Source organism: Drosophila sulfurigaster, chromosome 3 (assembly GCF_023558435.1).
Source record: "Drosophila sulfurigaster albostrigata strain 15112-1811.04 chromosome 3, ASM2355843v2, whole genome shotgun sequence".
Classification (NCBI taxonomy): Eukaryota; Metazoa; Arthropoda; class Insecta; order Diptera; family Drosophilidae; genus Drosophila; species Drosophila sulfurigaster.
Window position 1 is genome coordinate 41,523,842 of NC_084883.1, and position 72,089 is coordinate 41,595,930.

At 37.9% G+C, this 72,089-nt stretch overlaps 2 protein-coding genes across 3 annotated transcripts; both read left to right on the forward strand.

Moving 5' to 3' along the window:
* Positions 1–326: 326 nt before the first annotated feature.
* LOC133840838 (protein encore) lies at positions 327–15,725 on the forward strand. Its single transcript, XM_062272946.1, is given in 13 exon segments — positions 327–1,565; positions 2,389–2,816; positions 5,744–6,701; positions 6,776–6,917; positions 7,917–8,070; positions 8,157–8,540; positions 8,600–8,829; positions 9,160–9,513; positions 11,237–12,161; positions 12,226–13,314; positions 13,316–14,635; positions 14,695–14,797; positions 15,415–15,725. Coding segments are annotated over 12 exon segments (6,126 nt in total). The 5' UTR covers positions 327–1,565; positions 2,389–2,411; the 3' UTR covers positions 15,477–15,725.
* Positions 15,726–22,739: 7,014 nt separating this feature from the next.
* Positions 22,740–44,497, forward strand: LOC133844158 (LIM/homeobox protein Awh). 2 transcript variants are annotated; one of them, XM_062278026.1, is made up of 6 exons: positions 22,740–24,005; positions 40,443–40,624; positions 42,502–42,719; positions 43,549–43,782; positions 44,008–44,133; positions 44,211–44,497. In XM_062278026.1, exons 1-6 carry the CDS (start codon positions 24,000–24,002, stop codon positions 44,267–44,269), a joined length of 825 nt encoding a protein of 274 aa, XP_062134010.1. In that variant the 5' UTR covers positions 22,740–23,999; the 3' UTR covers positions 44,270–44,497. The 2 variants fall into 2 exon arrangements, with proteins under 2 accessions (XP_062134010.1, XP_062134012.1); XM_062278028.1 differs by having other exon boundaries at positions 22,755–24,005; positions 43,549–43,770.
* Positions 44,498–72,089: the final 27,592 nt, after the last annotated feature.

A 72,089-nucleotide genomic window follows, 5' to 3' on the forward strand; every position in this document is an offset into this window, starting at 1 on the left:
AGATAAACGACAACTGGTCAAAGACACGAATCCAGAGAGAGTTGCGCTCGATTGTGTGTTAAAAGCATCCCTTTTAGTGGCATTTGCCGAACGAACTCACTCGATGTATGCGAGATAGAGTTTTTAGTTCGTATCCTGGGGCAGAGACACACGCATTTCAATTACTTTGCTCTCATCGCGTTTAAAGCTCGTGCAGTTTTGAATATCAAAATAAATCGTAAACAAGGTCACATTCCTGACTCTGTGTTTGTGTGTGTGTGTGTGCGAGTGTGTTTAAGTGTGTGTGTGCGTGTGTTTGTGCGTGTGTTTGTGTAGATGCGTTGCCAACACACAGATACACACAGAAAACTTTGTGCTCGTTGTCGTTCTCGTTTGCTCGCTCGCTCTCTCTCTCTCTCTCTCGTTCTCTGGAATGTTTTGAATCCCTTAAGTTAACCGTGTAGCTCCTCAACTTGCAGCAAAATGTGTGCCACATACAACAAATCAAAGAAATTCTCACATAACCTGAACTCCATAGACAACAGAAAGTGAAGAACGCAAGAAAATAAAATAAAAATATAAATATAAATAACAAAACAACTAAGCAGAAGTGGAAGCAAAAGAGCAGAATCTGAATACGGAGAAGAATCATAACCAAAAGAAAAGCTTTAACTTAAATATTTTTTAAGTATACAACTATACATAAACATAAACAAAAAACAAAAAAAAGAGAAGAAATCTTAGCTGTAAGCTAAATAAGTACGTACATAAACTTAACTTAAACTTAAATACTTAAAATAATTGAGAACTATCGCAAGTGCAGAGACCAACCAAATATATAAACCTAATGGCAGTTTGTGATTCTCGGTGATATGGTGTAAATGTGATAAACGATGTTATAAAAGTTTTAAATGCAATTACAACAATAATAATTAAACCAATAACGACAACAACAACCGCAACAACAACAACAACAAACGCTAAATTCTTAGCGAATTGTGTTTTCGACTCTACGTTTTTTCATTTCGCAACATTTTTTTAAAAACCAAAACCAAAAGCAAAAAAGTATAAAACAAACAACAATAATAACTATATACCTATACTATATACACCCATATATATACATACATATATATATATATCTAAACTTAACTAAACTAAGCCTTGTCTCTATAAGTCTATTAAATAATACTTAATACTACAAATATATATCTAAATTAAGTCGCACAAAAACCAAATAAATTACAAAAATACAACAAATATAATCCCGTGGAGTAGCAGCTGAAAAAGGCGTAGTGATTTTTTAATATTCTATCAACTGCACTGCCGGCATATTTTTGACAATATATGATTTTAATCTAACAAACAAAAAAAAAAAAAAAAGAACAAGCCCAAAATACCAGAATACATACGTACAAAGATTATAAACTAAACTAAAAAACAAAACAAAACGAAACTTTAATCGTATGCAAAGATTCTTATGAAACAAGCAAACCAAAAAGACAACTAACTACAGCAGAAAAAACAACAACCAGAAACTGGAGCGACAAACAAAATGCAATAGTTATTCTCACTCGCAAAAAAAGGTAAAAGATAGTAAGGAGTGGGATTCTTAGATAAAAGAAATAATAATATTATGAATGTCAAAATTGAACATACAAATAAATATGGAATGGTAGATAATTTATATATAAAAGCAAACCCAATATAAATAAAATAGAAAAAGAGTATAATAATAAATATGGAAGGGTGATAGATTCTATAATTCAGATGCAGAGATCTTTACACAATCTTTGAATGAAATATTTTACGTTAATTCAATAATAGGATATCAAAGTTAATATGGAATGGTAGAGAATTTATAAATGAAAAGTATAAAAGTAAAAAATAAAAAAACAACATTATGAATCTATAAAAAGAGTATAATATGAAAGGCTACATTTAGTTTATAAACTGAATTTATAATTGTTACTATCTATAATTTATCTGAATTTATAATTATAACTATCTATAATTATAAATTCAGTTTATAAACTAAATAAATCTATCGAAAATATCGAAAAAGTCTTTAATAATCTAAGGTGCTCTTTAAATCTTGAAAGTGTTCAAGATATTTATCTATATCAGAAAAATTCTTTTAGTAAAGGGGTTCAATTTTAATAGAACTGTTTCATATTGCTTGTAATAAATTGGAAACTAATGCAACTATTTTAATGTTTAGCAAATGTATTTTGCTGACATCGATTTTAACAAAAATTTCGCATACTTTAGAGCTTTTAATTTGATCACATCAACTAAAATATCATATATGTAATTAAATTCCACATTTTTTAATAGAAGTTCAAGAAACTTCTTTGCATAAACAACATAAATTTAAATAATCCTTTTTGTTTTCTTCTTTGCTTGCAGTACATTTTACATAAACTGTGATTATGAGTTCCACAAAATCTCAAGTAGCCCTTGCTACAAATATTCCAACCAACTTAGCCTCCGCCTCCGCCTCAGCCACCTCCACTGCGGCCGCCGCCGTTGTTGTTGTCGCCGCCGTTGCCTCAAATAACAGTACGACGTCACCAGCAACAGGAGCAGCAGCAGCAACATCAGCAGCAGCACCAACAGCAGCCGCAGCAGCCACTACAACAACAACTGCAACTGCAGGACAGGCAGTGACGTCATCGACAACAGCAGTTGCAACAACTGCAACAACCGTGTCTACAATAACAACACAAACAACAGCCAGCAACAACAACAACAGCAACTGCAGCAACAGCAGCAGCAACGAGGACACATCTTCCGCATCGAATTTGGGGCGTCAGAATAGTTTTGGCAATAGACGCGTAAGTAAAACGTCTAGTTCATAAATCGGGAAAGGAAACAAAAAAAAGTTGAATATATAATATATTTTGTTAAAATATAAATAGGTCAGTTGTGGGTCGGGTGTATGCTCTAGTTACACTCTCTCTCGCTCTCCTCTCCTCTCGATGTGCTCTCTCTCTCAGTCGGTTGCAACACGCTCTCTCTCTCTCGTTCACTATATAAAAGGCTTGATATACATAAGTGCAGCCATGAACTGGAACTGGCCCGTGCAAAAAGATACACGCCCAAAAAGTGCATTAACTGGGTCAGGTCAGCTTTGTAAAAGGGGCCGCGAAGAAAGGTGGGTTTCAACTCTTGGGTTGGGTCTGCGTTTTGGGGCGTCGTTTTGGATTGCAGTTTTCTGGGAATCGGAATTGGAAACGCAATTGCTGGAAATTCCCAATCGACCCAGCAAAATGCCAAAGAGTTGCATTGAAAAACGTGTTTTTGATTGCTATTGCTACCGCCGACCTCCTCCCAACAACAACAAAAAATATAGATGTATAAAAGGTCCCCAGACGTGTATTAGCAATTTCCATGGAGTTCAAGGTTTATGTGTATGTGTTTTTTTTATGGGGGTGGCAGGCAGTAACTACGACTAGCATTATTTATGTGGCATGCGGCATGCGGCATGCGGCATGGTAACTAAGTAACTAAGTAAATTTTAATTGACACTAACAACTGCCCGTTTCGAAAAACAATAACAACAAAAATCAGCGCCATGAAAATGTGAAATTGTTGTTCCGAGCAACATCAGCAGCAGAAGCAGCAGCAGCCTCTGACTTCCAAGGTCGATTTATTGATTTTTCCCAACACACAACACACTGATGACGTTCACGGAAGTTGGCCAACACGAAGTTGTCTGCACTTCGATTACCTAAATGCCAGGCCAGGCCACACATTTGCAAATGCCAAACAAAAATTTACTTATTTGCATATGCTAAGCACGTGGCAGGTTTATGGCAAAAAAGAAAAGCGAATCTCAGAGCGATTGAAATTACAGTGAATATGGGAAGATTGTGTGTGGCAATCAGAAAGGAAATGCGCAGACTTTTCTAAATTAACATAATACAAGATAATGTAATGCTGATTCCTTGTATATTATTGCATTAGTTTATTGTTGAACGAAGAACTAATTTTATTGCTGAAGATGTGTAGCAAATTTCAGAATATGTGCATAAATCTAAATATGCATATTTGTTTTCAATAGCAGCAATTTCTTAACATTTTTTTCTGATAAATTTAAATATGGTGTCCTTTGCTTTGCGAAGGTTATTCCACAATGCAGAATTCTAAAACATTGAAGAAACAGCGATTTCTGATACATTTAAATATGATATCCTATGCTTAATTTACTTTAAAAATAAAGAATTCTTAACATAGAAAATTTTCAATTTTAATTTCATATTTCTATATGAGTAGTAAAGTTAAATTCTTACTTTTTCTATGTTCAGCTTGCTTCAAAAATAATTACATTTTTCCAGAATAACCTGAATATGGGATTGTATTAAAAACCCATATTTTTATTAGCAAACATTTTCTATAATTTACATTCTGTCCGCTTTAAATATTAAATTTTTCTATGCTCAGTTCACTTCCCAATTCTTTGAGAAATCTTAAATGTTTCGCTGCTAATCATTTATGCACATGTCACATAAAAACTTAATTACTCAGTCCATTTAATATTTCATAGAATTTAATTATGTCACTGGTCATCAGCTGCTGGTATTCACTGTAGCCAGCAGAAAGCAGAAAAAATAAAACTGGGCTGCTGAGAGTTCGCCAAATGCCTTTGACTTTGACATTTGCGTTTGTGCCTTTATTGCTTCTGCTGCTTCCTTGCTTTCTTGCAACGTCACAGCAAACGGTTTCAAAGTGGTGGATGGTGGATGCGTTCGAGTGGCCCTCCGGGGGGAGTTCAAGTAGTTGTGCTGTCTCATAAGCGAATCCGAAATTGACTGATTAATGATGTTCCCTTGGCTGCAAGAGGGACAGTAAACAGGAAAAAATCAATGGGGGCCAGTTAATAACGCAGTGGAAAACCCATTGATTCGGGACGAACTGATAGCTGATAAAGTTGCCTGACTGACTAACTGACTAACTGATTGCCCGATTGACCGAATGACTAAGGGAGTGACTGACTAACTCAATTGCTGGCGTTGTCCTTCGTCGCTGTTGAAATGTCAAAAGGCAAAAGGCTATGAAACAACTTATGTGGCTGGCACGGCAACAGCCAAAACAACAGCAACAACGAAGGAGAGTAAATGAGAGCTGAGAGAGAGTGAAAGAGTGTGCTCAACATGCACATACCTTGTAGGGTATTATTAAGTGCAAGAGAATTTAGTTGGCAAACTTATAGAAATTGAATTAAGTGCACAAAATAAGTTACTTAGCTATAGAGTTGTTGAGTTTGCTCGACATCTGGTTACTCTCTATATTTAATTGTTAATTCAGTTAACCGAAACTATTTTAGCCATTAAATGAAGAGTGTAAGCAGATGCCAAGTAAACTCGACAACAAATCTAGCCTTTGCCTTTGTATGCTCACAGGGTATTTACTATATTAAGTTTTGTGGCTATATTAGACGTTATTGGTGGTGTTGTCTGCTCCGCTCTCTCACACTCTCTTTCTCCCTCTCTCGTTCTCTCTATGTGGATCGTTAACGTCGCCTGGGCGGGCATTTGTTTTACATTTTAATGAGCCAACAATTGCATCACGAGCAGCAACAACGCGTCATCGGTTTTGGGTTTTGGGTTGGGTTGGGTTCGAGTTGGACGCCTTTCTCAGTTGCCAGTTGCCAGTTGGCTGCTTGAATGGGGCTGTCAACTCTGGCATTAAATTAGTGGCAGCTAATTCGAAACTAATTGCTTTCACTCTCGTTACTGTTATTTTCACCTGAACACAACAGGGCAACATGAAGGGCAAACATCTCACACGGAGTCATGCCATGCGCGAGTCGACATCGCCGCCACGCACGCCAACGCCTCGAGCTGCCTCCGAGCAACAGCAGCAGCAACAGCAACACCCCAGCGATGCCCACGAACACAACAACAATAATAACAACAACAACAGCAATGCCATACTAAATAATAATAATAGCAATACAAACACCAATAGCAAAGCACAATCAACTGGACGCGGCAATTCGCCGCTCATGGAAACGCCTGCTGTGATTGTTACTAGTCAACAGCAGCAGCAGCAACAACAGCAGCAGCAGCCGTTGAATGTGCCGCTGCGCGATGAGCAAGAGTTTCCCAAGTTGTCGCCGCCAAAGAAATCTGGAGCTGGTCAACATAATCGCACCAATAGCAACGGCAGCTCTGGCATCGAATACAACAACAACAACAACGGCAGCAACAGTGGCAACAGCAACAACAACAACAACAATGGCAAAAAGTATGTGGTGGATCTAAAAGCCAATGGACTCGACAAGCATCACAACAACAACAACAACAACAGTGGCAGCAACAACAACTCTGGTGCAGTGCTCTACAACTCGGGCATGAATTACAAGGCAGCGGAGCGACATGAACGCCACGAACGTCACGAGATGTCCAGCCAGAATAGCAATCTCAGCAACAGCAACCACGAGGAGGAGCAGTATCACTATGAACGTTCAGCTGGCGGTGGCGGTGGCAAAAAGCATCGTGCCAACACCAATTCCAAGGGCTCTAAGCCACGCTTGAAGAATCTTACCGGCAGCTCTTCGGGCAGCATTGATGGCGGTGGCAGTGTTGGCGGTGGCGGTGGCAATGGTGGTGCAGGTCCTGGTGGCGGTGCTTCGGGCGTTAATAATTGCAACAACAATTCACAGACGCTCAACTCGAACAATTCGAGCAACAACACATCGGGCTTTATATCGCGCGGTAAGTGGAGACAAGATTTGCCATCCAGCCAGAACTATGGCTCAATTCATTGATTCTAGTCTTTCGTCAATCAGAGAACTCGAGCGAACAGTACACGGACTATGGTGGCACCGATCTGTTGACATTCTTTCGCGATACGCTCAACAAGAATCCCAAGGATCGCAATATACTGTTGAAAATCGAAAAGGATTTGATGGAGTTTGTCCAGGATAAAAGGTGAGTTGTGCACTATTATTTGAAAGCGAAGTTCGAGTTTGAGAAGTTGCTAAACAAATTAGTGCTTAAAGCGAGGAATTTTTGGTAGAGAATTGATGAAGGAAATTTAGTTGAGAATTGAGTTGTCTTCAAAAACTAGAGAATATATAGTAAAGCCAGTCATTATTTTTAGTACATACAAAAAGTTATTCAAAAATTATTTTATCTTCATTCGTTTGGTTGACAATTTGGTATATTTTGTACTCTATGGTATATTTTAAATTTACTAGGATGTCGACATACGAAATATACCTTTTAGTATTTTAAATGTCGATATACGAAATATACTTTTTAGTATTGCAGTAGGATGTCGATATACGAAATCTACTTAAAATATACTTTAAAAAATATCGAAGTATTCTTCAATAAAGTATATCGTTAAAAATATCAAACTTAATATACCGGAGAATAGTGAAATGTACTTTTTGGTATACTTCAATATACGTTTTATACCTTTATACCAAAAAGTATATTTCAGTATTTTTTCGATATATTATTTTGAACATTTTTGAACATAATATTTATTAACCATATTATTAGGGTTTTGTTAACTGCATTACTGATTACTTTGGATTTAAGAATGTAAATTGGAATTGAAAAAAAAGATTAGTAATTAATAAATGAAATTATAAAAATGCAATGCTTCACTTCAATGTGAATTATTGAGGTATAAGTATTTTAGGAATTTATTTCTGAACACCGTCCGCAACTAATTTTGATAACTGACTGTGACGCATTGCGAACTTCGCCCCAAAGGTTGAAATGTAGATTCCCTCACTTGGCACTTCTGCAATTCCATTTTACATATCGTGACAAAGTGCAACTCCTCTGCTGTTTGCTGCTGTGCTGGGCAATAAAACCAGTCAGATTATATATTAACCAAATCTATATTTAACTATGCACTCACACATATTGCTGTATATTTTACCTCTTTGTTTTATTACTTTATACTCTACTCAGTCGTGGCTGTGAGTATCGATTTCCGGCAACCTCCTCGTACAATCGCATGCTCATACATCGCACGGCTGCCTTCTTTGGCATGGATCACAATGTGGACTCGGATACGCAGCAGTGCGTCATTGTGGCCGTAACCAAGGGCACTCGCATACCAGAGGTGAGTGTGTGTGTGTGTGTTTTGCTGTTACGATTATTAAACTGTGACCACATTATTAAATACTGCTAAATTTTTGTTGCAAATAGATTCGCTTCAAATCGCTGGTGCGTGGCGACCATCGTGATGATGCACGCAAGTCAATTCTGAAGCGGGATACGCATAGCTTCGATGAGGTGCGTCAGTCGCCTTATCTTTGCCCGGAACGCGTGATGCTCGATCGCAAGGCCAAGAGCTTTGAGGAGCGTGAAGAGGATTATGATCGTGCGCGTAGTCGCATCTTCAATCGCACCGCACAACAGGATGGCTATGGCAACGAGATGCCCAATGATGAGTGCTACGGCGGTGGAGGTGGCGGTGGCAATGGTGGTGGTGGTGGCTGGCACAATGCAGTCGAACAGCAGCAGCAACAGCAACAACAACAACCGCCCAGGCCCAAGCGACCCAATGGCAAGATGTTGCAAATGCAGAATGTAAGATAAAGAAATGAAGTTAACTATTATAAATCGAAATTAATATTGTATCCATATAGTCCACAGAGTCTCGCGATGGCGGTGGCATGCGTTCAGGTGGCGCTGTGCCCAAGTCGCACAACTTTGGCAACTACGGTGGACCTCCAAGTGCTGGTGGACCTGGTGGCGGCAACTCGCTGCCTCGTGGCGATTCCACCAACTCCAGCAAGAGCGGACGTGGCGGCTTTGCCAAGCAGGACTCGACCGGCAGCACCAGCACACCTTGGCGTCTGTCGCCCTCGAGCAGCGGGTGAGTTGAATTTACTACTACAACAAAAGGAAAAGAGGAAAAAAAAAAAATATAAGAGTGTGTTTAATTTGGACCCAACATTCCATATTCCCAATTCGCTCGCTCTATCTTACTCTCTCTCTATCTCTCAATCTATCTCTATCTCAATCTCCAATCTATCTTAACAAATTTTGAAACCGTTGTTAAAATTGCGAAAAACCATTTTTGTATGCTACCCAAAACAACCAACCAACCAACCAACAAACCAATCAACCAACCAACCAACAACAAAACCACCAACAACAACATTTACAAAAAAAAAATTAAAAACAAACCGATAAATAAATCCAGCTACAAGACACGCACACAATCCGTGCGCTCCGATTCCGTAACGCCATCGCCCACGGGCTACGGCAGCGACAGGCAGACGCCGGAGTTCAGCCAGCAGCCGTCGGTGCAGGCTCAGTCGTCGTCGTCGTCTTCTTCTAACCGGGGAATGGCCTATCTGCAGCAACAGCAGGCAGCAGCAGCGGCGGCAACACCAATTGCAACGGCAGCAACAACGACAACAACATCAGCGTCCAATGCCCCAGAGTCGGCATCAGCATCGGGACTCGTCTGGGCCGTCACAGACATTTCGAGTGTGCCAATTGGCAGCGTCCTCATTGATCCGCAAACCCTCCAACCAATTCTCAATCCAGACGGGTAATTTACAAAAACCAAAGACACACAAAAATTAAAAAAAGGAAAAACAAATAATTCAAAAATTCCAAAATCAAATTCAATTCAAAAAACATTAACCAAATTCAATCAATATCAATCGATCGTCACCAAAATTAATTCTATGAGTGCTTCACTTATTGTTGTACTCGCAAAATAAAATAATTATTATCGCAACGCTTTGATTTCGTTTTGCTCTTTTTTTATTTCATTGTTTTTTTCAACAATAATTATTACTAATCTCAATGTACAAAGAGCCCAATGCATTCGATGTTTATTATTTTATTTAATTTATTTTTTTCAAATATTCAAAAATGTTTGGTTGTGCAATAAGTACAAGAGTTAAAAGTAAAATTCGTTAGAAATAGAAAATTATTATTGCGTTTTGAAATTGCGAAAAAAAATTTAGTTCCAAAAATGTAAGAGAACAACAATTTGAATAAAGAATTTCAAGAACTTTTGTTCGAATTTCATTAAAATAGTCGCAACTTTTTTTACACGAGAATAGAATAAAATCAACTTTTGACAAAATTCTCAAGCAAATTAATGTAGAATTTTTATAACATTTATAAAATATTTTAAATTTATAATATATTTAACAATTTTTAACGGATATTTCTTAGCTATTTCTATCCGTCTGTCTGCTTTAAGAATTTCTAAGTTTATATCTAGAACATTTATTTGCCAATAATACTAAAAATTCCATATCTATTTCAAGCTTAACTGCATATTTAAACTTCATTAAAACTGTACTAGAAATATTTTAACTTCATATTCCATATTATAATACTTATTCTGTCCATGTGAAGTAAGCTTATTTTCTAGTTCTCAAAAGTTATATACTTTTTTTTTATAGAGTTTCTTGTTCACAAATTGCAACCAAACATATTTTTAAAATTTTTACAAAGCAAATTACAAACTTTTTTTAATCGATATTTTTTTTTGCATAATTATATAAACACATTATTAATGCCATTTCGATGTGCTACCTTTTCAACTTGTTGATGTTGTTTTTGTAAATTATCTGCCTAAAAATCAATCGAAATATGATTATGATACGAATAACTGTGCTCAGCCTCTCTTTCTCTCTCTCTCTCTATGTCTCTCTCAGTTCAGCCTCAATTCGCTCGCTCGCCTCTTGCGCTCTTTTTCTCTTTTTGTCACGTTCGCTCTCACCTGTACATTGCCCACCCACAAAATACACTCGCCTCTCTCTTTCTCTCTTATTCTCTCGCCTTTCGCCAAATTTCTATAACTCACACTGTACCTAAATTATATATATATATACTATATACGTTTTTTTGATCGTTCGCCTGCTGCCCTTTTATTGGTTGTCGCGCGGCAACTCTAGCCAAAGTTTATTACATATACATATACATACACATATGCTATACGTGTGTCGTCTGCCAGTGTTGTTGTCTAATTGTTGTTCGTTCTAATTGCATTGCATTTTCTTGTATCAAACGCATTTGTTGTTGTTCTTTTACCACTAGTTTATAATGAATACAAAAAAGAATAATAGAGAAATGTCTGTCGCTGCCGTCGTCCGCACTGCGCACTTTTAAACGCAACTTGTGGCAACCCTGACAACTGTACTTTTTCACTTACTCAACACACACACACACAAAGAACACACTGACACACACAAGAAGCGCGCTTTCAATTTGCTGCTTGCCGTTTAACTAAACTCTAAATTTGCCTCTTGCAGCTCCATTTACCACTACGACCCGTCCAACTTGCCGCCCAACCAGGCGCTGCAACATCAATCGGGCAACAATGGAGGAGGCGGAGGGGGTGGCGGTGGTGGCAACTATCAGTCAAGTGGCAACTATGCGCCCTATCGCAAATCCTCGCCGCATCAACCGCCGCAGCAACAGCAGCAACAACAGCAGCAGCAGCAGCAACAACAGCAATCGCATCAGCAGTCAGCACAGCAGCAAGTCTACAGCAATGAGTTGTCCTGCAGCTCAACGGAGAGCTATGCCGAGGAGGTGCAATCACCGGGCATGGAATGCTCCGAGGGCTATGACAACTACACCACAGACTCACAGCAGCAGCAGCAGCAACAGTTGCAGCCGTCACTCGATGGCAAGGGCGATGAATGTGATAGCCTGTCCAGTGCCACCGGCTGCCTGAGCATTACGACCTCAACCTCCACCAAGAACTACGATCGCATTGAGGTGCAAAAGTACAAGAATCAGGCAACCAGTCCCAATATACCCGCCTGTTGTGCTGCCGACAAGGAGCTCGAAGTGGTTGCCCAACAACAACAACAGCAGCAGCAGCAATTGCAACAGGAACCCGAGCAGGAAACTGTTGTGGTATCAGCAAGTGGCAGCAGCAGCAACAGCAGCAGCAACAACAGCAGCAGCAGCAACACATCAGCAGCAGTTGAGCTGCCACAGAGCCAGACACCGCTGCCGGTGGTTGTGCCGCTGGCGCAGAATTGTGATGCCCAATCGCTGTCGCCCAGCAGCACGCCCTACAGCCAGTGCGATGTGAAGACCGCGAGCCAGAGCCAAGCTCAGGTTGCAGTCGAGGAGCCCAAGACAACCACCTGGTCGTATGCGTTCCATACCACAACTACGCCCAATGACGCTGCGCCCTACTGCGCCACCACATATCAACAAGGAGTGAGTAGCAGCATCCCTAAACTTTTTGGTTTCCTTACTAATTGTTGTTTCCTTCTCCACACAGCCCGATGGCAGCATCTATGCTGTGCCACAGGGCATGGTGTATGCGGCGTATCCACAGCCAACGGTGAGCAACGCCGCCTCGCAGCCGCTCTTCCAGCTGACGAGCAGCAGCCAGCCAACGCAAGCGCTCTTTGCCTCGCAGGAGGGCGGCGAACTGCCCGGCGGCACCTACATGATACCTGTCTTCGATCCGGCCCAGCAGCAGCGCGAAAGCTTAATACCCGCCCAGGCCATCTATCAGACGCCCGCTGGTCCAGCCACAGCTGTGATGCCGATGGCCACCGCCACCGCCTATCCGACGGCCCAGTTTGCCGCTGCCGCACCAAATGGTGCGCCCATCTATCAGGCGCCTTGGATATACTCGAGTGAACCGGCTGGGGCACAGCTGCAACAACTGCCGATGGCCACGTATCCAACGATTGGCTATCCGTATCATCATTATTATCCCATACCCTACTATGTACCGCAACAGGCGGTCACTGCGGCCCCGATGGTGGCCACAGCAGCGGCCGCTCAACCCGGCGGACCAAATGGTCCCGCCGTCGGTTCGTCATCGCAGCAGGTTCAGGCTGCTCAGGCGGCGGCCGCACAGCTGAATCTCGCAACTGCCTCAGCGGCTGGACCGCCAACGGTAGCTGGCGGCCAGCAGGCCACCAATGGCCACATTGTCAGCAGCGGCTCCAGCGGTGGCTATTTGGGTGGCGCACGCGTTAAACGCACACCCGGCGGCGGCTCAATACACTACAATCCCAGCTACCAGGCTGCGACGGCAGCCGGACATGCTGCGGCTGCAGCGGCGGCGGCAGCTGGACATCATCCGGGCGCTGGATCGGCGCAGATCATTAGCACACCCGGTGCTGGGGGCACAACGACATATCATGCGCTGCCCACGCTAACGCTGGCGCATGGCGGCGCGGGGGCCAACACAGATCTCAATGCGGCCGCCGCTGCCGCTGCAGCGGCTGCAGCAGCCGGTGCTCACGTCTATGCGCTGCCCGCCCAGCATACCGCAGCGCTGATACCGACCAACATCTTCCCCCTATGCGACGGCGGCGCCGGGCCAGCCGGGCGCCCAGCAGGCGGGACCACATGGCGCTGTGCTGCAGCAGCAGCAACAGGCGCCGCCACCAGCTCCCCACTCGGCGCCGCATCATGCGCTCATCACAGCGGCGCCCTTCTATTCGGCGGCCAGCATGGATGCCACCGCCTCACAGTCGGCGCCCAGCACGCCAGCCGCACCTGGACGTCAGGCGCCGCTCTTCAGCACTCCGCCAGCGCCTAATGGAGGCGGCAATGGCAGCGGTGGCGTTGGATCTGGCTTGGGTTCGGCGGCTGGATATCACAGCAATAGCTCAACGCCGCATTACTATCACAGCCAGAGCAGCAACGAGGGCGGCTATGTGACGCCCTACGAGAAGCGCAACAACCTCGGCGGCAACAACGGCGGCGGTGGCGGGGGCATGGGTGCTCCAGCTCCCGGTCGCAAACCGTATCATCCCGGTGGCTACAATCCACGGCACTCGGTGCCGCTGAGCGGCATGCCTGCAGGCGCCAAGACGCCGCTACTGAACTCCAACAATGAGCCAACGCCACGCGCCTCGCCCAGCAGCGTCAGCTTGGGTGGACCTGGTGGCCATGCGACGTCGTCGAGCTATCATCATGCTGCGCATCGTGGACCGCCACCGGCTATGGGCAAGCGTGACATGAAGCCTGCCCAGATGCCGCTGATCAGCGGTCCACCGCCCAGCTATGCCACATCGAGCAGTCCCGCGGGTCAAGGTGGCTACGAGGCAAAGCCTCCGGTGCGCCTTAATGCTGGCGCTGCCAGTTTTCGCAGCCAGAAATCGATGAATGCCGACTATCGACGCAGCGTCTCGCAGCGCAATTCGCCCAGCGCCAATGGGGCGGGCAATGGCAATGGGAATGGCAACAACAGCAGCAGCAGCCATAGCCATGAGAGCAGCAACAATTCGCCCAACAGTATTGCAGGTGGTGCAGGCGGTGGCAACAACAGCGGCAACAGCAACAACAACAGCGCCGCCAATACACCGAATGCCAATGCACCTCCTCCGGCCACCAATCTGGGCACCCAATACATTGTCGTCGATCATGCAACGGGCGCCGCTGTGAACACCTCGCCACCATCGCTGTATCTGAGCGGTGGCAACAATGCCGGCGGCGGAGGTGGCGGTGGCGGCGGCAACGGTGCCGGACCGCGCGCCTCGCACATTCCAGCCCAGCTGCATCACAATGCCGGTGCAGCAGCCGCCGCGGCGGCAGCAGCAGCAGCAGCCGGTGCTGGTGGCCAACAGGCGGCCGCAGTGCTCAGCGGAGTTGCCGCTTTGGGTGGCTACAATCCCAATGCCGCATCCGGTGTATACATCAAGTATGGCCAGACATACTTTGCGCATGTGAGTGGATAGCATTTTATATATTTTATTGTAAATTAATCCATTTTCTTGTGTTGCAGCCATCGGTGACCTTGCCCAACAATCGACGCTCGCCCTCGAGCGACATTCGGCCACAGATGGCTCAGGTTACCGGCATGTATCCCGCCGCAATGATGATACAAGGTACGTTTCGGGGAGAGAATTGAATGGCAGAATGATGGGAATTTGAAGAAAGAATTTGTGGATAAAGCATAAGGTCATTTGCAATTAGCAAACTAGCAAAGGATTTATAAGCACATCAATTGATAAGCTAGAAAATGATCAATATAAATGTTGTGAACACATAATTATTCAATTTACAAATCAATATTTGGAGTAATACCGCTTAGTTAGTATTTGATCCAAAGAGATTTTGTTTTTAAGTAGTTAAAATTTGGTATTTACGACTCACAGTAATACTTCTCTTCAGCTTGAGATTGTTAGGATTCCTATTTGTTTATTGCAGAATATTATTTTGACCAATTTAGATAAATTGATACAAAATTTAAATAAATTTGAATATTCTGTAAATTTATAGAACAGATAGAAGGGTTCACATTGAAAATTTGAATAGATATTAAACAAAAATGATATTAAACATATTATATATAAAGCTTGTAAATTTAATGAAGAGGGAGAAAGGCTTACCTTAAAAATTCCTATAGATATCCCCATTTATCCTAGCTGTCTTGATTTTAGAATTAAAATAAGTAACATTGTCACAATTGATCGTAACTAATGAACTTCCACATCACTTGCAGCACCTCCACGTCATCCAAGTCGTCATCCGAATCCGAACTACAAAGGATCGCGTCCGCGGTAAATCTACCGCCGCCTCCGTGGACAACTAGGAAGGACGCTCACAACACAAAAGCAACAACAAAAACATATAAAAAAGATAAAAAAGAAAACTACATACACATAACGACATACCTAAGATAAATATAAATAGCAACCTAATCTAGTGGAACATAATGTAGATGACAAAAGAAAAACATAAAAAAAAAAGAATGGAAGGAATGGAAATGAAAAGAAAAGAAGTGTGCAGAAAAAGAACAGAAGCGAGAACACAGAGCAAAAAATAGAAGGAGCAAAGGGCCGAAGAGCAACAATATGAGAGAGAGACACACAGTCAGAGTTGTTGGGCAGAAGTAGTAGCAGAGGAGACTGAGAGGGAAGGGGAGTAGGAGTAGGAGAAGAATGTGAGCAAATTGTTATCTTCCGCAAAGAGTCAGAGAGCATATACAATATAGCCCTAGTTAAGAAGTACTGCATATTGTGTAGCTACAAACAACAACAACAACAGCAGCAGAAAGAACAAACAACAACAACAGCAGCAACATAAACGTAAACGTAAACAAATATAAAAACAATAACAAAACAAACCAATCAACAAAACCAGTAAATAGAAATAATGCTGTATATTTTGTGCCATTAACAAATAGTCTTAAAAAGAAAAGCAAAACTAATTACGAGTACCGAAGAAGCAATAATTAAACACAACGACGGAGAACAAAGGACAATGGACAGAGGACGATACACGAATCACTCAAAAGTGGACTGCAAACTATTAGAATATCATCTATATATACATATATGGGATAGCGTTAATTCTGGCAGATGCAAAACACAATCGGAAATTGTTTATAGAGACTGACGGCAAACCTCAGAATTGTCCGATAGCTAAGGCAAGACAACCAAAGCAGCAGCAGCAGAATCTCCAGACTTGACGTATTTACAAATAGCATTCTAATTAGGGAAACTCTTTACTTCAGTTCCACTCTCAACAATTTGCTGCTATTCTAAAAAGAAAAACAAATGTATTATTATTTAATATTTATGGTCTTGCTTTGGTGTGTTTAATTGAATGCGTTTTAATTATGTTAGAAATCTCAACCAAAAGCAAATGTAACTCCAACTGAAATGACCACAGAAAGCGACCCGACACTGGCCGAGAAAGACTGCTGCCAAATGTGAAAATACCTATGGGCGTGGCATGTACTATATTTAAACATATTTTGTTTGTGCAAAATTTGTAATTCTTGAAGCTCTTCGTGTTGTCTGGCTCCAGAAATAGAAATTCTCGAATTCAACAATCTGCTGTTCGAAATGAAACACAAGTTTTGTTATTAAGTCAATTTAATATTAAACACTATTATTATTATTATTATCATTATAGTAATTATTGATTAGTTATTATTATTATTATTATCTTTACATCGATCATTTTGTGAAATTTATGATTTGAATTTCCTTATTATGTTTATGTTTATTTCCATTATTTGAATTAGAATTGAATTCTTTATGTTCTTTTTTTAATTTCTGTTCCTTACGGCAAAGAAGCTGCACTTTATTTTTCGTTATGATTAATCTTAAGACGAGTAATAAATTGAAATATACATAGTAAAGAGATGGCGCAGAGAAGAGACGGTGTGAAGCAGAGAAGTGAGGAAGAGAGCCAAGCAGCTATACATTTATTGTTAAACAAGATATTTAGCTTAGCGTATAAATTACATATGTATATGTACCATTTAATATATATACCTATATATATATATATTTCTCTAAATATATATATATATATATAAATAATTATTTAGGCAAGTGAAACGAGAAAAACAAAATAAAAATCTTAGTTAAAGTTGCCTTGTTGTATTTTCGTTTTCATTTCACTTTGTTCTCGCTTACTCTTTCGATTTAGAATTTTCTATTTTTTTAGTTTTGCGCCCTGGCAAGCAACGGATCGCCTCACTCTTAAGAGATCTTAATTGAGTTGGCGCCCAAGAATTCCGATCTGTGACACAATAACAAGAACAATCTTTCGTTATGATTTCTTAATATGCCTTCTGTTTTCTGCTTTCGTACAACGAATTTGGACTTCAATACAATAAAATCATTCACTACACTACACCAACAACCCTCAAAACTGTATGTCTAAATGTACATAACAATAATTTACAAGCAAAAAAAAAAGAAAGAAATACAAAAATAACTAAGTGAACCTAAACGCGACTAAAGACTTAGCTGATAAGTAGGTTAGAAGGACTGGGACAGGACTCAACCATAGACTATGATGATGATGATGACGATGATGTGGCGCAAGATTTGTAATCAATAAATATTTGCACCGAATACGTACAGCAATTAGAATTGTTATCGAAGTCGTATCTATTCTATTATTACCATGTACTATTATTATTATCATTTCGAGCATTGCAATTCTTATGAACTCACTCACTCATACACCTAAACTAAGTATAGCTTTCAAAAGTGCGCTAAATAATAATAATAATAATAATAAAAATAATGCTATATGCAGCTTACATAACACACAACATAAAGTAACATATATCTAAAACCAAATACGATTACGAAACGAGTATAAAACGTACCAAATAAGTTTAGAGAAACTGCTCAAAAAATGAAAAAGAAATCATACAATTAACAAAACGATACAGATCCTGGAGAGAACTTGAGAAATATGTAAGCACAAAACGTATATTGTACCAGAGAACACTGAAACGCTTTGTTGGCTAGTCCCGAATACCACATAGATAGAGACAGTTAGGAGGTAGCTAGGAGTGTGGAAGAAAGAGTATGGATTGATCGGAAGGAATGACACGACGTATCGAACATTTGCTCCTGTTGTGGATTTCTTTGTTTGTTGCTCTGTTTGTTATGAAAAGATAAAAATAATGTTGAGAGTAATGTTGGGATCGTTATACCGTGAAGAGAGATGCAAAGAGTGGGAAAGAGAGAGAATGCGAGTAAGCGAGAGCGGGGATAACAAAAGTCAAGAGATTAGGCATAGAATATGGGAAATGAAAATAAAAAAAACCCCTCTCAAGGGGAAAATATGTTATACAATATTATTATTACATCATGATTAATCTAATGGTAAAATGCATCGTAATTATAATTATACAACAACAAAAATGCGACATTAAAACAAAAATCAAGATCAACAACAGCAACAACCACTCGGAACAACATGAAAACCGCATGCAAAATTACTCGTAATAACGATTTAAAATGAGATAAAGACAAAAAATAAAGTTTTTACCGACGAGGATAACGATAATGATAATTATGATGATAAACAAAAAAATAAATAAAATGTATTTATTTATTTTAATTTATATATACACTAGAGAGTTATTACAAATATATATATACATAATGTATAAGGCAAAAAAAGAAGAATGTGTAAAGTGTATTGATTTTCTGCAGAGTATTCTGAGTTTGGGATATGGGAAGAATTTTTAAAGATTTTTAAATCTACAATTTTTTGGGAAGAAATTCTATTTAGTAATTTTATAAATCTGTTTTCTATAAATCGTATGCTATTTTTTTTAAGTACACAAATTTTTATGAACTAGAAGTGCGACGTGATTTGAAAGAAATATTAAAATCTCTTCATATATATTTTCGTTTAAAAGAACGTCTGAATTTTAAAAAGGATTCAGGATTAAAAAAAGGGTTTAAGTTCGTGATAAATATTTTTACAGTCTTAGTTCTAATTCACTTTTTCTGTGAAACTATTAGATCGTTAACAAGTGATTAAAGTTGTATTCCATACTCTAAAAAGTGGTCTAAGCATATCCTTAAACATGAGCCCTCTTTGAGCTTTAATATGGCGCATAAATTACAGTCGAGTAAACAGGACAATTGTACGAATACCACATTGATATGATTTATTAGCTTTGAAAACGCATTGGACACCCTCAAGGTTAATACGACTGTTATAACTGCCAAATGTGGAGCATGTTAATATTGAGGACATAAAAACAGCTCAAGCAAATAGAGATACATGACGATATGGCAATGCAAACATGTTTGCGACCCAATAACCCAGACAGAGGTACAAAATGCAGGGGAATTTATGAGCATATTGCTTCGCTCCCCCGCAAATAGCAGCCTGACTATTGTCTCTATCTATCTCGCTTAATAATTAAACACAGTTTAGGGACTGGGGTAGTTTGGAACATTGAGCGACGTTTTGACGTCTTCATAACACGCGCGAATGGGTCGAAAGAAAGATAGAAACAAAAAAAGAACCCATCGGACTATGCCACCAACAGTTTTTGGGAAACGGGGCAACAACAAATTACCCTGAAATTTTGATCGCAACTAGAAATGGGCTAGAATAACTTATATATATACGTTTTTCTCTCTGTCTCTTGGACAGCCGGTGTCTATCGTATCTTGGCAGTGCCATCAAGTGGAGAGACGTTGACCACATTCTGAGCTCTCCCATAAATCTGCCATGAAATGAAGAGGAAACCCAAAACAGCGACAGGTTGCAGCTCAATAAAGAGCTAAATAAATATAATATGGTCTATGGGCCGCCAAAAAAAAAGGGATGAGTTCATTTAGGGTTCGATCAGCAGGTAGCGGCAGCAATCGAGTCAGAGCCACCGACTAACTAACCTGTTTTTCCTTTCTCAAGACAATGGTAAGAGCGATGCGATGCGGCTGCTGCGGCCAAAATCAAATGGTCAGCGCTTTTGTAAACTGGTGACATTTAAAAATTATGGCATGTAAATGGAAGGCATTCCGGGAAGCGTTGACAGCCTTAACCTCAGCCGCAGCATCGATCTCTCGGCTCGAGGGGGGGCTACTGTTAATCAATTTAGTGCCTGGATGAAGTTATTTGTGCGGCGTGCGCAGATGGCCCAACAGGATAAGAGAGGCGAGTGAAAGGTGCTGAGATGCACTTGCCTGATAAGCGCACAGCTCTTTACGATATAGTATATTTAGATACCATGGCATAGCTGTAAGTTGCATCTAGTCGAGTGGACGGCCCAACGGGGCGTATGCGTGTTAAAGCTTTCATACTGACGTCGCTGTCAAGCTTTGCGCTCTTGATATATGGCATGCATTAAAGTGCCGCCTTTGTGCGCCGGAGACATCAAAGTGCACACACACATATAGTCAAACATTTGCATACACACACACACACACACACACACATACACAGAGAGTAGTGTGCAGCGAAAAGCCATAAAAATCACTTTGTAGTCTGGCCAGTTGGGAGCGGGGCGGCAGCTTCGTGGAGGCGGCGCATCAGCGCAAACTATGCAACGCCAACAACAACACAAGCACATACGGAAAAAAGTGCAATGCAATCAATTCAAAAGAGCTGCCAGTGCATGAGAAGGGCAGATACAAAGCAAACCAAGAGCGAGAGAGGCAACGAGACTGGGGCAAAAGGAAGAGCTGAAGCTGTCAGCGAACGGCAGGCAGGCAGCATTTAATCCTGCAAAAAAGGCATTGCGAGGCAGCATAAAATGATGTTAATCCTTAAATAACGTGAGCAGGCGCTGAACAGAAGCAAAAGCACCAGCAGAGGAGGAGGCGGTGGCAACAGGGGGCGGGGCAGTCGGCCAGAGGCTGATGATGACGATGATGGCGACAGCAAAATGCCAATTGAATGCCAAGCGGCTTTAAGTGTCGGCTGGCGAAAAAACGAAACGAAAAAAAAAAAATACAAAACCGTAGACTGAAAAGAGCACTTGGCCGAGAAGAAGAAGAACAGAATATGAAAGAGACAAAGAGAGAGCGAGTAAGAGAGAGGGAGAGAGCGGAACTGTTAAAGTGCTTGAGGCGCGCTTAAATTGAAAGATGAAATGGGGAAGTACGGAGCACATAGCGTACGAATCAGTAACAGATGTTTAACGAACTATAAGTTGTATGCGTGTTTGCATAATATGCATATCGTACTTTATATACATGACTTAACACGGAAGAAAATTGAAGATAGTGAGAGAATATAACTTATAAACCAAGTTGTAATTTGAGCAAGAGTTGGAATAAAGTGCACTTCATTGTAAAGTTATTAATTTAACAAAAACTATAATTATGAAAAACTTTTCTTTTTAATGATTTAATCTTTTAATAAAAGTGGAAATTTTATACATCACAATTTAGTTACTTTAATTACTAAACTTTATTACTATTGTGAATGTAGTTAACAACTATATTACTACAAAAGCTTTTAATAATTTAGAGGATTTCATTAATTACAAGGTAAATTATTTATTATCACTTCAGTTAAAAACTATTGAGAAAGTTTTTTTTTTTTGATTTACAACAACTCATTATTTTTTATTAAAAAAATTTTTAACATTATTTTTGTATAATTTGAGAAAGCTTTTTTAACTGGTTTTTAGTTTGAACTTTACAATTTCAAAGTATGTATTAAGTTCAGTTTTATATGAAAGAAAAGGAATTTAAATTCCTACTATTTATTAAAATTTTTTTGTTTAATGTGTTTTTATATTGTTCTAATTTATAAAAAAAACTTAAGTAAAATGGACATATGTATGTATGTATATGATAGATGCAATATAACATAGTTAAAAAACTATATATGCCTTTATTTCGTTAAGTGTTTTGTTTTAGAATAAACAAAATAAAATCAATTTTTTTTGACCAGCATTTCGTAAACTTTTTTTTGTAAATAATACACATCAAACCTTTTCTCCTTACCTACTTGAGTCATCAAGTTTTTTTTTTAATTTAAAGTTCTAATAGGTCCACAAATTTGCTCATCTAATTTAAACAAGGTTTATGTTAAAAAAAACTCAACAAATTTACTTATTTTAATTAAAATATTTTTTTAATTAAAAAAACCTTTTGTTGAAAGTAATTTTTACTTTTTGATTTTAGAATTATATAATTAATTGTAATATTAATATATTGTCATATTGTACATCTACATATATTATAACAGCATGAATAAGAACAACCCCAAAAACAAATTACCCCATTCACCCCATTTAAAAGCTTCCCTTATAGAAACATTCTTAAAGCAAATATATGTGGCGCAAATGTTTTAAATCTTGAATTGAAATTGAAATGAATTTGCAGAATCTTGAAGTGAACGAATGTGTTAAATGGCTACTCGCAACTCGACTTCCGCCACATGCACTCGTATCTCGGTATCGCCTTAACGTGGTGGCATGCCAGAAATGCCGTGGCGTCGAACCCAAATGAAAATATGTTGGGAAAAAAAAAACTGTCAACTTGCAGCTTTTTGGACCGTCAAGCGGTTTGACCCCAAAAAAGTCAAGTGCGCCGCTCCGTTCCGCTTCCGTCACTCCCCCCTTCGTTTGCATCGAACCGGTGAAGCGTGTGCTAGCTAGCAAGCATCTAGCATCCAGAGAAGCAGAGAAGCACCCACCCAATGGCACACAACCGCAGTCGCTCAACTCGGAAAGAGACTCAAGCGTAAGAACTCACTCAACTCTCAAACGCGGCACGCGCCGGCGCACTCAATTGGCTCGTTGAAATGAACTGACGACGAACGACAAAAGGGGGCGGGGGTGGCACGGCGAATTCACTCAAAATGGGGGACGCTGACGGAACTCGTTCCTCGCGTGCTGAGAGCGGGGGCGTTGCCTTTGAACGAGCACGACGCCATGGCAACCAATCACCACACAACCCCCGGCAAAAACGAGCTGAGCAGAGAAACCAGTTGAGCGAGTTTCGTTACGGTGGTGTGTGTGCGTGTGTGTTAGTGTTTGCTTTATGCTGCCTAACACACACACACTAACACACATGCATGAAACCGGGTCGTCACATCCATGCTGCTGCTGCTGTTGCTGCTGTTGCTGCTGATCCCATGAGCCATGGGCAATAAGCTGAGCAGTGAATAGAGCGCCGGCAGTTTATGCAGTGGCCTCGTAGCTGTAACAACGTCGTCGCTCGCCTCAACGCCGTTGCTCGTTGTTCGTTGTTGTCGTCGTAGTTTGAGTTTGAAGTTCTCGCCTCGAACTCTCGCATCAGCATCATCGCCGGCCAGAGAGCCGGAGATATTATAACGGGGAGTCTCAGAACCGTCTGCTGTTGTTATCGCGCCACGCGTTTCGCGTTTCACGCCGCTTCTTTGATAAGCAGACCGCTGCGAGTTTTTAGCGTCGGCGAACCACAAGAATTCAATTAACAAATCAAACGTATGACAACAAAAAGTCATAACAAATTACTAAGCCCAGTGAACAATTTTCAAAATTTCATATGTGCTAATTAATAAAAAGTGTTGCAAACGCAAAACGAGTGCGTAGCTACTATATTCATCATACTCATACTCACACTCACACTCACACTCATACTCGTATTCGTATTCGCACTTATGCAATTAATTTGCATGCATTTGGTGGCATCGGTTGGACGCTTGACAAACTGATTGTCAAGTTGTCACAAAAAAGAAAGAAAAAAGAAAACATTACGCATCCAGCGTCCAGCAACAAGTGATTTATCATCGATCTATCGCCAAAAAGCTGGCTGAAGAATTTTGTGCAAAAGACTTGGATTAAAAATCGCCAAAATTGTGGAGGCAATTAAAATGAAGGTAAGTCAAGTTTCCTTAAAAGATAGAGCTAAATATATTCACAACTTTTGATCCTAACAGATGTTTCAGTTTATTGTTTACTTTTATCATTTTAATGCATAGCATATAAAATGTCTGTATAACATGTGGTCACAATTTAGCACATTAATTCGCCAATTCAATTTGCAAGTTTTTATGATAGTTCACTATTATTACTGACGCTCTAATAGCTTCTTATATAATGGTTTTTTATTTTCACTCAAACTGTTTAATGCAGTTTTATAACTTACTAAACATAATTGCATTTGATCAGTCTACTTGAAAAACAATTTACAATGTATTACAGATTGAAGTAATTTATTACTGAAGCCTAGAAGTTTCAATAAAAGTTTTTATTTTAGTATGATATTAATCAAAATAATCTCCAAAGTACAAGTATTTTGTACTTTAATTGAGTAATTAATACTGAAGTTGCAATAAAAGCTTAAAAGCAATAAAATTCTGGAAAAACAATTTATATCATTTATACCTGCAGTTTAAACAAAAGTTCAAAAAGATTTGAATATAATATTACTCAGCCTTAGATAAATAATGTGCTGAAAAGGAAAAAATTATTTAATTACAAAACAAATGATTAAAAAATAATAATTAGAGTTAATAATAAAGAATGGAATCAGCAAAGCAAAAAAAATATTAATTTGTTTGATTTATAAAGTATAGGAATATAAAATAAGTGCTTAGTAATAAAGCAAATGATTTTATATATAAAATACATTATATGATAAAGGTTAAAAACTACTTATACAAATATTTTAGCTGCTATAATAAACATTTTCAATTCATTAACCTTTTGCTTTTTCAAATTTTATTATCAATAAGGAAATAGAAACAATCAGAAACAATTTGCAGTTGCCTCATACAAAGTGAAAACTAAACTAAATCATTTTCAGATCTTATCAAAAACGTTTTATGAATTCATTTGGAAAACGTTAGGAGCAAGTTTTTGTTTTTGTCTTTGATCGACACCTACGTCAAGCGGAGGAAATGTTGCCTTCCTTTATATCTTTTTGCTTTTAATTGATGCACATGTAAAACCTTTTCGGGTGACCTACAAAACGTGCTGAATAGATTGAACCAAAAACCCGCTGGGACTCAACAGGCGGCGTTAGTTTTTGTATATATTTTTGTAGTTGTTTTGTGGGGGAAAGGCGAAAGGGTAAGGTTGAGAGTTGAGAGAGGGGGCATGATATCATATCGTATCGTATCTAAAACAATACCCATGGGGCAATTCAAAGCCATCAACTCTCTCGACAAACCGTACTAATAACTTTTGGAAAACGATGAGTTTTCAAAACAGACGACAGAGCAGAGCAGCAAAAGAGCGTTCAAAAGTTCAGCAATCCAGCAGTTCAACAGTTGAAGCAGGCAGGCAGAGTCGGTGAATATTAAAAGCACACAAATCGCACCATGGGGGGGTGCAAGATTTTTGAATTTTTGAATATTCCAATACGTATACGGATTCGGATTCGAATTGAATGACGACCATGTCAAACCCACACGTTGAAAATTATGAATGTTTTATTGAGCGGCAGCCGAAGGCATCAGGCGGAAGGCGGGAATCATTTTTTATTGTTGTTGTTGCTGTTGCTGTGGAGAGTTGCAACGGCAATGATAGGCGCGTTTATCATTAGTTAACGTTTTTAATTTCTAAATCTTTTGGGCCATTCGCTGATGACGTCGCTCAATTTCAAATGTGTTCATTCAACAAACGTTCAAACGTTTTGCTTTAATCGATTTTTTTTTTTGTACCTCTCGCAGAAGATTTGCCTTGGCTCTCAGGTATCAGAGTTTTTTTTTGTACTTTGTACCCCGCTGGGAGCATTGTGTGAACTCTGACGCAAGTGCTGAGCCACCCACAGGATTCAAATGCTCGCACAAATGTTGTAAAATGTTAAATATTGGACATTCGACAGCAATGAGTTGGCTCTTTAAGATACAGATACGGATTCATGTAGCATGATTTATGCCTCACGGTTTCTACATCGCATCGTTGTTGTTGCCTGTATATTTTGCATGGCTTTATCCATAAACATAATTTTCATTACCATAGCAAATTAGACAAGGTGCTGACGCTTATTGGACCGCACATAAAAGGCCAAAATCTGTTATAAATTTTGAACAATTTTTGTTGTTTTTGTGGGTCGAACTGACTTCTTTTTATTTCTCCACATTTATAATTGATCTTTTAGGCCCACGTAAAACCAATTCTAAAGATGATCGCATGTGGCTAACTCTTAACATCTAAAAAATCGACGATATGTGCCTGTTCTATTGGCAGACCTTTAATAACTGTCAATATGCACAGCGGGAGATCTTAGGAAAAATGCCGCAGCAGCGCGACTTCAAATCAAATGTCAACAGTTCTAAGCCGCAAACTAAGCCAACAATAGAGTCCGACTTAAGCCCTTTTTTTCTTGTTTCTATTTCACAGTTTATTTTTGTGTTGTATTTTTGTGTTGTGTATTTCTTACTTGACATCATCGATCTTGACCCGCCCCAGTTGTGAATCCCCCTCCGTGCCTGACCCCGCAAAAAGTGTTGTGAGCCCAGAGCTATGACGCCACAAAAGCGCAGCTTATGAATATTCATCGAATATTTCTTCTCCAGCAAAGGAAAGGCATAAATAGTGAAGCGCTTAAATGTCGAATGCCTGCAAAGCAACTATAAAAATATACATATTTTAATAAACGATTTTTCATTAATAATTCACTAGGAAATTAAAAAAACAAAAAAAATATAAAATAGAAACTCAAACTGAAAAGCTGTTAACGCCTCCCAAACCGAGCGGCATGTTTTCTTTAATTGAGAACTATGCGATAAGTTATTATTAGCCAGACATGTGAATGATCATGAGTTGAGCTTAAACATAAACAATTTGTCTTCAATATGCCCAATGTGTCACTTCAGGCATTTTGTCTGCTCAAAGTAATTTCTTGATTAACAGACGCAGAACTGAATGATGTTGGAAGTATAAATGATGTATTGAAATATAAAGGAAGGCTTCAATTAAATTAGCATATTCCGGGGCAAACTTAATGTTTAATTCAACTAAATTAAATAAAGCCTAGGTTAAATTTATTTAAAAGAAATATTTTCAGATATGACCTTTCTTTTCTTTTCTTTTCTTTTTTAAATTTTTCTTTATAAAAAAATATGATACTTCAATTTTATCTTAAATATTATTGTATTAGCATATTAGTATTTAATTTATATAAACTAAATTAAGCTCAAGTTAAACTTTTTTAAAACAAATAATTTCACATTTGAATTTTGTTCTCTTATTTCCGTATTTTTAGTTTAATAAGTAAATATGAAATTTTAATTTAAACTTTTTCCAAGCAAATACTGAAAACTTCGCTATGTAAAATTAATAATTTAAATACACAATTTTATTAACGTACTTTGCTTTTAAATTTATATGCAAGTCAATGCATTTCGATTGTGTTTAATATACGGCTTGACTTTAATGCTAATTTTAAAAAAATGTTATAATTATTTACTGATAAATGGCTTTATAAGGAATACGTACTAAATTCGCAGGCGAAAAAGTTAAACGCATAAATAAAAAGATTTTTGATAAGCGTACAAAATTTGAATTTGTTGTGATGGAGACAAAAATTAGTAATTACAAAAGATGTCAAACAATGTAGAAAGAATGCAAATTTGATGCCAGAAATGTCATTCTTGATCGCCTTAGGCATTGTAGGCTTATTATTACATCTCCTTAGCACACAAAAGGTGCATTTTACGAGCAGCTCTCAAGAAGCCAAATCCCACACAAGGTGCAAACAAAACACAAAAAAAAAGCGGACAACGCGTGCCAGTTGCAACTCGCTCAAATGACATCTTGACCAGACTAAAGCAAAAGAAGTATAAAAGCAGCTGCTTTGCTGGCCCACAGATTTCTGGGCAATGTAATTGGATTTTTGGCCAATGGACAAGAACAGCTATCGAATGGCTAATTGACAACTGCGGCGTGGCGTGACAATGCTGACAAGAAGTCGACGCCTGTCCAGCATCGCTAAACAAAAGTAGGGAGAGAAGGCAGAGAAGAAAATGCATCTTGACTTGAGCCAATTGCCCCGATCAGGCACAAAAGACAAACAAATATCACACCTTTGTTTACTGCAAAAACCAGAGAAAGGAATAGACAAAAGGCTCGAGTGGTCAGCTTGGTCCTTCGCTTCGCTTCTCTACTCCTCTCCTCTCCTCTGCTGTTGCGCATGCGCCCCTCTTGTGCTCCTCTCTAGGGAGAAACGTGTCAAAGTCACAGCAGCAAATTTTTAGCAGGTAAATGTGAAAATTCCCAAAATGAAAATCAAATGCAGACGCCAGCCGGCAGCAAGCAAAAGGCAAAGGCAAAGGCAAAAGGCAACCACACAAAAGAAACTCTCGAACTCAAACTCAAACCTCGCACTCGTATCGGTTGTGTTGTGTGTGAGCAGCATTCTTGAGGTCTCTGTGGCATTGTTCGTCGAGTGCATCCGCAAAATAGTCCTTAAAGGACGCTTAGTTGGCTTACAAATGATGCCAGAAAGGGGCTCGACAAACGGCAACGGCAACGGCGGCAGCAGCAAATAAAATTGTAAAATGCCACAAATCATTGTAACTTCTAACAAATATCTGTGTGTGTTGCCTCCTCAGTCGCCTGTCAATGGTACTCGACAGCAAAAAAAAAAATGCAGGACGAGTGCAGCAGAAGAAAGGATCAGAATCCGCCCCTAAATCATTGACAGCCTGCATAACCCATGTTTCCCCCTCCACTCTTCTCCCTCTTCTCCATAATACTGCTGTCTAACAATCCGTAACGACAAACCATTCGATTTTATTTTACATTTTCCACAAACTTTCATCGTTTGGCAGAAATAAATGTTTGCCTGTTGTTGTCGATTTGGTCATTAGTTTTCCACTAGCAAATTTTCCAACCTCTCACTCCCCACCCTCCGCCCTTCTTGACATTGTGTTTGTGTGTGAAAATATTGTTATTTAATTGTTTGGCAATTGGCAAAAAGCTCTTTGAGAGCACCCGAAACGAATACAAATGTTAGTGACTGTGATTTTAGCTTATCTTTGTATCGGAAATCTAACACAGTAGCTGGTTGAGAGATTTAGTTTGGGCATTTTAGTTTTGAAGTAATACCGCCGAAATCTTTCAAAGTCATTTCGACGCGATTCTAAATAAATTAACCATGCGGAGCAGAGCTACATTAATTTGCATGTTAGCCCATTCGGAATTGAACTGAACTGAACTGAACTTCAAACTTGATTTATTGCTTATAAACATACTACGACGACTCGAATCACATTTGCATTCACAATAAAAAGTTTGTGCTTTTTGTGTGCCACACGAGCGCCCAACAAAACAAATCCCAAAGCGATAGCAAATATTAAAAAAAAAAAAATTATTATTATTAATTTATGCAAAATGCAGATTTAGCTAATTAATTGTAGTCAATGTTCAATAAAAAAAAAATATTCAATTTTACACAATGCAAATCGTAAAAGCTGTAAAAAGGCAGCCAAAGTCCGTCTTGTCTGTGACAAGTTGACCAAAAGACAAAGGCATTCAGTCTACGTCTCCGTCTCAGTTTGAGTTTGATTCTCATTCTCTGTCTCTGGCACAGTCGCAGAGTATCTACTCGACACGTCTCAGGCAGCGAGGCAGCCTCATCTTGAGTCAACTTTTATGATGAATGCCTTAAAAATTCGATGACCATAAACAACAATATTGTGTGCACGAAGCGTAAAGCCACAGCTAACCGAACTTCAGTCTACACTTGCCAACTTTAGGGGAATTCAATTTGCATAGTAATAGAAAGACACAGGCTATAAACTGCAATTTAATTTGAGGAAGCCTTTTCAAATAGGAATGTGGAAAGTATTTAAAACGTGAGAAAATTAAGTGAATATTTTGTAAGCGAGAGGTAATGCATAACAGTTGGGTATTTATAGTATAAATTTTATACTAAAACGTTAGTGAAATATTAAATATTTACAGTATAAATTTTATACTAAAGTGTCACGGAAATACTAAAAAATAAATAGTTGTACTAAAGAAAAAATGTTTATTTTGATTGGTGACGTGAGTTTTTTTAGAAAATAATGCTCTAAAGTATATGCCACAAAAAATATATATTTTTTAGAATCATAGTTCAATAATATGTCTCGTTGTTTGTATGGAAAAAGTTAATTATAACACAAAATAAAAAATAAATACAGTATAATAAATACTTCTGAGAGTAGAGGCCATAAGAAATACTTTTAAGAAACTTAACAATCTCTGTTATTACATTTCTTAAAAAGAAAAAGAATATGATAACTCCATAAAATAATAATATTTTTATTTCTTTATTTTTCTTTATAATGTTTCTTTTAACACGTTTAGAAACAGCTTAAACAAATGAGATTAGAAAAAAAATTGTTCATCATATCATTCACATATTAAATTATACAATGTTAAACACAATTTACAATAATTTATTGCCTGAATCTTCATTTTAGCAGATTTTTCTCTACACTTTACAAACCACATACCAAAGCTAAGCAACCCAACGCTAAGGCTTAGCGTAGAGTATTTTAAGTAGTAAATACAGAACAAGAAATACGCGTGTCGAAATTGTTAGATACTTGAGGGCGATTTATAAGCGATTTATTGGCGAATGTGCTGGCTGACAGATCAGCAGCGACGTTGAGTTGAGCTTATACCGGTCTCCGTTGCAGACTATTAACGCTCTCTCTCTCTCCCTCCCTCTCTTTCTCTCTCTGTCTCTCTCTCACGTTCTCTATAGCTCTTGCTCTAGCCACAATGCGCTCTTCGCTCTTAGTTTGCCGCTGTTTGCACAACTGTCGTGCAGAGTTAAAGCAAAAAAATAATGAAATTGTAAAAAAAAGTAATGAGAGACAATAAAAAAATGGCACTTTAAATGCTTGACGTAGAGCGAAGTGTATTATTTAAGTTGCCAGAAGAATGACGAAGAGAAAGAGTTTCTGTGTCTGGGTGTGAGTGAGAGAGAAGGAGTGGGTGATAGAGAAGGTGCGATAGATGATGTTATAAAATGTTAATTATATGGGAAGGTTAATAGAAAATTTCTGCAGCTGCCAAAGGAATGCAATAATTTAAGGTAATGAAAGAAATTCCGATGCATAATTGACAATTAAAATATAAATTGAAATTGAATTAAATATTCGATTAAAGAATATTACTCATTTAAAATTAATTTCGGGATGCTTTTAGTTTTGGACTGAAAGAAAAAAGTAAAACATAAACATCAAATGTTGCTTTTGCTTATCAAATTTATAAGCTTAGTTTTTTGTATACTTTTTGTTTCGGCAGCTGCCGCAAATGATCAAAACAAGTTCGAGAATCTGAAAATGTAGGGCTACTTTAAAAGGGGTTTGGTATATACCAAAACTCGTAGACATGGTCAAATCGAATACCAATTTTCTGTTTGCCACCGCATGTCCATTTAAACCAAGAAGAGGAGACGAGAGGAAGGAGGGGGGAACTGCTCACGGAATGTCGTTGAGCGTTCGAACGCTTTGAAATTTAATATGAAAACGTTGTCTATGCAAATGAATATTGCCACCTGTTTATGTTTATGGTCAATGGAAATGGCAGCATCCTCAGCAGCAACACCGAAAAAATAAAAAAAATAAAAAACCGTATTGGCTGCAACCGATACGATACGATCCACTTCAATCCCAAAAACAGTCCCAATCCAATCCGTTGCGTTTTGAACCAACGAACGATCTATCAAGTGGCTGCTGTATGTATAAGTGTGTGTGTGTGTGTGTGTGGATAATCTTGGTGGGAAAAACGTGAGAACGATCTTGTATGCAAATCACTTTCAGAGTTTTGGAGCAACACCGCTCCACCCTGTGTCCCAATAAAATATACGAAAACTAAAACGAAGAAAGTATTAAAATGAAATTTATTTCGTATGGGGCGAGCCACAGTTATAATAAAACGCGTCTGGGAGCGCACACAAAGCCCAATGTTTGCCAACAACAACAACAACAATAGTAACAAAAACAACAGCAACAACAACAACAACATTTCTTATAGCGGCTGTAAAACACAAGGCAGTCAACGGTCTTTCGGGTTAACCAATTGCCAGTTTCCCAAAGCCCAGTTCAACAGTTCTCCAGTTCTCCACAGAACACAGATCGTTGTGAGATGTCTCAGAGATGATGCTACACACACATACACACACACGCACACACATACAGTTCGAAATTGAGTTGAGTTGAGTTTTGTGTTTTGTAGTGTAATAAAGTGCGACATTTTAAGTCGTCGGCTGATCGGGGTAATAACTTGTCAACACCGGAGCCCCAACAATATAACCATTAAAAACAAAAGTGTGAGTCGATCCCGGTGTCTTCGTAGTCTTCGTCATCGACAGAGCAGAATCCCAAAAACAGAAAGAAAAAAACAACACCGAAAAATAAAACAATTTATATAGTATGTGCATACAATATACTTATCTTTATACATATTCCTCTTGGCATTTTAATTATATTTGTATATTTATTGCGCACTGCAAAAACAAAACAAAAAACACTGAAATGAACTGAAATGAAGAATTATGAATAACACTTGTTGAGCATGAAAAACCCATAATATTATAGCTGTTGCTTTGTTTTGTTGCCAAGTTTTTTTTTTTTTGCATGCAACATGCAACAATTGCTGCAACTGGAGGCAAACTACTTAGCGTCTAAGTGTTCGCCTTAGGGTAACAACAAAAACACACACATACGGACAGTGGCATCTTCAAACTGGCAGCTGAAGATCTGAAAAAGAGTCTTTGCTATGTTTCTCTGTTTTTTTTTTTGAGCTATAAAAACGTTGGCAGCTCGCTGGGCCTATTGGCCGTAAAATATTTTACGATGTTACGCCAACAAAAGCAGCGACCAACATCCAGCTAATCCGCCATGTGCGTGTGCTGTCCTCCACGCTCTCTTTCTATCTCTCTCTGTATCTCTCACTCCTTTCCGCTTTGAGCTTCTCCCTTGTGGCTTAGCTTGCCATCATAATATTTGCCTAGGCCAAAAGCGCGTTCATCTGTGGCCAAAAGCCGCAACTGAAAACCTGCCAACGGCAGTTCAAGTCGGCGAAAAAAAAACTGTAAATGTATCTACAATATCTATGCGATTGTATTTGTATCTTTGCATACGTATCTGCATCCGTAGCTGTAGCTGTAGCTGTGTGTGATGTGTGAATATGTTGTGAAAATTGAATGGCATATGCACATTTTGTCGCCAGTGATAAAATTTAATAACGCTGATAAATTTAGCAAAAACATGTTGGGCCATTGACATAAAGCGGTAATTAAGTTTGCTGACTCGCAGCAGGACAACGTCAACGGTTTCCCTGTTGACGTGTTGCAACGTGCTGCAGTCGTTGTTGCCGCTTGCAAACACAGTGAAGACTAACCAAAGTTGAGCACAAGTAATATTGAAAATGATAAAAACCTGCCTGCAAATCTCCATAAGATTGAAAATTATGTTTTTTTAATCTTATGTTAAAATATTTCTTTTTAAAAATATGATTTCTATAAATTTACATCAATATAAATTATAATATATAAAAAATAATTAAAGTCAATAGAAAATGTAATTCTCACAATGTGTTTATGTCAATTTTAAGTATCATTTCATTATGCTTTAAAGTCTTTCTATTAAATTGTTTCGCTTTTTTTCGAGAGCTTGCATAAAAATTTACAAGTAAAAACTTAAACGAGATATCTAATTATTTGATTCAATTTTAATTTAATTTTTTTGGCAAACTTTCGTTAGCTAATTTTAATTTAATTATACATTTTAAAGGTAAAAAGTTCAGCAAGATTAATTATTTAAAATTCAACATAATTTTTATTATCTCTTGATTAGGTATCAAACTCTTTGGAGTTCAACATAAACAAACTGAAGTTTTTGACATGCTCTTGCTTCCACATAAAAATGTTAAGGTTCCAAACCTTAGCTTAAAATTGTTTCACATTTTCTCAACGTTTTTTGTTATTCATGGCAAAGAACAAGACATTCAACTTAAAAGTTATTTTTCATGTCTGTTCCATTTAGTCAGCGCTCACTGTATTCCCATAGAAAAGCTTTCGCTTTTTCGTTTCAATTCGATTCGATGCGGTTCTGTTCTGTTTTCTGTTGTATTATAGCGGCCATTAATTTGATTGGATCAATGGACGCGACAACAGCTACAACTACAGCTATAGCTATAGTCACAGACAATGGGAAACACATTCAGATTCAGATTGAGCTTCAGAGTCGGAGTCAGAGTCAGAGTCCGAGGCGTAGACGGAGCCAGAGTTGCGTTCGCCGTGAAATATTTGTAAACATTTAACCAATTTATGATGCAGCCAGAGTACGAGCGAGTATTGTATACTAAATACATATGTATGGGTTTGTGTTTATGTAAATATGTGTGTGCGTGTGTGTGTGTGTATCTGTGTGGGCGCAACGCATTCGTTTTCATTCATAAAGAGCAGTCATTAAATAACAATCAGCTACGACGCTGATCTTAACGCCAAACAAACGCCGACGTGTAAATTGGCATAATATTTTTAAATATTTTTTTTTAAACACACACAGTTATCCCACGCAATGAATAACAAAATACAACAACAATAACAACATCCGTATAACAGAACAAAAAGGTAGCTCTAATTAAATGTCGAGCTGCCTTTTTCGAAAGTCGAAAGAAAAAAAAGTTTAAATATATTTTCAACACAAAAACTTTTTTTTTATATAAATTATGTTTTGGCTGCAGCCTTCATTGTTTGACTGGCGCTTAGACTAGCAATTGTTGTTGTTGTTTTTTATTACAACAAATATTATTATTAAGTATTATTACTGCTGATGTCAAGCATTTTAAAGCGCCTTAAATGGAGCCCAAAGCGTCCGAAAGGCCTTAAGAAAACATTCGCCAAAAAAACTGCCGCAGTGACAAGTGGTTGAACAAAAGATAAAAAACACACACATATCTATGCATTGACATATGATTCGATTTACTATATACTCTATCGTATATTGTTATGGCAGCTTTTGTTCGCTTTGGAGCCTGCAACATTCTCACGCTGTTTACATTTGTTGATTTTCATTATTTGGATTGCCGCGCATTTGTCCCTCAGCGAAAAAAAGTGAAGACTAAAGACCGAAAAGATGACAAGTCACCAAACGTATAACGTATCAAAAGTGTCGCTGCCAAGGGCTTTTGTCTCTTTGATAGAGCATCGAAAACTGAAAACTGAAGCAGCTACCATTGATGATCGCTCAATTTGCGCAATGACGTGAAAATTGTCTTCAGCATCGTTTTGGGTAATCGATCTTCTAGGCGTGCAGCAGCCACTGAAGATGATACAGTTCTTTTCTTTTTATTTCACTTCCATTGTCTGCCAAAGGCTACTGTGGAAAGTCTTAGTAAGCCATTCCGAAGGCAGATCAATGGCAATATTGATCAATTGATTAGTTTCATGCAACTTGTTCACATTCAAATGGGTTTTGGAATCGTATTTGGGCTCGGCTGCCACAAAGATACATCCTACATACATACAACGTGTATTTACCTCTGTTTGTCTTCAACTCTCACACCTTTCCTACAGACAGCTTGTTTTGAGAGTGCGTTATCAACTGCTAGATCCCCCCTATGGGGCATTAAATGGCAGCTTGTAAATTTTATTGCATACTCTTGAGCGTCTCTTGTGCCTTCTTTTTATGATTCTAGCCTGGCCTTTTGTATCGCTTTTTGCGTTTTATTATTGCGCCCGAGCGTCTGTTATTTATGACATTTCGAGCAAAAGTTGCAAGGTGCAAGTTTTGTTTATGGAATTTTTATGACACGGATAGCATAGAGACACCAGATCTTTGCGATCCATTTGCTTATAAGCAGAATACTTGAGAGTTTTCTACTTAAAACGGGCAATTGAATAATATAAATATCTTTTCTACAACATCTTTTAACTATTTTATCTTCAATAGTTTGATCTTTTATCAATGAATCTGAAAGGCTATAAAATTTGTTAATAATTCCTTTTGTTCCCTACATCATTATCATCATTATATATAGATTTTTTTTGTAAGTTTTCTTTATCTAACGTTTTAGCATTTAATCCGTGCGCATTAACATGAATTAGCTATTTGAGGTGATGATATCATGATGAATTTAATAATGAGATGTGGTAATAATCGCAGAAAAAACAGCCTACTAAAGAGCGATGCGAAATTAAATATTAATATAAAATATTTCAATTCGGTACGAGGAGTGAAATCAATTAAAGGAATTTCATCTCCCATAAATTGTGCTATTAGAAATAAGTTCATTAATTATGCCGATAATTTTATGATGAATTTAATAATAAGTGGAAGTAACTTGCAAATGAGAATATTTAAATAATCCAACAGTATTTTATGTTGTGAAATCAATTAAGTAAATTCACTTTGGTTAAGCATGAATTATTGACATGTTTTCTTCATTAGAAGCAATGACGATAATTGGTATCTTTGAAGTGGAATTAAATGTTGTACGGAAAGGATGAAAGAAAACAATTTGCATGAGAAATTAAACGTTGATTTGAAAGGCTAAAGGAAAGAAAAAATATTTATTAAGAATAACATATTGAACTAAAATGAAGAAAGAACAAAATAATTTATGAGAAAATAAATGTACTGAAAGGAAAAAAGAAAACATATTGAAAAATAATGGAAAATACCATTAAAGAGGAATTAAATGTTGAACGGAAAGAAAGGAAGAAAATGTATTTATGAAAAATGAATTATAAGATTGTAATTGTAATTATAAGTACAGCAAGTCGAGCTGAAAAAAAGAAAAAGTATTTATGAACTATTAAAAATGATTTCTCTTAAATAATGTTTAACTTTATTGAAAATATTTTCGCTTGAATTGTGCCTCATTTGTGTGGCTTTAAAAGCGCCTTATTGAAATGCAAAAGCTTGACCAGATTTGTGCAATTCGTAAAGAGAGAGAAAACCTCAACATTCATGAGTAAATTACAGTCAAATGACATGCTCGCCAAAATGCCACTTCGGCTTCTCCAACTGACAACAGACATATTTTCAGAAGTGGGCATAGACATGACAACAATAACAACATCAGCAGCAACAGCAGCAACAGCAGCAGCAGCAACGATAAATGCATATATGAAGTACAGACCGCCAGTCAAGTCAAAGTCTGGCCTTCAATGTGTAAGTGTATGTGTGTGTGTGTGTGTGTGTCATAACGGGCGTCGGGAAAACAAATTGCCAAAAACACCCCGAAGCCAGAGGCAGGCAGCAACCAGGCAGCCAGGCAGCGAGGCAGGAAGGCAGCTTGTGGGTTTTTGGTTTTTTGGGTTTGAGTTTGGGTTTGGCTCGCTGGTCGAGCAATGTGAAAAGTTAAACGAAAGTGACAGGCCCTGGGCGCATATATATAGGGGAGAGTGTAGAGTAGAGGGGGGCAACACGCAGTCAACGCGCAGGCTCGTTGTGTGGTTGTGTGTGGCAGCGATGGGCACAGGGGAGGGCGCGATTAAACGTGTCACACGACGCGACGCGGTTGAAAAGTTAAATGGCAGCGGCATCGGCAGCGGCAGCAAAATGAACAGCAGCAGCCACCATGTTAGCATGTAGTTATAACTACACACACAGTCACACTCGTTGTGAGATTCATTTGTATCTGTGAGATACATTGGCCATCAGAAGCTACATGTTGCTCTCTCTCCAGTGTGTGTGTGTCTGCTTGTGTGTTTTGATGGTGGCCATATTGCATTTTCGGCTATTTTCATTTCAATTCCAAAGGCATTTCCTAAGCATCAAACCAACCCCTGACCCCCCCTTGTTGTAGTATCTATGAAGTGTAGTATCTCATAGTTGGCAGCTTGTAGCTACAAATTGTCATGAATAATAATAATATGTGTATGAGTATTTGATATTGTTTCCATTGTTGCTGCTGGTTTTCCTCAACTGCCGCGTATTTGTTTAGTTTTTTTTGCTTTAGGCGTATCTCTAGATATATTTTATTGTTTTATTAATTGGTATAGTCGCTCCACACACAACAAACACACACACAGACACTTTGATGTTGTGCCGCTCCTGCGACCTAGTCACGGCCAAGTTATTGTTTAAATATGTATTTATTTTTTGTGTATTTGCCGTAAGTTGTTGTTGTTAATGTCTCGCGCTATTTGTATTTACTTTGTGTATTTTTGTCAATGGCAACGTATATTTTATTTTGTTGTTGTTTTGTGTCGGCTTTTTTAACTGAAATTTGTCAGCCAAGTTAATAACAAGTTGTCAACTTCAGTTTCTGCTGCTGCTGCTGGTGTTGCAAAAACGACAATCAGTTGTCGCAACAATTGTTTTGCTACAGCAGCAACAACAGCAACAACAACAACTACATCAACTCATCGCCAACGCCAGCAATTAATTTGTAAAAACGGTAAATTTATTTTCACTGTCGCTTTGATTAATGGAAAAACAATTTCGATGTTGTCGCCGCGTCGCTGCGGTTTGTTTTGCTTTTTGTTTTTTCCGTTGACAATTTTGTTGTTGAATTTGAATTTTTTGTATTTTTTCGTTTTTTTTTCTTGTATTAATGAATTGAAAATATGCAAAATGCTAGCCATTAATTAAATGTCTTAAAGCCCTGCACTCAAATGTCGCGTTGAACAAGAGAAATTGAATTGTTTTCAAGCAACTAGAATTGTTTTTTTGGAGATAAACAAAGAGCTGTTCGAATTTAGATACAAATTGAAATTGCTAAGCATTTGCATTTGCATTTTAAACGCTTATAATTTATTGCAAATAATGTGATTTTAGACAGTTGAATAAGCCATATTGTTCTTTTTGAAATATTGTGAAAATCGATCAAGTATTTAAAAGAAGAAAAAAGCGAGTTGAAACCAGTCGGAAATAAACTATAAACAAGTAAAAAAGCTACAGTTAAGTGTGCTCTACTGTGAGACATGTGCTACCCGTATAAAAAGCAGTATAATAAAATTGCAGCTCAATCAAAACTATAAATGCTAAAATATTGCAAAGCGATTCTAAATAGTATATATAGTATATAATACTACTAATAGTATAAAGAGTATGTTTGCATAATTTTTGCCGGTAGAATTTAATTTCAAACGAGTCTATGCTAATCTAGCTATAATCATAGACAAACATTTATGGTTTCTCTATTTGCATGGACATCAATTGAATTAGATACGCATCAAATGATGCATTGCTATCGGATAAAGAAAAACAAGTCTATAATTTTCAACTTTAAACTTTAATTCCATTAAATATTCAGTTGCACACCAGATAACAAATTGTTATCAGATTCTTTTTTCGTATAATTAATTGTGTCTAATGTAATTTAGTTAATTTCTTTATTTACCAGTTATAAATTTAAATTCGAAATGCTATATATAATTGTTGATATACGACTTGAACACAGAAAATCAATTTAACAATATCAAAAACAATTTTTCGATAATATGAAATGTGAAATAAAAATTTGTTTAAGACACTTTTAAAGTAGCGTAACATGCAGTCGCAATGAATATGCATGAATTCCGATGGTCCATAAATTATACAAATAAATCTTTGGCGAAAAAATGTTGTCAAATATTGCTACTCGAAAAAAACTGTGATTGTGATGGTGACTGTGACTTTGAAGCAGCAGCCTCAGCTTTACTGAAATTGGTTACAATTAGCATAACATTTTCAAATTTATGTTGGAGTTTAGAAACAAAAAAAACAATAGAAACTCGTCTATAGCCGATGGCGTTTCCTAGTAGTAGTTTTTGTAGTTGTTTGTTGTTGGAATTTTAATATACATTAATAAGTTAAATGTTGCAGCGAAGAAATAAAACAGAAGCCGACGGCACATTCGATAGATTTATTGAGCGATTTCAGTTGAAAGCATAACAAAAGATACCAAAAACCAGGCGCTACGATTAGAGTAAAGATCAGTGTACCACAAAGCCGAATCGAGACGATCCGGTTCGGCTTTAAAGCTGACATCAAACGAGCCAATAACAAAAAAAAAGAAGCATATAAATTTTACTCATTTTGAATATTTCTTCTAGTTTATCTTTGTTTTTTGTGTGTCTGTCTGTGTTGTTTTTTGTAAAACAATTTGCATTTGTTGCTGCTAGAACTGAGACTAGAGTGCAGTGATCTTTAGATGAAATACTAAGAGACACGTATGGAGTGATAATTTATGCGACTATCTCAAGATAGAAGAACCATATATATTGCATATGTTTATTTTGTGAATTTATGTGTGATACAAATACATAATTATTGCCATATTTTTGATGACGAAAAACATGCACATCCGCTTATATAATTTTGTATTTATTTAAATATTAATTTCGTGTTCTTTTTTTGTTTTGTTTGCAGACTGAGCTGCGTTCCTGCGCAGCGTGCGGTGAGCCAATCTCGGATCGATTTTTCCTCGAGGTTGGCGGCTGCTCGTGGCACGCCCATTGCCTCAGATGTTGCATGTGCATGTGCCCGCTGGATCGTCAACAGTCGTGCTTCATCCGGGAACGTCAGGTCTACTGCAAGGCCGATTACAGCAAGTGAGTATTGAACAAGAAATTAAAGATAATCAAAGTGTTTTAGCATAAGTTTTATTTCCTCTTATCATTGGCAAACCATGAAATTTGTCATTAATTTTATTGGTGACTTTCTCGACACTTGTTCCCATAACGAAATCGATGCGATCGCTTGTACATTTTCCAAAACGCTTTTCTGTTGTTTATCTTATTTCCGTGTGGATGTGTGTGCACAAGTGTTTTCAAGATATTTTCCCACACGAAAAAACCGAGCAAGCGAAGTACATGATACAAGTCTAAGGTTAATTGTAACAATTCGACAACGCGTTGCGACTTAATCCCTAAGATAAACACAGCGAGAGTGTGTGAGAGAGAGATGCAACCAAAAAAACAAAGCTACGAAAGCGACTTTCCGATGAGACAGCCTTTAGATGCAAGTTGCAAGCAAAGTATCTTACAGATGCACACACATACACACACACACATGTGAAGATACACGTACTCTCATAGTCGTTGCTGGTTGCTGGTTGCTGTCGTTCGCTGTCCACACAGGCGGAAAACGGTGTCGACGGCGAACGAAATGAAAATAAACAAACAAACGCGCCGTGAGATGCTGTAAAAATATTTATTTTTCAAGTTAAGAATTTTAAGTGTGCATTGGGCGCTGGGCCTCGGCCTCAGTCTCAGTCTCCAAGCTGGGGCAAAGCTAAACGCAGCGATGGAGACATCATCATCATCATTATCATTGCCGTTTGCAAGTGCTGTGGCACATTCAGAGCCAAAGCTAGAGAGTTGGAGAGGTCCAGTCATCCCTCCCAACTGAGAGTACATTGTTGTGCTTGTAAAAATAAGCTTAAAAGCTAACAATAAGCTGGCCAAAGTTGCCAACTCATTTGGAAAAACGCAGCAGCCACAGCCTCAGCAGCAACAACGACAACGGCGAGAGAGCGACAACTTCCGCTTAGAAAACGTGCAGCGAAAACGCAAGAGAAACGCGTGGAAAACGTGCGACCAAAAACGCGAGCCAAACGCTAGCGGAACGCTGTTGACTTAAAGAGTTGCAGATGAAATATTATAGTATTATGAACATAGATAAAGTTTTATTTTCATTCCATATAATCTATTATTAAATATTTTTTTTAATTGTTTCCATTTAATCTATATAATCTATTTTTAAATATGTTCTAATATAGTTGCCATTAATTCTATTATTAAATGTTTGCTACTATAGTTGCCATTAAATAGATTTATCAACAACTGAGTGAGAACTCGATTAGAGACAAAACACAGTAGTTTTGTGTCTTGTTTTCTATTTAGGTGAAACTTGTTGTTTCTATTCTTATTAAATTTTTAAAAATAGTAAGACTTAAACTCAAAAGATATACAAATAAATAGCATAAACTTTAAAAGGAAAAAGGAACTTGTTCAGAAAGAAACTTAAAACAAAAACTTGTTTTTTCAAATCTTATGAATATGTTTTAACAATTTTATAAAATATATAATTGTCACCTATATTGAGATTTAAGTACTTGCTATGGCAAATCTTATAAATATATAATAACTTGAAAATAAATTATGTTGTCATGTCATAACTAAAAGTAAAACTTGATATATCTATTCTTAATAATGTGCTTTAAAACATTTTGAAAAGTAAACTATACAAAGAATAAACCAAAATACAATGTGAAGGGAAGCCCGTCAAAACACTAGCTATATCCTCAGTTAAATAGTTACACATCCGATTTTTATGGTATTATATAAAAAGCATAAACTATTAAAGAGAGGAAAAAGGCAGTAAAACGGGAGCATTTAATTACCTGTCCCCAGTTCCCAAATCTCCCACCTTTAAAGCAGTCATTAAACATTAACAACAATTTCCGTTCTTCGCTGTTTTATTGCAGAAATTTCGGCGCCAAGTGCTCGAAATGCTGTCGCGGCATCTCCGCCTCGGATTGGGTGCGACGTGCCCGAGATTTGGTATTCCATTTGGCCTGCTTTGCCTGCGATCAATGCGGTCGCCAGTTGTCCACTGGCGAGCAATTTGCGCTCATGGATGACCGTGTGCTCTGCAAGGCTCATTATCTTGAAACGGTCGAGGGTGGCACCACATCAAGTGACGGTAAGCATAACAACAACAACTACTGTACAAAATGAGAGAGAAGTTTTTGTGGCACGCTTCAATTGCCAGCGAATCGGTTGTGGCAATTTGGAACGCTTGGACAAGCTAAGCGCCAGGCAGTCGCCAACCAGCCAGGCAGCCATCCAGCCAACCAGCCAGGTCGACAACTGCCACTGATGAAATCGTGTCATAACTGAGGCAGAACAAGTTGCAGACGACGTGATCGGCTGTCGCAGCTTGCCACTGCTGGTTGCCCCTTTATATGTATGTGGCAGACCACCACAGAAGCCAAAAGGGGCCCATAAAAAGTATAAACACTTTTGACATTTGTTTCTTTTATACCCGGTATCCTTAGGATACAAGGGTATTCGAACTTTGTGCCTTCAGGCAAAGGAAGTCATATCCCATTTCATAAGTACTATATGTATAGTCTTCATATTTGTTTTGTGGAATAATTACAAATTAATATACCGAAAAATACCGAAATATAGTACTAGTTTCAAAATATACCATATAGTGCAGAATATACCAGATTGTCAACCAAAAAGAGACTCGAATGCAGCAACCTTTACTTCGTATTTTATCATACTTAGTACTTTTTTGGTAAAATACCGCAGTGACTTTTATTGAAAATGGAAGGCGGGTACCTCACAGTTGAGCATACTCCACTTTAAGTAAGAACTTGTGTTATTTTGTATTTTCAATTTGGTCCAAATGTCAAAATGCTTTTAGGCCCAGGCTTAGGCACGTACTCGCGCTGTAATAGCCTCAACCCATTCAGAATATAATCTTTAACTCACTTTGGTCTCTGTTCTCTATTCCTTTGTAGATGGCTGTGATGGTGATGGTTATCACAAGAGTAAAACGAAACGCGTACGCACCACATTCACCGAGGAGCAATTGCAAGTGCTGCAGGCCAACTTTCAGATTGACAGTAATCCGGATGGCCAGGATTTGGAGCGCATTGCCTCAGTAACTGGTCTGAGCAAGCGTGTGACGCAAGTTTGGTTTCAGAATTCGCGTGCGCGTCAAAAAAAACACATACATGCTGGTAAGAATAAAAGTAAGTAGTGGATTAGTGCAGCATGACCGCCCCAACTTAGTTTCCCTTCGATCCTCTCCTTCCACTCCTAGTCAAAATAGTTACTTTACACTCCCAAGTAGTCAGCTCTACTTAGTAGTAGTAGCATCTTAGAGCAGTAGTTAAATTAAATCTCACAAATACAACAAGTGTGATGCTAATCAAAGTGTTTTTCGATTTTTCTGTTCAAACGATTTCTGATTGCAGTACGCGAACCGGAAGGAAGCTCATTTGCGCGTCATATTAACCTGCAGTTAACGTACTCATTTCAGAATAACGCACAGAATCCTATGCATATGAATGGCACCAAGGGAGCCCTCTATCCAGCGCATGGTGAGACAACTGCTTAACATTATTCCCCAACTTGATAATTAACAATTTGTTCTTTGCTGTTTCCTCTATCTTTTTAGAATCCATGGATGAGCTGTCGCAGGACTCGAGCGTCCATTGCATGCCCAGTGAGGTGTGACTGGAGCAGTCCTCGCCAGCGCGTGCTCATCGCTAGCACTCGATGATGATCTACATCATCGGCTAGCATGACAATTGTCGTCGCTGTCGTCGCAAGAGTAAAAAGCAAACAAAACAAAACAAAACAAAAAAACAAGCAAAACACGTCCTTTCCTAGTCAAAATTTTATGTAAAGCGTCGTCGCTCATATGAAATGCAAAACAAAAACCAAAAATACAAAAAAAACAAATTATACTATACAAAAAAACATGCAGACACCCACAGATACACACAAGAAGTCGTTAAAGAATTACGAGTATTTAAAACATAATCAAAGTCCATCAATTAACGCTGTTTGTCCAGAAGAAGCTGATGCTTTGAGCATCGGTAAACGAGCCCAGTTCAGCACATACACACACACCTGTACACACATAGATACACACTCATACATAGACATCTCAGCATACATTCCTGCATAGCCCATAAACCTAAGCATAGTTTAGTTAATTTAATTTAAATGAAATTTAAATTTAATTTAGTTTAAATGCCTAGTTGTTAAGTGTTTTTCTTCTGCTGCTCTCTATCTCTATCCCATCTATCTTCATCTCTCTCTCTCACATTTAGTTGATAACAAGTAAAAAGAACATTGCAGCTGCTTGCCAAGGCTTTTTTTTGTAAAATATATTTATACTTATTGTATTGTACTATATATATGAAGTATGTCCAACTATTATCGTAACGAAACTATCATGTGAAGAGAAACGTTGTTATTTGTTTAATTTTCTTGTTTTTTAAATGTATAAAAGAAATACCTATATATGATATATATACACAGCTACACCTACACACACACACATATATATATATATATATATATATATATATACATGCATATGGAGAATTATATATGGCATTTTTGTAAATAGTTTAATATAGCCGAAATTGATAAGCATCGCAAATTGATTAAGCGGAACTAAACATTTAGTTAACACAAATTATAAACAACTACAATTAATGATGAATCGAAATCAATTAAAATGAAAAAAAAACAAAAACAATATAAAAAAAACCTTTTAAAAACAAATCAATCATCTTGTGTTATCAATCAGTTTGGGGGAGAATAAAAAAAGTGTCTTAAATTGAGCTTCAATTAGTCATACAAAAAGATAAACTAAGCTTGAAATAGAGAGCTTACGATATAGTAGATAGTAAAGTTTTAGAGAAGGGAATTAAACATTTAGTAAAAAGATTTAAAAATTGTATTAAGAAAATCATTGAGGAATATAATATTTTTGTTTAATATGATGTAAGGAGCAAGCTAGATAATTCTTGAATTATTAAATTTAGCTATTTCAATTAGTTGACAGATTTCATATGGTCTCAAAATAAGCTTTGCAGCTTTAATAGAAATATAAAATTACTGCTGAATTCCAATTGAATTTTTTAATGAATTATTTAATGATGCATTTAATCGGTAATTGCTGGTGGATAGAATGTGAAGGATAGCATTTTCCATTAATTGCAGCCACGGTAAAGTTTTGTGCTCATCTCAAGTTGATTGAAAAGATTATAGTCCAATCCCTAGTGGACTTTCCATGCGAACTTTTGAAGATACTAGCATTGACAGCACGAGTATAAAATTTCATTAAGTGCAGATCGTTAGAATTTGCATAAGCGAGCGATGGGTAAATGATAGTTGAAGTAATCAACGAGCTAAGCTAAACGCTTAAGTGGCCAACCAATTAAAAGAACTTTTAATGACAAATATTTGGTTGCGAGTGTTAAAAGTGGCAACACTTGCAACGCAAAGATGCATAGAGTGATTGAACCAGCTGTTGTTTAGCTTTTAAGCCAAAAGGTAATCAATCAGTTTGTCTAGAAAGCAATTGATCGCTAATGTGTCACTTGGCAACGCCAACTGAACTCGAAAGAGATTTCCGGTGCAACTTTATCAAGTGAACACTGTTCAATGATCAGCTGAAGTTGAAGATGCAATTGGGAGTTGGAGTTGGTGTTGCAGCCTAGAGAGTTGAAGCTGCGATTGAAGCAGACAGTGTGACGACAGCAAAGACAGCAAGCAGAGAAAAAAAGGGAGAGGAGAGTGAGAGCTCGTTTTACCACTCGACACTCAAGTTGCCAGTCATGTGGCAGCATTCTAGTGTTGCACTTCAGGCTCGGCGTTAAGTGCACAAGCCATCGTATTAATTGAATTATAAGCCTAGATTATGCAAAGATTTCCGGCCACAGCAGCCGAAGCAGTAGGAGCAATTTGTGTGGATCATCATCAAGATGATAATGATGTTAATGATGATGATGATACGGCTGGCAATGATGTTGAGGCGGGTGGTGATGATGCTGATCTGGCCTGCCGTGACTTGGCATTTGCAGGACTGCACTTGTTTGTAATTTCTGTTGATGTTATTGTGCGATCGATTCGAATACGAAACGGAACGGAACGCAGAGATCGTGGGCCTTTTTCTTCTATAACACGTTACAAAAATATCAACAAATCGTCATCATTAATAATGATCACTTCAGGCTACACAGCGCATGCATATGCACGAAAGGTTTGCTATCAGTACGAGTATTTCTTCTCTTCTTTTTTTTCGTTTTTTTTTTTTATTATTTTGGTGGTGGTTCATTTGTCAAATTTCACCGCGCCTCTGAGATCGACAACAAGATCGAGAGCTCAAGATCTTGAGATCTCTGTTGCTGTTGTTGTTGTTGTTGTTGCTGTTGTTATTTGAGCAAACATTCAACACTTGAGGCAAGAGATTTTCGTGGCAAGCTACAACAACTCAATTCCAATTCCCAATTCCCATTCTCCCATTCCCTCAATCCACAATCCCAATCCCAATCCACATTCTCTTTCTCACTCATACCCAATTCCCACTTGCCCGGCAATGAAATTATGAATGATGTGATACTTTTGCCATTGAGATGTTTTCACAGTCGCGGGCGCATGACATGCCCCAGCCATATCTTATTTGCTATATCTCTACATCGCATTCGGATACGGACACCGACACCGCAATCGAGACAGGGGGAAGGAGAGCAAGAGAGAGAGAAAATGAAAGAGACAGAGAACGCGGTTGCTGCTGCTAGGGAACGAGTTGGTTGCTCTTGGTTTATGATCGAATCTTGGCTGTTGTTGCTGTTGCTGTGGCTGTTGCTGTTGGTGATGTTGTTGCTGCCGTGTTTGTGTTATTTCTGCTGGAAATGAGCGATCGCGTGCAATAATTTGTAGAGCTGTTTGCGATGTTGCTTGCTTGCTGCAGCCAAGTTCTTGTGTTGTCGTTCTGGCTGCTGCTGCTGCTGATGTTGCCTGTTGCTTGATGCACATGCTGCACACATCATTTTTCAAAATCATTCAAACACTTGTTAAATATTTTCTTAACCGATTGATGATGATTGTGACTTTGCATCGATTCACGCATACATACAACATTCATCCTGCCACACTCGACTCTCTCGGACTCTCAACAAACTTATTTGTGTTTATCAATAGATTCTTGCATTCGAGCGCAGCATAATGGAAAAGGCCCAAGATTACCCACAGTCCACAGCTCGAATTCGAATTCAAGTTTGAGTTTGAGTTTGAGCTGGACTTGCACTGAGAAGGCATTGACTTATTACGATTTGTTGGCCTTTTCACGTCGCTGAAATTAATTGATATCTGTGGTATGCGCATTGTTGTTGCCCCCAATGCTTGTATGAATGTTGCCACAATGTCTGCACTTTGTTGTTGAGTCGGATGAGCCGCTGACATGCGGCCACTTTTGGCATTGATGATCGATTACAGAACGTGCCGCGTCTCCAGCCTCAGTCTCCTCTCCTCCGCAGCTTTGCATCGTCTTTGGCTCGTCATCGAAAACGGGGTCAAGTGTGAGGATGCCTCCAGAGTGGACGAAGGAGATGTTGCCGTTGCCGTTCGATGATGATTGGGTATGCAAATTCATGCCCACAATTCACGGACTGCATGCATAAGCGTTGTAATTTCGAGACTATTGGGCCCATCAATGCAGCAGGCAAAAAAAAGGCCAGCTTTCAACACTTTTTGAAGACCAACCTCAGCGTTGATGTGGCCATCATCTGCATCAGCATCGCCATCATCTTCATCGCTTGCTCTCTTCATCATCAACTACAATCTCTACATTTCGTACCCCCGCTGTCTCTTTTTCGCCAATGGTTGTGACTCATGCCGCTTGGCATTTTAATTGATTTTGTCCGAATAATCTTGTGGCATGAGAGCTGTTGTTGCTGTTGTTGTTGCTGCCGCGCCATGTGCCAAATGCCGCATAACTCACTGGCACACGTCCTGCTCCTGCCAAGCACGTACGCAGCGCTTCAGCTACAGCTACAGCTACAGCTACAGCTTCAGTTCCAACTTCAGCTTCAGCTACAGATACAGCTGCAGCTCACCTAGGTTGAGCCAGAGATTGAACATTTATCATGTGGCATGGCCGCGGCCTCTGACTGCCTGCGTAGGCGTTTTCAGTTGACCACCGAGTTGCCAAAGTGTGTACTAGTGTGTGTGTGTGTGTGCGTGTGTTTGATTATGTGTCTGTGTGTGTGTGCATGCCATCATTGGGCGTTGGAGCACGTAAAAATGTAACACCAACTGCAAGACTGGCAACTTACGCAGCTGAGCTGCTAAACTAGCTATTTTATAGCTAAAACTTAACCGCGGGGCATTAGTGCGTGTTGTCGGCTTTTTACTGAAGTTGAGTTTTATATCTAACAACTGCATCTTAATACTTTCTAAGGTGCAAAACAGATATGCTTCGCTTACCATTATTGCTCATAAAATAGTCATAGTTGTTCTTGCTGTTATATGTGGAAATGCTTCATTTTGAAGGTCCTCAAACTTTGGTTCTTTTAAATTTGAAAAATAAAAAAATAAATTAAATTTGTATTCTGAAAATGAATTATTTGGGATGTGATTAATATTATTAACTATTTTAGTTTTCTTTAACAATTCATAGTTGCAAAAAAAAATAGCTATTAGTATATATAAAGTAATGTTGCTTACTTGTTGTAGAGTCTTTAATAATTTAGGTGATTTTTAATCTGCATTTTCTTGTGAAAATTTATACAAATTTTTTAATCATAGTTAAACTTAATTTGTGTTTTCAAAATTTCATGTTTTATTATTCAATTTATTTTCTAATATAAATCAGTTGCTATTAAATAAGCATTTGTGCTTAGAAATTTTGTAGTAAATCTTGTAAATTAATGATGTAAATTAATCCTTTTCATTCAGCTACATTTTATGCTTTTGTTACATTTCAATTTTCACAAGAATTCCACAAATTTATTAAGTATTTAATTGAATTTGATATGCACTACGAACTTTCACTTATCTGTCTAACAGGCAGGTAAATATGCTGCTGACACACCACTGGCAGCCAAATGGCATGGCAACTCTGCTCTGTCCAGGGTTGTGGCGCTGTTCGCAGTGCCATTCCTTTGCCCTCAAAGTTTGCTTAACTGTGCGCGCACAGGACACCCAGCTGTGGTCAGGCAGGCCAACAAGCCAAGCGGTTGCTGCTGCTTCGACTGGTGCTGCTGCTGCTGCTGTTACTGCTGCTGATGTTGGTGTTTGTGTTGCAGCAGCAAAAGACAAGACAACAACAACAACGACAACAACTGACGACGACGACGACAACTTTGCAGTTCACCTCAATGTTTGTGCAAGCAACATTCGCATGCAAGTCAGCAAAGTTTGCATTGACACGCAGCAGCAGCAGCTCAGCAGCAACAGCAACCGAGACGCATTTGCATAAAGCTGCAACTGGGGGAGTCTGCAGTGAAGTGGAAGCTTCACCGTTGCTCTGCTGGTGTCATGGTGCCAAAAAACAAAAAAAAAAGAAGGAACGAAACCAGACAAACGCAAAGTGCACAGCATGGCAAACAGCAGCAGAAGCAGCAAAAGCAGCAGCAACTTTGCTGGCCATGATGAAGATGGACGTGTTGCTGGTGGCTTCACATCAACAACTACAACTACAACAACAAAAACAACAACCCCATTAGGCCGCACATAAACTGCATGCACTGCTCAATGCTCAATGCTCCTGCGGCGTGGTCATGTTGCTATTGCTACCGAGCTGAGCTGAGCCGCTGACTTATGGCAATTGCCAATGCAACATTTGTTGCCGGTTGCCAGTTGCCGGTTCCAGTTGTCGGTTTTGCTGGTTGCCCATTGGCTGCTGTTACCCCCCGCAAACATTTGTTTCAACACGTACGCGCAAATGAGTTTACAAGGTGCGATATTCATGTTGCTCGCTCCGATGTGATGTTGCTGCCGTTGCAAGTTGCTGTTGCCGTTGCTGTTGCTGTCGCTGTTGTTGTCCATATTTACTATGCGCCGCATGAGCAACATGTTGCCAAGGCTGCTGCTGTTGGTTGCTGCTTAAAAACATTTCGCTGGCTAATCGTATTTTTGCAGTTTTATATTAATAGCGAAGCAGCAGCAACAACAAAGCTGCAACCACAATATGAGCAACTGCGTATGTTCTTGTCGATATGTTGCCTCATTTCTCATTCTTGTAGCAGCAGCTGCCGCTTTTTATATAATTTTAATTAACGCATTCGCTGTTGTTGTTGCTGTGGCTGTTGGCTGCTGTTGTCGCCTCCTTGCTGCTGCTGCTGCGACTGATGTTGTTGTCGTCTTTGCCCAACATGCTAAAAGGTGTTAATTGGCGAAATTTCCATGTAGAGCCTAACCAAAAACAAAAAAAGGAAGAGAAGAGAACTTCTTTTTGTTGGCAGTGTCGCCTTGAACGTTGTCAACAAGATTTGCTTTATTAGCCACTTTCGGGTGGTGGCTTCTCTCGCCGGCAACATGCCACACAGCAGCAGCAGCAGCAACAACATCAGCAATAAAAACATGGACTTTTGTTTTGTGTTTCACTTTTGCATTAATGAGCCTCACTTCGAACTTGGACTTGAAGTTCGAACTTGCAATCGTTGTCGCTCGTGCTCATGCCACAGTTGAAGATTGGCAAAACTTTTGCGGCATGCGTGTTGCAGTGTAAATATTTTCATGGTTTAATTTCATAAATTATGACAATTTTGCCTGGCGGTCGCTGACGTTGATCATTGAAATCCCTAAGTTATCGCTGCCTATTCACAGTGCTGTCTTCTTCATCTGCCCCAGCCGAAGCTGCAACACATGAATTATGCTCGCCACAGCAAATCAACCTAAAGTGCACAGTCTCAACGTGCGACAGGGCAACAACAGTGCCAAAAGCTCCTAAATTTTACTTAAGAACATGTGCGTTCAACGCCATCAATGGGCTGCCATTGCCACATTGCAACAGCAACAACAACAACGTGCAACAACAGCGCGCAACAACGGCAACAACACTCGGCCAGATGATGACGATAATGATGATAATCATTAACACCTTTTGCCGCACAGAGAGCAGCAGCGGCACAATACGCCCCAACAACACTCACACACACACACACACACACACATTCGTGGCTGCCATGCAAAAAGCAGCAACTACTTTAACAGCAACAACAACTGCAATAACAAAATGTATATGAAAATAATTCAAAATGAAATTTGCTTTATGATGCGCAACCGGGCGACGTTCCTACGCACAGTGTCCTAAAATCTGTGATGTCCTAGCATCAATTTAATTGCTGAGCTGCTCAATATGAGTGCATAAAGTACAAATATTACTTTAGGCTAATTTTATGTTAAGTTTTTAAGTTAAAATTTTTTCGTTTGTCACCAAAGAAATACCAATACGTAAATTGCAATTTCTTCACCATAATATTAAGTATACGAATCGAAAAAATTCTTAAAAACAATACATAATTTACAAAAAGGGTTGATGTTGAGTTAATATACTAAAAATGTAAATAAAATTTGATAACGATTGCTCTTAATGCTATTGGTAAAACTCGTCGTAAAATATGAATACTGTAATAGTAAGCTCTATTGTTGTGAAGCATTAAAAATTTATGTGTCTTATTCCAAGTTTTACTTTTAAACATTTTTTAAATTTTTCTCAATTACTCAAAGTTGCTTCAAGATAAAATAATTTTAGTACTCTATTATATTTCTCTTTTGAACATACACAGAAGGAAGAAACGTGCTAAGATCAAGAATAAAATCGTATATTAATATTATTTGATGTCAAAATTAAACCAAGAAGATTTATTTTTAAATTACGATCAAAATCGTACAACAAATTTAGATTCCGCAATTTTGAAATTCAAGAAATTAAAAAAAGAAATTATAAATTAAAATATTGTTTCAAATTTGGAAAAATCTCAAAATTAAGCAAAGAAGTAAAAATTCTAAATCGATCTTAAACGTTTTACAATTTGGATTGTTTATTTTATTTCAAAAACCTTAATTACACTACTCTATATGAATTCTTTAAAATACAAAAAAAGTATAAATCACTAAATATTTGGTTTATGAGGTAGTTGTATTCCTTTAAAGACCTTTCTTGCCAATCAAATGCGTATAAAATATAGAATGTTAATAGTATCTGCTCCACTGTGCTCGTGACTATCTGCGTTGATATGAAATATGTGTCGGTCAGCAGGCAGCGGAGATTTATCGAGCGCGAAATGTAATACGCGAGCAACGTTCAGTCCAGTTCAGTTGAGTTCAGTTCAGCTTAGTTGAGTTGACTTCAGTTGAGTCGAGTTTAGTTCCGTCTCAAAGTCCGCGTTGTCCCGACACAGATCAGTGTGCGCGGCCACCGTTTTGGTCGCCACTTTGAATTGGCTTAAGCGACGCCGCCAACAACCGAAGACCACTGTGGACGCGGACAGTTCTCGATGCGATTCGGCGCGCTTATAAACTGCATCCTGCTGGGCGCACTCCAAAACGGAGTTGCCCCTGTGCCAGGGACAACGACTGGACATTAACTAATGCATGCATTTATATATACGCTATTTTTTCTTTTCGTTTTCGGTTTTGTGAATGCCCCTCAGTGAGGCAAAGCCACCGGCGGGCTGCGGTCTCAGTCTCAGTCACAGTTCCAGTTGCGGTTGCGGCCTCATAAGTTGGCATCTGCTGCTGGAGCTGAAGTTGTGGTGCTCCAATAACTCATGGTGACACTATTAAAGCGACGATTTGTAGCCGCGCATAAAATAAATGCGGATTAGACTTTATAAAGGACAAAATGCTCATGACTGAATTTATGCCGGACGCTTTTGAGTCGTGGGCGTGGCACTAAAGAGAAGCAGGCGAGAGAGAGGAAGAGCGAGAGAAGAACAGCTTCAATTAATTGCGATTTCAAAATCGTTGCATGTACACGAATGTTATCAAAATCAGTTGAGTAAATAAACCTAACCAAACTCAACTCAACACAACTCGAACACAACTTAACTAAACCTCAACCTCAGCTTCAGCTTCAGCTTCGAGATTCGAGCTCAACTCCATCTCCAAGTGCAACTCGAACTCGTCGCAAAAATAACAAACGTGACAAATTTTGTGAATTCAACTGTGACGACGGGCTTCGAAAAAACGACAACGAAGCATAACAAAAACTTTGATGCAACAAAACTTTCGACAAACTGCACATGCCCATGGGCGTCTAGCACTAGCTGGGGGCGTGGCATTCAACCATAGCTAACCCGTTCGTGTAGGCGTTGGTCCATATGTGGTGTGGAGCTAGTGGCATGTGGCATGTGGCATGTGGCGGTGGCAGTGGCATGTGGCAATGCCAACTGAGTGCTTCTACTATTTGCCATGTAAACAAAAGTTTTTGGCGCAAAAAACAATTCGAGTATAAAATTCAGCAGCTTTGCACAAGCATACAAATACAAATCGCAGCCCGCATTCCTCAACATTCCTCAGTTTTTTACTCTGCACGGAGGAAATTGTAATGAAAACTCACGGAAAAGAAAACGTTGCCAAGTAGGCAGGAAAAATGTTGGTAGGGTAGAAAACTGTTGCCAAAGATGCTTCAACAAACTGCTCGAAAACAATTCCAAAACATTTTCTATTGTTTAAACGGGCGTCGTGCGAAATTCGTCAAAATTTACAAACTTAACACCAGAGTTGTAAAAGTAGTTGATGAAGATGAAAAGTGAAACTGTAGCAAAATACTTTAACTGTTGTTGCTTCTATTTAAGTGAAGAAGCAATACAAAGGTGGTGGGATATTTAGATTTCAAAATAAAGTAATAGTAATTTAGAAATTAGTTCAATGCAATTGAAATGTTAGAAAATACTTTAAAACTTCATAATTTTCTAATGATTCATTTTATTTATTCAGTAACAAGACATATTGTATATTGTAATAACCAACTTTATTATTATTCAAACTTCCAATTAAATAATAGTATAGTCAATAATAAACAAAATGTTACAAATTATTAACAGACTTAGGAATTTTCATATTTTTATATTTTTCATAAAACATTTGTTATTATTGCATGCAGATCAAGTATACATAAACATAAATACCTAAAAAGATGAATTTTTTTCATAATACAAAATTTTTGCTTAATAATTTTTATTTACGCCATACAGTAAATGTTGTTAAGTAATCAATATAAGCAAAAAGTATTATAGTAAATATTTAAACCGTTCGAGATTCGTATTAAAACAAATATTATATTTTCTTTGAGCTGATCTAATTTCCTTACGCATCCCAACGATAGTATAATGATGCCTCATGCTGTTTTTTTATAGCGTCAATCTCAATTAAGATGGGCTGGATTCTTGTAATTGCTCACGAAGGTGTTGGGCAAATATGCCATTGTTTTTTTTTTGTTCATTCTTTGTGTTATTGCAGATGAAAAGAAATGACAATCCCTTGAGCAATATTGGGTTGTTCGGCCCGCTGTTGAATGGCTCGCATTGCGCTGGCTGCCACGTAATGAGGGTCAAAACGCGTGTAAATGCAATGCAAATGTATGTTAAAGTGATTAGCAGCCTTCAAAGCAAGCGAGAGCAAGTGGCAAGGGCGACGCAACTTGACGGCATCTCTACCGAAATACACCAGAGGCTTCATTTAACGTTGAAATGGGCAGGAGTTTAACCTCTGCTGTGTGTGTGTGAAGTGGGAGTCGGAGTCGGAGTGTGAAATCCCCGCACAGCAGCCGGCAATAAAAACACAGTAACTGAAACACAAAACAGAAACAAATACAACACAGCGTCAGCGTCAGCGACTGGCAACTGCAAAAAAAAGGCAAATGCTAGGAAATCCTGATGGCAACTATTTGAACGAAATGATGAACTTCCATTCGACACTTCATTGAAGTTGACAGATGTGGGCTGGTCTTCATCTACTGCTGTGGGTCTCGGGCAATTCGCACCCCCGAAAATACAAAACCCAAACACGAATTCGTATTGTGGGGGAGCAGAAACACAGAGACACACACACACAAGCACACGTGCATTGTGCGGAATGGATTTTTGTATTTATGCGAAGGAAACATTTACAAATGAAGTTGTAATCGGAAGTTGTTCGTTTGCAGCGCTGCCAGCGGCCAGCTTGACTGTCAGCCTCCCCTCCCCCCTCCACCCCTCATGCACAATAAATTGAGCGACAATTGTACAAATTGTCAAGGCGGAAACGCTGCCAGGGATAGTTCGGAGGAACGCTTCAAAAGGCTCAAAAGGCGAGCGCGTCCAGCGTGCGGGCACAGTCGAAGGATTAGGTGACACACACTCACACACAAAAGGGGTGCGCGCTGCCTGCCCCCTGCTCCTGACTTTCCGCACGGATTTTAGATCCAGCCACTGCCACTGTTTCACTGCTTCCTGCATCCATATGTTCACTTTGTATGTGTCTCTGATCCTTTTTTGGCCGCAAATATTTGTTTTTAATAGTCGGTGGGCCGACGCGCGCGTTTCTCTGTTTGTTGTTGGAAATGCAAATAGGATTTCCGCACATTTTTTTCCCCGTTCCCGTTTGCATTGACGATTTTCATTTGACAGTTGAATTGTTTTGGCCGAAGAGAGAAATAATAACACTTGTTTCACGCCGACAACTGTTTGTCCAACTGATTAGCCAGTTAGTTGCCCAATTTGACATATGTTGAGATTGGCGATTGCCTCTCGCTTAAGCATCGCTTCGCTTCGGTTTGGTTCGGTCTTAATATAGTTGTTGTCGTTCACTGTTTTTTGGTTTCCCTTTGTGGCTTCCTCTGTTACCTGTGAACGAGTTGTGGCAATGATCATCGTGTTAGGGACTCTGTCCCTCGATCGTTGGCGTTGGCATCCAACTTGGAGTCCAACTTCTTATCTATAAAATTGATCGTTTTGAAAACGCTCAAAATGTGATGTGGTGGCATTTTCAACTTGTCTGCGTCTTAATATTTTTACTTTCTTTATGGGTTTGCGACCAAAGTAGTCGACTAGTCGAAGAACTGGTTCAACGTTGAACGTTCCACGTTTCCGTTTCGATCTTTGTGCTGCGTGTCGCAGACTCCGTCGTCGTTGCTGTTGTTGTAATCGTGTCGTGTCCATTTCGATTATCACCAAAGTGAGTAATTTAATACCAATTTGGCGGCCCCAGGGGCGGGCATAGAGTTGAGAGAGATATGCGCACTTCAAATGTCAAATGTGAGCAACAGATGCACTGATCGCTTTTAGCTCCCATCGTTGTAAGTGGAAAATCTTATCGGCCATTTGGATATTTAACCTCTTTGATAGCTGCAACAGCTGCAGCCAGACTTGTGGACTGACTCGACTGTTCGGCTTTGCCAGGTGATTACTATGAGCTAGTGCCTGTTGAGCTCTGACAATTTACATGACGCACCGAGAGATAAGCCGAGGGAATATGGCGCAAAACTGAGTGACGATTCCAAGAGCCTATCGAATCAATGTGAAACTTACGGTTATACAAAAATCAATTCATAAGGATTATAATGAAATAATTTCATGTAGTGATAACTAACGTATTAACTGAAAAGATGCGATTTAAGACTGAACTTTTTCTTTTAAATTATTGAAATATTAATATATTGGAACAGAAATACGATTGAAAACTATTTTAAAAGGGGAGATTATATTCAGAGATTCTAAAATATTATTTTCATTTTATTTCCGAAAACTAATGTTAAAGTACATTAATGTATTTGAGTCTGTCTGTCTTCGATTAATTAAACGAATTGTTAACCAAAATCTAAAAGAAAACTACGAGTATATATTTTTGTTAACAATTGTTAATGCATTTTTAAATTAAATATTTTTTTCGTCTCACAATTTTTAAAATCAAATTGATAACCATAAAATAATATACTTGCTTTTAAAACTTTACTTTTATTTAATTTATTTTATTATACAAAACTTAATTTTCAACTTTTCCAGTTGTCTAAAACAAATTTGAAATGTATACAAAATGTTTGTGAATTTAAAACGGATAAAACATAGTAATTATTAATATTATCCAAAGCAATGAAGAAATATATTAGAAAATTTTATTAGAAAAACAGTAATGACCTAACCTAATAAACATTGAAATAACTGAAGAAAAGAGCAAAGAACCTTACATATATGATTACGACTTAATAAAACAATTAAATTATAAGACTTAAAATCAAAGAGTTTAATCCAAAATACAAAAACCGTTTAATAATTTTTACAATTTGGTTTCAATTTGCCGCTTGCAGTTTTGAGAAAATACAATCATAGGAATACCATTTACTTCGGCTTATGGGCCACTTAAGTGGCTATAAAATGAGAATAACAACCAAATATTATGCGCCATGGTATTGAGCGTAAGATCAATTCCAGTCTGTAGCTCTGGCCCTGGCTCATTTTGATGATGAATACATTTCCCACGTTTTTCCCAGCGCGATTCGACAGCAGCGATTTCAGTTTGGATTTTAATTTATTCAGAAGAAATCTGGCTGCAGCAATCGAACGGGAACGGGAAACCGACGGAAAGGTAAGAGGTATGAGGTAAAAGAAAAGCAGCCGAGAAAATAGATAGATAGTGACTATGACTGTGACTATGGAATAAATATGCGATGAACATGGGGCCCTGCGCACTAGACTCGACTGAAATGGCATCGGGTTACATTCTTTTGTCGGAAATTTATGACTCTTTGGAGCGATGCCGTCGCTGCGACCACTACTGTGGAAGCAAATGGAATCGATGGAAATGGTGGAAACGGTGGAAAATGCCCGCGTGTTTAGCAACATTTAATGGCTCATTTCGGTTTGATTTCTTTTGCTCTTGCATATGGTCAAGATGCAGCTCCAAGTACATCATACAACAAAATCTTTTCAACTCTGTTTTGGGCTTCCCAGCTTTTCATTTTTTTTTCTGTTTGTTTTTTTTGTGTTACCTGTGTGTCGACAAGTTTTTTTTGGGAGGGGGGGGAGCTGCCTCTTTTAGCGGAAAAGCTGTAAAACTTGTTGAAGTGCTTGTAAGCATCGTAAAATGTGCACAGTGAAGAGTCTATTACAATGATGCCATATCGCTGATAACAAACTCTAAACTCAAACTCGAACTCGAAGTCCCACTTCGAGTTGAAGTTGCAGTTGCAGTTGGCGTTAAAGTTGTAATGGAATTGGATTCCTCACTGAAACTAAAGCTTTTTTAACGGCGTTGGAAAGGTGCCATCCACACAGTTTTACCCCCGTCCACATGGTGCTGACGATAATTGACTTTGAGAGTGCCCATAAAATTGGCAAATGATTCAAAAGGCTTCACATTGTTGCCTGTCGCAATGCTTCACCATGTCCTGATTTGTGGCACTTCTATTTAGGTTGAATGGTTATACAACACTTGGTTATGGTGTACAAAATTGTTGGCATGGTATTTAAAATATACCACACATCAAAGAATATACTATAACAAATAATTTAAGTGGCGAATATTTTAAGAATAATATTAAACACTCTGTTATGGCATACAAAATTGTTGGCATGGTATTTAAAATATACCTCACATCACATATACCATAAAAAATAAGTAAAATACCGATTATTTTCAGAATAATATTAAACACTTCGATATGACACGTCAAATTTGTGGCATGGTATATAAAAGATATCACACATCAAAGAATATACCACAAGTAATATACCGAATTTCTAAGATTAATATTTCAAACATCTTTAATATGTTTATAGTCCATTTATATCCGCACTTAATTACAGAATGCCAGCACATTATTTTTCTCCGATAACAAATCGCATTTTAATATTCAAATACTATAACTAGCTTTCTTTATTGTTTCGCGTTTCGTTATAGAGTTATAAGTTCATTAAAATTTGCAATTTAAATCCCACAAATGTGGCTCCTAATCTCTGCGAGTTAATTCGCCTTTTGTTTGGAAACTCAAGTGTTACAGAATATGGAAGCGAATTAAATGCCTTAGAACAAAAGCCTGACATCCATAAAAAATACCAAATTTTTATAGCTTTATATGTATGTAGTAATGAAATATTCGAAGGCTATCAAATATGTTCCATTAGTTGAAAAAGCCTTTCACGATTCCGATAATAAGCAAAATCTTTAGATCTTTAAAGGTCAACTTAGTACTTAAATTGATTCTCTATAACTATAATCTAAACATAATAATACTAAAAATAGATATTTTAAGAGTATACGTGATATCTAGAAATGTTCTATTATATATAATTTATGTATTCTCGAAACCCATTTGAATTTATCGACCTATTGATGCTCTTTCTGTTTCTGTTTCTGTTTTTTTTTTTCTTCTACTGGCAAATGTATTTTTAGTAGACCCAAAAAAGGCGGCGTTATCAAAATTCATAAGCGATTAAACATTTAAAAGCCCATAAGAGATTTTCATAAAAAAGCGATTTAACTTCGACTGCGACTTTGACTGCGGCGCTGACCGATGTCGGTAGTCGGCATTGTGTCTTGCGTCTGTTGAATTAATAATATGCAATATGTATGGTCCAATATGCATATGGTAAGTTTTCGGTTAAAAACAATAAAACACAATAGAAATTTTTCAAAAAAAAACGGCTAAAGCCACAAAATGATAATTGTATTTGTGAAAGACGATGAAGGGAAATTATGAGCGCGAACGAAGTTTAAACAGCGGCAATTAATCAAAAACTTGGCTCACAGTTTGTATATCGGTATCGTTTACGGTTTGGCTGGAGGGGGAGCGAGGGAGCTCTGATAACTCTATTATGCATGGCCCAGAGCTCAGCGAAAGAGAGACATTTTTAGTAGCGACTAGCAGCGATTTACAAGCGTTTATCATTTTGGCTGCGTCAGTTGTCCAGATAAATGCGATTAAAAATGCTGTTTTCTTTTGTTCTCAACACGTTTTTGCCCCCGGGCACAATTTATGTATATTGAATATGGTTGTCAACAGGTTGGCATCAGTTACCTGATCCACCAACATTTTCCCAGTGAAAACTCTCTCTCTCTGTCTCTACCGAAAAAAAGGCTGCCAAAGGGTTGCTTTATCTGTGTTACTTCATCTTTATAGCATAAATTAACTTGTTGTGGGAACGACGAACTATTGATGCCTATCTAAGCATTGTATCTTTGATCTAGAAATATATAACTAGACTTACAGCTACTATCATGTGTGAGTGTGTGCGTGTGTGAGACCACAAAATCCAGCTAAACATGACACAAATCATCAGCGTCGCGTCGTCGTCAGTCGCCAGTGTGTTGTCAACGCATTTGGTGTGGAAAGTTGGGGGAGTTGCGTTTTAGTAATTACCGGATTAAGGACACGTGCCGTTGACTTCCTATTGACTCCTGTGTGCACTTGGCATTCGGGTTTCTTCTTCTTCTATTGTCTGAGTGCATAAGCCGCGTGCGAGTCTATCTAACAAATTTCTCTTGATTTAATCATAACTATGCGCTATCTGAATACACAATATACTCTCGCATTAAAAATCAATCAAATGAAATTAACAAGTTAACAATGAGCAACTGCAACAACAACAACAACTGCTGTGTGGGAAGCACCCCGAGCGATAAACTCAACTGGAACTGAACTCGAAACTGGATGAACCACTATGACTACGTTTACTTTGACTCTCGATTTTCGATTGTGGATTTTCGTTGTATCGAGTAACGCTCATTCATTGTGCAATTATGTGACAATGCGACAATATGCCTCTGCCACCTTCAAATGTTTCACGTCTCACGTTTCCCATTGATCACACACCCTTCTCTGCCCTTCGTTTCGCAGCAAAGTCAACAATTGCACACGCTCACACACAATATCGCCAGAGGGCACTTGAAATCGCCAACATCCAAAAGCAAAAACATCGTCAGCTCAGCACTATTTCTTGGCTATACCCTTACCACTATTTATAGCGGGGTAACTTTAATTTCGTGGAAAAATAGTTGTCACAAGTATGGTGGAAAGTCAGAATATTTTTCAAAATTCTGTATTTTTTACGGCTTTAAATAATTTAAAGTATTTTGTGAGAAGCAAAAGAATAAAAATGCTATAATCTTAAATATCACTTTTGGCAAGTAGCTACAGAAAATAAGGTTGGAATTCGGAATGTTTTTTAAGCCCCAAGCTTCTATAGAGCTTTCAATTTATTAAAGTATTTCTATCAAATTTAAGAAAATATATTACAATGCTACTCGTATACTATTAAATATCGATTTTGATAAGTTGTTACAGAAAATATTATGAAAAATACTTATTAGAACTCAGCCTTCTTATTAAAGTATTTAATTAATTAAAATATTTTGCTTGCTAGTAAAAATGTATTAAAATATACTACTATTAAATGTTATTTTCGAAATTCTTCAGATTACAATCACTACTTCAAAGAACGATTGCTATGTATATGAGAATATCCTACCTATAATATATTTCCTAAAATATTTTATTTCTATTAAGCATAGATTAATTAATTTATCTTTGATAAGGTAACGATAATTTGATAACAATTCATAACATTTGCTAGGTCTGATTTAGAGCTTTAATTTAATTAAAGTATTCATAATATTTACTATATTAAAACTCGGTGTGATTTAGAGCTTTAAATTATTTGAAGTATTTTATAGCAATCTAAAGCAAGTGTATTAAAAGCTATACCATTTAATATCACTTTCGAAATTCTACACCTTCTAATCAATACTTTAAAGAGCTATTGTTATATGAGAACATCGTACCTATCAAGAATTTCCTATAATATTGTATGTCTATAAATCATAACTGATAATTCTTCTTATACAAGATTTAATAAATATATCCTACTATATTTTATATATATTAAATAATCCTTTATATTTAATGTCGGGTATTTCAAGGCCAACGTCTTTGCAATTACTTTCTATCGCAGTGAAAACTTAAAATTTTGGCATACCGAAAAATCAACAGCAAATTTTGTTGCTGTTGCTGCCATAAACAATATGTGGATTTCACGCCTTTTCAAAATGACGCTTTGGCTCATCAATTTGTCTGTGCTCCAGTTTTATGACTGACTTTAAAATCAATACGGTCAAGTGTCTAGACATAAAGCGCTTTTTTTTCTTTATTTTATTTTTTTGTGTAGAGGGGAGGGAATAAACTATTTCATATCAAAACAAGACCCAAACAGAGTCACAAAAAACAAGAAACAAGAAAAAACTACTCTTAAAACCAATAGATAAAGTCTGTGGTCTGCACATAAAATCTATAATTTGAGTAGAGCGATAAGAGTTTATACACCTGAATCGCATAAAATGACTTTATTCTTTGGAATTTCATTTTTTAATTGATTTAACTGGCAGTTTGAAATAGTTTTTTAATTGATTCTCAATACGCCGCCGCGCCAAGTTTTGAGAGCCAATAACTAGCTAAGCTTCGAGTGTATTTCACAAATATTTTGTTTGGTTGCTTAGACATTAAATTTTGGAGCTCACCACAAACATTTTATGCGTCTTTAATGTGCTGGAAAATAATGGCGGCGCTCTCGAGGGACTCGAAATCATATATCGTATAGACCCAAAACCGCTACAATTTATGCATGAAATAATTTTGTTTGAGAGCATTTGAAAAAACAAGCCATAAAAATCGACAAAAGTGTCAAACGGATTTAAGTGGTTGCCTAGTTTCTGTTCGAGATTTGTAATGCCCACAGCACGTTCCACAAATGAGTCAAAGTATTTAAGTTTACCGACGGCAAAAGTTGAAGGAACTTTATAATTAAGGAGAGAATTTAGAAGAGATTTAGAAAAACTATTTAAGAGTAAAAAGTAAGAAGTTTGAAATATAAGCGAGAGAATAAAAAAATACAAATTGTAGAACAAAGTAGTAAATTATATTTATAATAAAAAAATTAAAACAAAATTATGAATATTAATTAAAATTAAAAAATATACATAAAAATATTAACTAAACCTATTTTGTAGTCTCTCCAAAGCAAAAAGTTGATCTTTTTCGTCAATTCCTTTTCAGTAATTGTTTACTTCAGTCATAAATAAAAAATAAACACAGAAAATTATTTATTATATAACCAATTTTTAAGTAATTGTCTAACATATGTAAATTAAAAGCGTTAATTTAAGCAAAAACTTCAAAATTTGCGCAGGCTCTAATTATGGAGCGACAACATGAAGCGTAAACATAAATATTATTTAAAATCTAATAAACAAAAATATTATAATACTATTTGCTTAGCTGCTAAATATATATTTTTGAATATTATCCAAGCCAAAAAAAAAGAGAGAATAATTAAAACTCAATTTTGTACTAATTTGCAGTCAATTCGCATAAATAATTTAACATCTTTAGCAGCGGTTTGCTGATAAATCATAAATCTTCGGTCACATTTTAAATATTAAACGCAACACATATGCAAATTGTCTTATTTAAATTGTTTAAGCTTTTTGGTCTAGCCTTTGATAGACGCCTACAAAAGCGGGGGTTGCTCTTGTGGCTGATTGTTGTCATTGCTTTCGTTGTTGTTGTTGTTGTTGTTGTCGCTTTTGCTTTTGCTCTTCTCGTTGGCTTTTGTTTCTGTCCATTTTGTGTGATGTGATTCGCTCTCTGTGTGTGAGTGTGTGTGCTCCAATTGCTTTGTATGTGTGTGTGTGTGTGTTTGTTTCACTTTGTGTTACACCAAAAATGCGCCGCAAAGCCAAACGAGAGCAGTTGTCAGCGTCAATGCAAAGTGCAGCAGCAGCAACAGCAACTGCAGCCATTGCACTTTGCATAATAGCTCTGTGTATGTATGTGTGTGTGTGTTGGCGCTGTGGTGTGCAGCCATTTTGTGTCAGTGTTTAACTCTGCATGGGCTCTGTGTGTGTGTGTATCGCTGTGTGTTTGTATATCATTACTTATCAGATACTTATTATGAGCATACGATATCGTATATTTTGGCATGCGTGTGTCTCTCTGTCTGTCCCTCTCTCGCTCCCTCTCTATCAATATACGTATTTGTGTATGCGCGTGTGTGTGTGTGTGTCGCATCTGTGTGTTTGGTAAATATGCAAATGAGCCTGTTTGTTGCCACTACTGTTTGCCATTGTTGTTGTTGTTGCTGCTGTTGCTGCCGTTGTCATTGCCGTTTGCCATTGTTGTTGTTGTTGTTGTTGTTTTTGCTGTTGTCGTGCGTTGATTATTGTTGTTATCGTAGCTGACGCTCCAGTTGTGTGCGTGTGTGCATGTGTGTGTGTATTGATGTGTGTTTTTGTAGTTGTTATTGCCGGGCACCGCCAACGACAAGCAGCAAACATTTGATTATGATACGAAATCGATATAATTTAAGCGATGCCAAACCAGAGAAACGGATGCCCACAGTTTGCAGCTGGGAATGATTTTGACCAACTCCCAAAGCGACCTCATCTACCTCATCTGCCTTCCTCTCTCTCTCTCTCTCTGTGTTGACTTTTCCCAAAAAAAACAAAAACAGCAATGAAACAGAGTCAATGCGAACGTTAACTTTTGCCACCTTACTGCAGCCGTTTGCCTTTTGGCTTTTATGAGGTGTTGTTGCTGCTGCTGCTTTTGCTGTTGCTGTTGCAGCTACTCAGCCATTCATCATCCTCCGCCCATCTGCAGTTGTTTTTTTGCGGCTTCCGCACACATCGCGTGTTGAGAGCCGGCGCACATTTTAACGCCTTTTTAAGTTTTGCCGCCAAACAAGTGCAATTCTCACCACAACAACAGCAACGGCAAACAACAACTGCAAACAAGGCAACCTACAAACAACAATTGCAGATACACGAAAACTAATTACAGATTCTAATCGCGTCATATTTTTTCCTTCAGTTAGAGCTGCGTTTGCGTTTCGTGTGCGCGTCCCATCAATATTGGGAATACAAAAAAATACCCGACCCGCTCTAAAGTTTTGCATGGCCCTTTTGTGGAACCCGCCCCCTTTCCCCCCTTTCACACATACATTTTTTGTACCTTTTCTTTCTTTTTTGTTGCTGTCGTTGTCAGCATTACTTGGGTCGTTCCTATTTGTTATTATTATTATTTATGTTTGTTTCTTGCGCTATTTTGTTGACTAGTGCAACGGAAATGGCTGTAGACGCGGAAGTGAATTGTTAGGCGCCTTCTTTTCGCCTAAGCTCTCAAGATGAATGGCTTCAGCCTCAAAGCGAGAGAGACACGCAAAAAGGGCTAAGCGGCGAGGCGGAGGCTGCTGCCAATCGACTCTGAAGAACTGCCAAGTTCATGGAATCTCTCAAAGACAACGTTGAAAAAATAGAATGGCAAAAAGTCGTCGAGATGTGGAAAAAAAAGTTATTCAAGTATTCAATGGGAAGGAAGAGCATGTATATTGTTACAACTAAAGAGAGAGGCAGGCCGCAAAATAACTATAGTGTCAGCAGAGCACACAGGAAGTGCTCCAGATAGCAGGAAAAACTATTTCTGATATGGTAACTGCTAACGGGCCCAAGTGTCAAGTTCTTAAATCTTGACAAAAAGAACTTATTACGATTGAGTGTTACTGAGGAAGTTCAGAGAACAGCAGAAAAAATGCTTTAATGCGTTGTTAAGGAAGTTTACATAACAGCAAAATATGCGTTGTAGTTTTTCCTTATGTTAGAAGGTTTGAAAAAATGTTTGTATGGTATACATAATCTATGTATTCAGAAGCTTATGATTCCCATTTAATTTATTTATATTAACAAAAGTAAATATTTTAGATATTTAAAAATTTTAATTGATTTCTGAAAGTTGTATAAAGTTATTTTAAATATAACTTAAAAAACTTAAAAGTATATTTCAAAAATGGATAATATGCATTTATGTTTTATGCTCTATTTTAGTATTCTATTTGTAAGTTTTCAAAAAAAGAATAATAATAATTTGAAATAGAACGAATCGATAAATAAAAAAAAATCCATTCAATTTTACTTTTTATTTTATTTTTCAATATGTATAGCATTATTTACTGAAATATTTGTAATATATTATCTTTAATTGAAAAATCTATAAATAGATCCCTAAAACATAGTATAAAATATGTTGCAAATTAAATAACTTATATTATTGTGATATAGAGTCGGGCAATAATTAGAGGTGTAACTACAACTGTATCTTTATCTGTTTTGCCGGCGCTTAAACGAGAATTCGCCCCTCTCAGGCAGCGACCGCACCACCCTTCTGGCTACCAAAATTCCACGAAAATTCCGGCACAGGCCACAAAACCAAGCCGTCGCAGCCAGAGCCAGAGTCAGAGCAGCAGCCGCAGCTACAGCAACAACCACAGCCGCAGAGTCAGCGACGGAGAGAGCCTAGAGGATAAAGTCAAACCGAAGTCGCAACAAAAACTCATAACTCAAAGCGGACCAACAGCTGTTTTTTTCAAACAGCAGCTGAAATTGAATGCAGCGAAACACCCTGTAACGCGCACACACACACACAAACACGCGCACACACACTCGCGCTGTGCTGGTGAGTGAGAGTCAAGCAAGCGTGACGCGTGGCTGCTGCTCTGTTTTTGGGCAACGCCTACTTCGTTGAGTGATTTTCGTTAAGTTTGAGCGCGCTCTTTCGCTGGCAATTGAGTCGGTTTTTTTTCGTGCTCGAGTGACTTTTTCAGTGCGCACCGCGCAGACGCAAATCACACAAAACAAAGAAGAAAAACATAAAACGAAAAAAGTGAGCAGAAACAACAACAACAACAACAACAAACTGGCGCACGTTGCTGGTCATAAAAGAAGCAAATACAAAAACAACAACAAACGAGCATAACAACAGCAACAAGCGACATTCTTTTTTATGGCTTTCAAAACAAAATGGCAACCATGAGCCTGAGCCACAGCACACAGCAGCAGCAACAACAACAACACGAATGTGTTGAACTATGCGCTGCGATATAGCTGTAAATGCTGCGATGCCGTCGTCGAGCGTCGCGGTCGCTGCGGACGTTTGTTTGACTTTTCGCATTTTGATGTTCTGCTCTCTGTGCGGCAGCTTCAACTTTTCAAGTGCTCGCGCGCTCCACATGCACATCACAATCCCAACCCCTGTTCCCCTTCTCATCTTCCTCCTCTTCCTGCGCTGTGACAGGCCGTAGAAAATATTTATGCAAGTCAAGCGCCGAGCATTTATGAACTGTCAAACATTCTCAACGCAATTCCAATGATTTTGATACTTTAACATTTTCGTAAAATGGCAGCCAAGTGGCGCTTGAGTGCAAGGGGTGCGAGGACACAGAGACACACACACATACAGTTGCACGTGCCGATGGCACACACACACATTCGCACTGGCGACAAATTGGCGGTGTTAGTGCATATGTGGGTGTTTTCCATGTGGCAAGGATTCGAGTGGAACTAGAAGCAGAATGTTGCCTTGCCGCTGCCCATCTTCCGCCTTGTGCGGCATAAATGTTGCACGCGGCGTATGAGCAATTTGAAGTTGCGCTGCAAGCCTTGAATTGACATAGTAAAGAGTTTTGCGGCAACTTTAAAATGGCGCCGTCGACGGCAAAATCGATTGAGACACTTGTCCGCATGGGGTTGAATTTTGTATTCGAATTTCAACGTGGCAATGGGGGATGCTTGTTAAAGTAATGGGGTACAAATTATTTGCTCATATAGAGGTGGGCGTATTATACATGACTAAAGTGCAAATAAAGTTGTATATCTGTGTGTATGTTTAAAGTTAACAATTCTTGGTCTATTTTTAATATTTAAAAAATATATATAATATATTGAGTTTTTTTTAATCACTTAACACTTTTAAGTTAAAAGTAATTTGGCAAAGTATCGCAAACAAACAAAATCATCACTTTAAAGCTTTTGATAATCGAACTAATTTTCCAATTTCTCTAAAGAATTGTTTATATTAAAGTTTGGCGAACTTATTAAGCCTTAAATGAATAATATGTTATTCATGAATAATTGAAATTGGGGCAAACATTTTATCTATTTATATAACAAAATGAAACTTAATTTGCACTTTTCTTTAATTTGTTCAAAAATAACTTTTTATAATAGCAAAAAACATCAACAGTTAAAAACAAGTAAGAAAGATACAGCCCACTCACACACTCGATAAAAATTTTGTATATTTTAAAAATAATAATAAAGAAGTTCTGTTTATTTCTTATTTCTATATACAAGTGTTCATGTTGAAGTTAAAATAAATCGTAATTCGTAATAATTGTAACTAAGTAATAATTTTCTGTTAAGAAATAAAATATTTCTATTTCCACTACTGTAATGAACTTCTATGTACATTTCTTCGGCTAAGTATTAAAATTAAATTTTTGAGTTCTTAACCAAATATTGTATTGGTAATGTTCAACAATGTTTAAACATCTTTAGCATGTTTTTGCTGCATTTTATAATCGCCTTTCTAAAGAACAAATGTACCCGATAATCGAATTGAGCTGTAAGGAATTTAAAACCAGTGGGAATTCTCACAATCTAAATTGAATTTCTTAGAATTATTCGCACTTTCAAAGCAACCGTATTCAAGTCCTTTCTCAGCGTAGTAATCAAAAGGCGCTACACTTGATCATTCCCCCCAATTTTCCAACTATATTGTGTTAACATTCGCTCCATAAATACCCACGAAAGGCAAACATGATAACATCATAAAGGCAATATTCAGACTTCATTAGAAGTAAACTGAGTTCAAAGGTGAGAATAGCCAAATCAAATAGAGAGGCTATAGTAACAAAGCGCCAACTCCAGCCAGAAAAGGTCTAAAGCGCCGCCTTCGTCATCGTCATCGTCATCGCCATCGTCTTCGCCTTCTTCGCCACTCTCACTTCGATCTGCAGGTTTAACTTCAGGCCAGGCGCTAACTGCGAGGTGTGAAAACTGGGCAGAGATTTCCGTGAAATAGTCCAATCCGTTTAATTGTATTTGTAATTTTCATGCATTTTACGACGCTTTGAACAATTTGACGCCAACTTTTAAATCAAATATGGCGCCGACTGAAGAAAATATAAAAAAAAAGTTGCTCAACATATTTTTTTGTTTTTGGTTGCTGAAACAAAAGGCAGCCGTCGCTCATTTGCATTGCCGATCGAAAAGGAGTGGAAGTGGGTGGCAACAGAAACCAGGGGAGGAGGGGGATGGGTTCGGCAACACTAACAGGATATGCCAGTGAAGCACCAATAATCCTTTTAATAAATATGATATCGCAAAGGACCAAAAAAGCCACAACGGCAACGACAGCAACGACTCTGCCATCTCTCTCAGTTTTATCCCAGTTTTCCCCCTCTCACTCGTTTCCTGCTGCTGTGTCGGCATCATTTGCATTTTATGCAAATTTCACAGCAGACAGCAGAGCATAGCAAACGTTCCAAAGGATACACAGCCAGCAGCAAGAGCAGGAGCAACAGGAGCAGAATCGGAGATAGGAGGCAGTTGGCAGCCTCTCTACAAAGCGAATATGTAAATGGGAAAGTGCTGATGTTTTTTAAAAGCTTCCAAAAATAAACAACATAAAAATGCGCAAAATACGAAATGGAAATGGAAAATGGAAAATTCACAAAATGCATATTTGCTCTTTGTTATAGACGATGGCCAAAATGGGGCAGTAACGATTGCCCATCAAACTGGAGACCAGAAAATATTCGGTTAAGAGAGAACTGTTTTGGAATATAAATGGGAAAAGTTTTATGATTGAAGTTTTGGATTTTAAATAAAAATTTGAATGTGAAAGTATTGTTTTGCTTAGTAAAATTAAGTACAATAAAAGGTGAAGAGCAAATAAAGCTAAATAGAAATATCGAACATTTATAAAAATAAATAAAACCTGGAAGGATTAATTTGAGACAAAGATTTTCGAGATATTAAGCAACATATTATATAACATATTCCTTCTTATAGAATTATTGTTGAACATATTTATACAAAGGTCCAATATATAAAACAGGATTGTAATCTAGAAATTATATTATATAATACTTCCAAATGCAATATAGTCATATAACAAATGAAAGTTAAAGCAACATTAATTTATACTAACTATATACAATTTATGTAATTGTTTAAGATTATATTATTTCTTGTTTTTTCATATTTGTAATATATATTATTGTACATATTTTTTAAATTGCTTTTGTTGATCTCTACTTTAATTATGTCTTTTGTAAGGATTTCTAAAATTTGAAATTATACCATTTCTAATATCAACTTTTATTTATTTTATTGTTTGAATTATACCTTAGAAATACTATTTTCTTCTTTTTAATACTTTTCAATTTATTTTTGTTACAGCCTTTTATGTTGCTTGGGATGATCGCTTCTAATACTTAGTTTGGTGTAAGGATGTCCGAAATTTCATATTAAATAATTGCTAGCTTAGATAATAATTTTATAATAACTATTTGATTTCTATGTCCAATTTTTGCAAACTTTACATTTTATTTTTCGTTATAGTTTTTATGTTATTAGTTTTGATCTATAATTTAGGTTAGTTAGGTAAGCATATTCAAAATGTAACATGAAATAATTTCTAATACAATTCAAAAGTGTATTTCATGACTCGTGTTTATTCGACTATTGAATGTTTGCTTTGTTTTTTACTTGTTTGTTGGAAAATATTGTCGAATATTTTGAGAGGCGAAAGCATCACAAGCACACACACACACATATACTCCTACATACATCAAATAGACTCTCACACACATATGCTTACGTAAACACACACACATACAGAGAAAGCGCAATATGAAGTGTGAAGAAAAGAGATGGGGAACAGGCAGCAAGGGGAAAGACGGAGATAGCTGCAACATTTTGCACATATTTACATGCAAATTGTTTGCTTTAAAATATGCACAAAGTTTTCTTTTTCATTTTGCTCGTTTTTATTTCTGTATTTTTTTGATTTCATTTTTCCTGTTTGGCAAATATGAATGACAAACGGAAAGAAAAAAATCAAAACTGACAACTCGAGAAAAAGTTTTGCATCGCAAAAAGTTGCGCCACCCTTAGCTACAAAATTTGTGGGGCGTGGCAGTGGCACTTAAATAATTACGCAACCACAACCGCTTCTCCCTTTTCCCCTTTCCCTTTTTCCCCCATCCAAAGTGTCGCGACGTCTGCGGGACACCTGCAAAGAGTCACCGCAATCAAAGGCCATTGATCCTGTTGCACAATAATAAATAAATAAATAATAATCATAAAGCTGGCAATTTTTTATCGCCTAATCAGTAACAACAATTGGCGCAATTTGCCGCAATGATAATCATCGGGCAAACAAATATGCAAAAATTGATAAATTTATGAAAAACCGAAAGTGCAAATGGGCGTAAAGTGGAAAATAAAACTAAATCCGTTCCAGCAAAAAAAATAAAACTCAAAAAAAGGGGTTGGTCAAACGGATTGAGTTTGAAACTGCGGCCAGCCACGCGTTAAATTCGATTTGTTAATTTACGAATCCGCAAAACTATTTGAACTGTATGTGTGTGTGTGTGAGGGTGTGAGGGTGTTGCCATGGTAGGCGACAACGAGGCACCAGGAAACAGGACGAGGAATAGTC

What these genes read in the sequence shown, in the direction of transcription:
- LOC133844158 (XM_062278026.1), top strand. An exon ending in TGGCACCACATCAAGTGACG is followed by an intron (nt 42,720 to 43,548) that starts GTAAGCATAACA and finishes ATTCCTTTGTAG; the next exon opens with ATGGCTGTGATGGTGATGGT. An exon ending in AGCCCTCTATCCAGCGCATG is followed by an intron (nt 44,134 to 44,210) that starts GTGAGACAACTG and finishes CTATCTTTTTAG; the next exon opens with AATCCATGGATGAGCTGTCG.